Source organism: Neoarius graeffei, chromosome 19 (genome assembly GCF_027579695.1).
Source record: "Neoarius graeffei isolate fNeoGra1 chromosome 19, fNeoGra1.pri, whole genome shotgun sequence".
NCBI lineage: Eukaryota > Metazoa > Chordata > Actinopteri > Siluriformes > Ariidae > Neoarius > Neoarius graeffei.
This window is the reverse complement of record NC_083587.1, coordinates 39,319,191-39,380,138: the sequence shown is the minus strand read 5'-3', so window position 1 is coordinate 39,380,138 and position 60,948 is coordinate 39,319,191. Positions and strand designations below refer to the sequence as shown.

At 41.7% G+C, this 60,948-nt stretch overlaps 3 protein-coding genes and 1 long non-coding RNA gene across 4 annotated transcripts; 2 read left to right on the top strand and 2 right to left on the bottom strand.

Moving 5' to 3' along the window:
- Positions 1 to 1,711: 1,711 nt before the first annotated feature.
- Positions 1,712 to 5,450, bottom strand: prlh2 (prolactin releasing hormone 2). The gene is made up of 3 exons (XM_060900892.1): positions 4,761 to 5,450; positions 3,977 to 4,187; positions 1,712 to 2,318 (listed from the first exon to the last, which is right to left on the bottom strand). The coding sequence occupies exons 2-3, from the start codon at positions 4,158 to 4,160 to the stop codon at positions 2,116 to 2,118; spliced, it is 387 nt and encodes a 128-aa protein (XP_060756875.1). The 5' UTR covers positions 4,161 to 4,187; positions 4,761 to 5,450; the 3' UTR covers positions 1,712 to 2,115.
- Positions 5,451 to 13,756: 8,306 nt separating this feature from the next.
- LOC132867926 (uncharacterized) lies at positions 13,757 to 15,814 on the top strand. The gene is made up of 2 exons (XR_009650788.1): positions 13,757 to 14,371; positions 14,543 to 15,814. It is a non-coding gene; the product is annotated as an uncharacterized LOC132867926 (long non-coding RNA).
- A 761-nt stretch (positions 15,815 to 16,575) lies between these two features.
- zfand1 (zinc finger, AN1-type domain 1) lies at positions 16,576 to 35,660 on the bottom strand. The gene is made up of 8 exons (XM_060900057.1): positions 35,601 to 35,660; positions 35,427 to 35,469; positions 35,230 to 35,269; positions 28,028 to 28,155; positions 24,993 to 25,084; positions 22,683 to 22,804; positions 21,166 to 21,321; positions 16,576 to 17,040 (listed from the first exon to the last, which is right to left on the bottom strand). The coding sequence occupies exons 1-8, from the start codon at positions 35,653 to 35,655 to the stop codon at positions 16,864 to 16,866; spliced, it is 813 nt and encodes a 270-aa protein (XP_060756040.1). The 5' UTR covers positions 35,656 to 35,660; the 3' UTR covers positions 16,576 to 16,863.
- A 7,812-nt stretch (positions 35,661 to 43,472) lies between these two features.
- On the top strand, positions 43,473 to 58,999 carry chmp4c (charged multivesicular body protein 4C). The gene is made up of 5 exons (XM_060900058.1): positions 43,473 to 43,808; positions 50,566 to 50,743; positions 56,360 to 56,468; positions 58,329 to 58,455; positions 58,542 to 58,999. Exons 1-5 carry the CDS (start codon positions 43,607 to 43,609, stop codon positions 58,601 to 58,603), a joined length of 678 nt encoding a protein of 225 aa, XP_060756041.1. The 5' UTR covers positions 43,473 to 43,606; the 3' UTR covers positions 58,604 to 58,999.
- The last annotated feature ends 1,949 nt before the right edge of the window (positions 59,000 to 60,948 follow it).

The following is a 60,948-nucleotide window of genomic DNA, read 5'->3' as shown; positions in this document are numbered from 1 at the left end:
TTTCATCTGAAAAGAGGACTTTGGACCACTGAGCAACAGTCCAGTTCTTTCTCTCCTTAGCCCAGATAAGACGCTTCTGACGTTGTCTCTGGTTCAGGAGTGGCTTAATATTAGGAATGCGACAGTTGTAGCTCCTTTCCTGAAGATGTCTGTGCGTGGTGGCTCTTGATGCACTGACACAAGCCTCCATTCACTCCTTGTGAAGCTCTCCCAAGTTCTTGAATTTACTTTTCTTGACAATCCTCTCAAGGCTGCAGTCGCCCCTGTTGCTTGTGCACCTTTTCCAGCCAGCCTTTTCAGCAATGACCTTCTGTGGTTTACCTTCCTTGTCAGTGATTATCTTCTGGACAACTGTCAAGTCAGCAGTCTTCCCCATGATTGTGGTTGTGTGTACTGAACTAGACCAAGAGATACATAGTATTTATGCTGTTTTACTCAAACTTGAAATGAAATATTCTAATAATTTGAGATACTGGATGTCTGATTTTCATGAGCTATAAGCCATCATCATCAAATGTAAAAAAAAAAAAAAAAAGGCTTGAAATGTTTCATTTTACATGTAATGAATATAGAATGTATGAAAGTTTCCCTTTTTTAATTAAATTACAAAAAAAAAATTCACAACATTATAATTTTTTGAGATGCACTAGTACATATTAGGGGGAGCTTAAATAATTACATCTCTTCTGATTTTTTTTTTTTGGTTATATCTACTCTTTTAAGTATTTTATGTGTGTTTACAATAGGTGGGGTCTAACCATGATGAATGGGAGAAATTGTGCTTCTGGAAATTAAAACTAATCAATATTCAACCTCAATTTCTGTAATCCCCATGACAAATCTATTGCTGTGACAGAACTCAAAACTCAATAGTTAGCTGAAACAGGGTGCTTTAGGGCAGTGTTTGGGGAAAATAATAAAATCCATGATTTTGTTGAGAATTTAATGTTTAGTTTCTTGCTCGAAGCAATGTGTTTGCTCTATTACTACTTACAAACACTTAGGGTCCCCCCCCACACACACACCTTCTTAAATGAGCCCTCTTCATGGTTGTCTCTGATGATGTCTATGTACAAATGCATGTTTCTTGTTCAGATAGATGTACAAATTTCCCAAGAAAAAGTGCAGTTGACAAGGATAAAATATCTGGTATTTTTCTATTGTAAAAAATAAATAAGTATGGATGTGTTAGTTATATTCAGGATGTGTTAATAAGAATTATAAGAATTGTCAGTATGTGTCCTACATATTGTGTGTTGAGTTTCTGATGGCCCATCTTGTGTTTTGAAGGAGAAGAGAGACTGGAAACTACAATCCCTCAAACCATTTCATTTTGACATTTTAAGCCATTGTGTTTTTCCCCACCCCGTCGGATAAGGAAAATAATCAAAGTAATGACAATGGGCTCAAATTTCCATTTGCCAAATTTGTCCTGATTGACAAAAAGAATACCTGAATAAAGTTTGCATACCTGACATTCATACTGAATGGTACTTTGCTTTAAACAGAAATTTAAGGGGTTCATTTTCAACAACCAAATGAGAAGGTCAAGGTTGCATGTGTTTACTCAGTTAATGAGGAATCGATTACATTAATGCATATGGACATATATTTAAGCAATAACTACATTTGGAAGTGAAAACAGGAATGAAGAGATAAAATAAAAAAAAACGATGGTCTTCGATATGTAAAAAATAAAATCTGGTATTAGGAGACAAACAGAAAAATCATCAGTTATAATCAACTAAAGAGCAACATTGAGTACAGGTCTCTCACTACTGTACTTGACCTTTTGTTGTAGTACTGAAACTTTATTATTACAATTTTTTAGACCTTTAAAACAGTTATGTGTATTTAATGCACCTTTCATAAACTGTTATGTAGGTAGTTGGAGTCGTTTTGGACAGAAAACTGACTTATTCTAATTCAAAATGTCTGCCTCCTGTAAATTGGTTAATTTGACCTATACCGTCGGTTCCGTATGTCATATTTCTGTTACCTTTTGATAATAAAGTACAATTTGGTACCAGTACTTCAGTAAGCTACCTTAACTCAGATGGAATTAGTTGCTGGTCTTCCTTCTGGTAATAATAACTAACATGTTTCTCCTTCGGTTCAAGTATAGGATTTGTGCACTTCTGGGTAATAGTCCATGTTTGGGGAGGAGGCTTGGCTGCGCGTGTGCTCCGTGTTCCTGAGCGCTCTGAGCACGAGCAGGAGGAGCGCGTGCTGTAATGGTGCGTCACTCTCGCGCTTCCCGAAGCGGCCGATGGGTCTCACGCCGCGACCCACATACCAGAACGGGTCGATCTCTGGACCTGTGGTGGAGGAAAAAGAAAAGCAATATGAGTGCGCAAGGACAAAAAAAAGAGCAGGGGGGCTTGAGTGATTTTTCATTTTCTGATGTTAATAATTTACCATTTGCTGATCAGCCAGATGTCCAATTAACCTAGGGTTTGTTTTTTTGTTGTGCAAATTTTGATAATATATATTTTAACTTTAATTCATTTTTATATATTTGTGCTTTTAATGATAGATTTGGTCTAGATCTCAATCCTCACATTTTCACTCAATTATATTAACATTAAAATCCCCGGGATATCTTCATCCATGTCAGTTCAGGTCTTCATCAAATGAAACCTTGACCAGACAGGGCGGCTCCAGGAAAATGGGAAGGGGGGGCCTGGGGGCCGTCAGAGGCCCCCGGAAGCTCTGCAGTTTTTAAATGCCCGGAGACACATTTCGAGCAATCAGAGACATATAAATGAAATCTCTTAAAGAAAATTACCATATCAGAAATATGTTTTAAAAGTAGGAACTTTCAAACCCATTTTATTAGTCACTTGAAAATGATAGTCAGAGTTGCAGGTATATACGTAGAACATAATTACAACTGATATATGGTAATATTTATGAAAGTTGCATCGTCATATGACACACTACAGTGTCGTACACTGACCACAAAACACTTTATATCAATAAATTATTACTATTTTAGCAACTGCAATCTGAGCTCCTGCTCAGGACATTCAATGTACATCTAAGACAGTAAATATACCCAGGAAAACTGACGGAATGTAAATGGCCACTTAAGACAGAGCTCAATACTGAAATAACTATAAACAAAGACTGCAAGAGTTGCGTGTCTATAATATAAAGTCAGTAACTGCAGTCTGAGCTCCTGAGTCTAACAGACTGAGATAACGATACAAAGATTGTGTGAGCTGCATGTGAACAAGTCCTATAATAAGTCCCCAAAATAGTTCCCAAGACTCAGGGGATTTCAAGCAGATTTCTACAGAGCCGTTGCAAAAATTTACATCTTTCACAGACCTATCCAGCCGCTGTCATAAAAATCAAAGTGAGCCTCACCCCCAAAACGGCACGTGTACCATGTACATACACGGGGTATAGTGAGTACAGGGATACCCTATTAAAGAATACGAGCAGTAGCCGGACAGCCGACCCGTGTGTGTGTACGCAGTAAGCCTGCTGCAGCATCTTATCATTTTGGCTTGTGAACATGCGTGTTAACGATACCATAAACATAAAAGGATGGTGCACACTCTTTACATGTAGTCTACAGTGCAGTCCAGGAATACAGTATGTTATTATGTCGATGCACGATGTTCCCACGTCCTGGTAAAATCCAACAGGACTCGTCCAGCTTGCTTTTCACTGCATTCGTGTCACGAGCGAAAAAACCTAAGCTCAGACCTACTATTAAATATAAATTTATACCATAAACTCTTCAGCTCAATCCCATGTAATGATTTTTGTTTATTTTTTTAAACCTTATTAATTAAAAAAACAGCAGGTATATCTTGGTATCTGCAATACAATCAAAGTCACAATTCCAAATAGCCATGTACTAAAACTTTTTTTTAGTTTTTCGGACGGGGAGGCATGCGGTGTGTTCTTGACCCGTTTTCTAAGCCTTAAATCTATGTCTCTGACAGCACTTCGATCTACATACTTCTGTTGTCCACGTTGTGAACGATGTGCAGATCTTGCTCGACCGTGGTGCATTGCGCACAGGTGGCACTTGTGGACAGGATGAGAAGCGCTGCGATCAACATGGTGAGCCAGTGCAGACGGAAAGAGCTGAGTTTCTGCTCAGTGCACAGGGACCGAGACACAGGACCACCCAGGAACACCATACCGGAGCAGGAGGAGTGTGTGGAACTCTAAAGAAAACACTTCTGATATTTTACAGAAACAGGTCAATAATAACTTGTGCACATCACATGTATTGGGGGGGGGGGGGATGTGTAGCTGTACATTAAATATACAAACATTCCCTGAAACCTGCAAACACCTGCATCTGGCTATATAGTGAAAGATCAACTATTATCTAGCCTACTTATTTTACTTTAATAAAATAAACTGTCACAAATTGGCTTTAAACTGCAAGTTCTTTCCATCACAGTAAGGTTCAGTAAATCTATTAATAACTCGAGAACACTGTGTATAGTTTTTTTTTTTTTCCAGGGTGACTTCACAGACTAAAAGAGCAAAAATGAACCAAAGTAAACGCATACAGGCTGTTATTTATCACATGTTCTCAAACAAGTCGTTTTGTCACTAAAACATTTCTAACTTTTTTTTCCCCAACCAGGATGCCAGTCTATAGCCTGCCTATTTCCACGAAATTGCATTATACCAGATTACGGAAAATATGCCTATATATGTGTGTTAAAAACTAGTATTTACTGAATATTATTAATCACGTCCACATTTAGTTGTTGTTTGTAACTTACCTGTGTGTGAGGATGTTCGCCCTGGAGACACCGCGCTTCTGCAGCTGTCACATTTATATCTCAGCTGATCTGGATTATAATATGTTCAAGGAGGAGTCAGACACTGTGTACACACACACACACACATATATGGGTAAACTTCCCCCATCGCTTTTTTTATGGTCTGCCATCCTCCCACTCATGTTCTGTTGTCCAATAACTCTTAAGGACATGAGAAGATGGGAGAGAAAGAAGCTCCTCCTGACACGCATGATCACTCTCCATCACCGAGTCCGTGACCAGCGGCCTGACGGCTCACACAGTGTGTCACACTGCCTACACGTACATGTTCACCTGTCCTCATCCTCATTACGCTGCATATAGAGGATATAAAATAACATGATGTCTACATATTCAAATATGCTTGTGCACAGAGTGTTAGTGTAGTGGTGGCTAACGAACAGATGAATGGAATAATTAATCAGATAGTAAGAAATGTTGTGACCTTAAAGTGCCATTCCACCATTGGATGTATTCTTTGGCATAAAATACAATATATTTTGACAACATATATAAATGGTATCACTAGATAGAGAAATCTTTTAGCTTCAAAATGATATATCAAGGGCGGCACGGTGGTGTAGTGGTTAGCGCTGTCGCCTCACAGCAAGAAGGTCCTGGGTTCGAGCCCCGGGGCCGGCGAGGGCCTTTCTGTGTGGAGTTTGCATGTTCTCCCCGTGTCCGCGTGGGTTTCCTCCGGGTGCTCCGGTTTCCCCCACAGTCCAAAGACATGCAGGTTAGGTTAACTGGTGGCTCTAAATTGACCGTAGGTGTGAATGTGAGTGTGAATGGTTGTCTGTGTCTATGTGTCAGCCCTGTGATGACCTGGCGACTTGTCCAGGGTGTACCCTGCCTTTCACCCGTAGTCAGCTGGGATAGGCTCCAGCTTGCCTGCGACCCTGTAGAAGGATAAAGCGGCTAGAGATAATGAGATGAGATGATATATCAAACATGATTTTTTGACAACGACAAGTATATTAATTTTGCGACAAAGTCACCTACCCTTTTAATTTCCGCGCGTGATGTCATTGGCAGGTTCCCCTTCTTGTGTACCACGTGACGTGTGACGTGGCACATATTATCAGCAATGGCAGATAGAACGCGATAAAAATAATACCAATAAATCTAGCTCATACCAATAAATCTAGCTAACTGAAAGATTAACTCAAAATTTTTCGCAATTTTTTTGGCCCCCATATATGAGGAGAAATGACTCTCTCACTTTGGGGGTTTCCTGGTCTAAAAATAGACCGACACGTGGTACACAAGAAAGGGAACCTGCCGATGACATCACGTTTCACTACCGCGCGGAAATTAAAAGGGTAGGTGACTTTGGTCGCAAAATTAATATACTTGTCATTGTCAAAAAATTATGTTTGATATATCATTTTGAAGCTAAAAGATTTCTCTGTCTAGTCATGTTGTCATAAAATATATTGTATTTTATGCCAAAGAATACATCCAATGGTGGAATGGCACTTTAAGTAATTTAAAAAAAAACATGGCTACAACATGGACGGCACCAGAGAGGGGCTTGGGGGTGTTATAGCTACCCCTAGCCATTTCTGCAGTTTATTAATTGTTCATGTGTGAATACTATGATCTATATTCTGAAAACTAACTAAATAAATAGATTCATAAAAGAAACCATACACTACCGTTCAAAAGTTTGGGGTCACCCAGACAATTTTGTGTTTTCCATGAAAAGTCACACTTTTATTTACCACCATAAGTTGTAAAATGAATAGAAAATATAGTCAAGACATTTTTCTGGCCATTTTGAGCATTTAATCGACCCCACAAATGTGATGCTCCAGAAACTCAATCTGCTCAAAGGAAGGTCAGTTTTATAGCTTCTCTAAAGAGCTCAACTGTTTTCAGCTGTGCTAACATGATTGTACAAGGGTTTTCTAATCATCCATTAGCCTTCTGAGGCAATGAGCAAACACATTGTACCATTAGAACACTGGAGTGAGAGTTGCTGGAAATGGGCCTCTATACACCTACAGTTGTGTTCAAAATAATAGCAGTGTGTTTAAAAACGTGAGTAAAGCTCAAAATCCTTATAATAGTTTTTATTTCCATGCATTGGGAACAATATACATTATATTCTACATCAAAACATGAAGAAAAATGTATCAATATTTTAATTACTTTACAGAAAATGAAGAAAAATGAACATTGGGCTGTTCAAAAAATAGCAGTGTCTGCATTTTTCATTACAAACTCCAAATATTTACTGTATAAACTGAAAAAATCGTAAGGATTTAGTATTCCTGTGAATCACTAAACTAATATTTAGTTGTCTAACCACGGTTTCTGAGAACTTCTGGCACCTGTGAACAGGTATTCCAGCCCAGGATGATTTGACAACATTCCACAATTCCTCTGCATTTCTTGGTTTTGCCTCAGAAACAGCATTTTTGATGTCACCCCACAAGTTTTCTATCGGATTAAGGTCCGGGGATTGGGCTGGCCACTCCGTAACTTTCATTTTGTTGGTCTTGAACCCTGATGCTGCTCGCTTACTGGTGTGTTTGGGGTCGTTGTCTTGTTGAAACACCCATTTCAAGGGCATTTCCTCTTCAGCATAAGGCAACATGACCTCTTCAAGTATTTTGATATATGCAAACTGATCCATGATCCCTGGTATGCAATAAATGGGCCCAACATCATAGTAAGAGAAACAGTCCCATTTCATGATGCTTGCACCACCATGCTTCACTGTCTTCAGAGTGTACTGTGGCTTGAATTCAGTGTTTGGGGGTCGTCTGAAAAACTGTCTGCGGCTCTTGGACCCAAAAAGAACAATTTTACTTTCATCAGTCCACAAAATGTTTTTCCATTTCTCTTTAGGCCAGTCGATGTGTTCTTTGGCAAATTGTATCCTCTTCAGCACGTCTTTTTTTTAACAGTGGAACTTTGCGGGAGCTTCTTGCCGATAGATTAGCTTCACACAGGCATCTTGTAATTGTCACAGTACTCACAGGTAACTTCAGACCGTCTTTGATCACCCTGGAGCTGATCATTGGCTGAGTCTTTGCCATTCTGGCTATTCTTCGATCCATTCGAATGGTAGTCTTCTGTTTTCTTCCACGTCTCTCTGGCTTTGCTGTCCATTTTAAAGCACTGGAGATCATTTTAGCTGAGCAGCCCATCATTTTCTGCACTTCTTTACAGTATACGTTTTACCTCTCCAATCAACGTTTTAATCAAAGCACGCTGTTCTTCTGAACAATGTCTGGAACGACCCATGTTTCTCAGGTTTTCAGAGAGAAATGGATGTACAACATGTGCTGGCTTCATCCTTAAATTAGGGCCACCTGACTGACATCTGTTTTTTCACAGAATGAATGATCTCACTAATTGAACTCCACACTGCTGTTATTCTGAACACGTCCCTTTCACTTAATTATTCGATTACACAGACTCGGGAGCATGCATATCATGAATGTTGGGTCTGTTGGTTTTCTATGACTCTACTACACCTACTGGTAAATTATTTCCCATGTAGTAATATGATTTCCACCAAAAACAGTGATTGATCTGGTTAGTCGTGTTGGACTGCTATTATTTTGAACACAAGTGTATGTAGATATTGCACCAAAAACCAGACATTTGCAGCTAGAATAGTCATTTACCACATTAGCAATGTATAGAGTGGATTTCTGATTAGTTTAAAGTGATCTTCATTGAAAAGAACAGTGCTTTTCTTTCAAAAATAAGGACATTTCAAAGTGACCCCAAACTTTTGAATGGTAGTGTAAATATGCTTGTGCACAGAGTGTTAGTGTAGTGGTGGCTAACGAACAGATGAATGGAATAATTAATCAGATAGTAAGAAATTTTGTGACCTTAAGTAATTAAAAAAAAAAAACATGGCTACAACATGGACGGCACCAGAGAGGGGCTTGGGGGTGTTATAGCTACCCCTAGCCATTTCTGCAGTTTATTAATTGTTCATGTGTGAATACTATGATCTATATTCTGAAAACTAAATAAATAAATAGATTCATAAAGGAAACCATACAGTATGTTTAGAGAAGCCTTTATTAATCATAAGTCAGTGTTGTAGTCGAGTCACTAAACCTCGAGTCCGAGTCCAGTCTCAAGTCCCCAGTGTTCAAGTCCAAGTCATTAAAGAAACTTTTGAGTCGAGTCTACTGTTGACCCAAGTCAAGTCCAAGAACAAGACTCCAACCACACCATTTGATGGTGGCTGTTGCTGCCTTTATGTGAAAGCGTCTCTGCTACTGCATTGGACTAACATTACTGCTCGACTGCCCCGTTTTAGTTAATAGGCTACAGATAAAAAGCTTGTTCATCACTCAGCAAGCCCCGCCCACTATCAACAGGGCAAATAACATGAGAGAGGGTTAACACTAGCTAGTTCATCAGTCAGCAAGCAAGCCCCGCCCACTATCAACAGGGCAAATAACATGAGAGAGGGTTAACACTAGCTAGTTCATCAGTCAGCAAGCAAGCCCCGCCCACTATCAACAGGGCAAATAACATGAGAGGGTTAACACTAGCTAGTTCATCGGTAAGCAAGCAAGCCCCGCCCACTATCAACAGGGCAAATAACATGAGAGAGGGTTAACACTAGCTAGTTCATCAGTAAGCAAGCCCCGCCCACTATCAACAGGGCAAATAACATGAGAGAGGGAGAACACTAGCTAGTTCATCAGTAAGCAAGCCCCGCCCACTATCAACAGAGCAATGAACATAGCGTGTCCTTACTTCTCTGGGCGTGGTCTTACCAAATGATGATTGAAGTTCGAGGTCGTCCCCGTCGTCTCCTCAATAGTTCTTCTACATACGGAACACATAGCAGTGCATTTTTTCCCCACTGCATGAGAAGTCTGTATAAGCAAAGCGGACAATCCTAGGGCCTTCTCTCCAGGCATTTTAGCGCCATTAACGTTAGTTTGTTCCTGAACATGACGTATGAACAGGTGAATGCGCATTCTCTTGCACGAAATTAATATAAAATATAGTATAGTATAAAAATAATCTCATCTCATTATCTCTAGCCGCTTTATCCTTCTACAGGGTCACAGGCAAGCTGGAGCCTATCCCAGCTGACTACGGGCGAAAGGCGGGGTACACCCTGGACAAGTCGCCAGGTCATCACAGGGCTGACACACAGACACAGACAACCATTCACACTCACATTCACACCTACGGTCAATTTAGAGTCACCAGTTAACCTAACCTGCATGTCTTTGGACTGTGGGGGAAACCGGAGCACCCGGAGGAAAGCCACGCGGACACGGGGAGAACATGCAAACTCCACACAGAAAGGCCCTCGCCGGCCCCGGGGCTCGAACCCAGGACCTTCTTGCTGTGAGGTGACAGCGCTAACCACTACACCACCGTGCCGCCTATAAAAATAATGTAGATATTTATTATGACATGACAAAAAAAAAATCAGAGTCCTCGTCTCCAATTGAAGAGTCTGACTGCAGTTAATCAGACCCTCCAGGATGTTGCGATTTGCAAATTCAACCAATCCCCGCGAATTCAGGGCGGTGTTGCAATTATATCCAATCACCGCAACCTTCCCGCAAATTTGACCAATCGTTGGCGTCGTCTTGAGGTGACGTCGACAAACTACCTTCCGCCTTACTTCCGTGTATACGTTCAAGAGAAGCAGCATGTGCGAGTCAGTGTTTATATAGGCTTAAATTCTGTTACTGAAAGTGTGTTATGTTTACAGTGAAGGACTGTGTGCACTTTACATTATTTTTTTTACTTAATACAATAAATTAATGGATGCCAACATTTTTGCCAAAATGGTATTTTATTTTCCATTGTTTAGGCAGCTTCAGCATCATACTGTGAGATTCTGTTCAAATTGCTTTTTTCTTCTATGAAGCCTGAGCCATTTATTTTATTAGTTTATAATTATTGTTTAATTTAGTCTTCAGGAGAGACTGCCTGCACACAGTACTAGTATTAATAGTTTTTTTTCTTACATGAAAGCTGAGGCAATTATATTATATTTTAAGGTAACTTCATGTTGTGCTGTGAGGTTCTATGCACTTTAACTTTTGAACCAACAGGTGCATTTGGATAAGTAAAGCCTATTTTTCTGCATTTTTGTAGTCCTGGTAATCTTTTATATTGGTAAAGTTGTTTATAGGACCATTTCTCAGTGCCTTTGTTTTTTAATCAATAGTTTTTCAGTAATAATATTTAACATATCACTCAATTTTAATCACAAAAAGAGAAAATCGCAACAATTTCTCGCAACTTTCACTTCCTCCCGCAATGTAATCACAACAAAAACCTAAAAAACACCGCAACTTTCATCGCAATTTTTTTTGAAAAACCCCCGCAACATCAGACATTTTAGCCCGCAACAATCACAAAAAAGGCCCGCGGAATCCTGGGGGGACTGAATAATGCACGAGTCCGAGTCATCAGTACTCAAGTTAGAGTCAAGTCACAAGTCTTTAAAATTAGGGCACGAGTCAGACAAGCCTGTCATAAGTACACTCAAGCACAGACTTAAGCACAGTGAAATTCCTCCTCTGGATTTAACCCATCTGAAGCAGGGAACACATGCATGCACACACAAGTGAACAATGAGCAGCTATGCTACAGCGCCCAGGGAGCAGTTGGGGGTTAGGTGCCTTGCTCAACGGTACTTCAGCCATGATACAAAGGGAAGGAAAAGTGCTGTTCACTCACTCAGCTCCCCTTAAGTTTTTCCTGCTGGTCCCAGGAATCGAACCAGCGACCCTGTGGACCAATGGCTGCCCCATGTTTTAGGCTTAAACACACACACATAGACAGATGATCTGATTCAGCTTATGGGCACAGCATGTATTAAACATTTGACCTTACTTTCACATTCTGTTAGCCAGAGCGCTCATCTCATCTCATTATCTCTAGCCGCTTTATCCTGTTCTACAGGGTCGCAGGCAAGCTGGAGCCTATCCCAGCTGACTACGGGCAAAAGGCGGGGTACACCCTGGACAAGTCGCCAGGTCATCACAGGGCTGACACATAGACACAGACAACCATTCACACTCACATTCACACCTACGGTCAATTTAGAGTCACCAGTTAACCTAACCGCATGTCTTTGGACTGTGGGGGAAACTGGAGCACCCGGAGGAAACCCACGCGGACACGGGGAGAACATGCAAACTCCGCACAGAAAGGCCTTCGCCGGCCACGGGGCTCGAACCCGGACCTTCTTGCTGTGAGGCAACAGCGCTAACCACTACACCACCGTGCCACCCCAGCCAGAGCACTTTTTTGTTTAATTAGCATTGGCGAAGTCTGAAGGATAATTTTTTTTTTACTCTATAAACATCCACATTGTTTTGTTAAGAAGCTCATCCAATGGTAACGGCATGATTTTTTCTCCACTGTTGCCAATTATAAATTTAATGCATTTGGTAATTGAGGCTCAAATTCAGACTCATTATTATCTCAGTGTGATGCTCATTCAAATAACATTAGGTCTCTGGAGCAGAATACTGTTGCTTCGTTCGCCAAGGCGTTGGTAGCTAACTGGCAGCACGAGTTTGTGAGCTCAGATTTGCCAAACGTGTCTGGTGGTTGTTTGTGTGCAAGGCCTGGTCATGGCTGAATTGTGTGAAATTCTATATTCAGAGGTGTGTTTACATAGGCTGGCATATTCACCTTACATCTCTATTCCTGTGAGCTGAATATCTCAGCTTGTGTAACGCAGAATGGCACTGTAATTGTTGCAGAGCGGGTATTGTGTATGTGCACGTGTGTCAGAGGTGTTGCAATAGAAATGAGAAGGGCACTTGAAGAGCTCAGACCTTCACCGAGGCCAAATGTCGCAATGTTAGCGAAAGAGTAACTAAATTCATCAAGACGTGAGTCAGACCTGCTCCAAGATTGAATGGGTTCTTCCTTGGCCCATGCTACACTTTTCCAGCAAGTTTCATGAAAGTCGGGCAGGTAGTGTTTGTGTAATCCAAACCAAAAGTACAACCTCCTTGGTGGAGGTCATTAAAACATATATCTGTTTAGTCAAGCCTTTTGTTCATAGCTGTTTATTCAATAAAGAAGCAGATCTGGAGGATCCTCAGGCAGACAATGTTTTGGTAAACTGGAATGTATGGATGCTGGCCCCCACCCACATTTGTGACCATATGTTGGGAGTGGGTGGCACAGTAGTGTAATGGTTAGCACTGTTGCCTCACAGCAAGAAGGTTCTGGGTTCAAGCCCAGTGGCCGATGGAGGCCTTTCTGTGTGGAGTTTGCATGCTGTCCGTGTGGGTTTCCTCCAGGTGCTCCGGTTTCCCCCACAGTCCAAAGACATGCAGGTTAGGATAATTTGCTGAATTATACAAGCAAATTCTCAAGGAATATGTCAGGACATCTGTCCATGAACTGAAACTCAAGAGAAGGTGGGTCATGCAGCAAGACAACCCTAAGCACACAAGTCGTTCTACCAAAGAATGGTTAAAGAAGAATAAAGTTAATGTTTTGGAATGGCCAAGTCAAAGTCCTGACCTTAATCCAATCGAAATGTTGTGGAAGGACCTGCAACGAGCAGTTCATGCAGGGCTCGAAATTAACTTTTTTTCTTTGTGTCCCCCAGTGGTCCCGAATTCTGTGTTGTATTGTCCCGAATGGAAGCAATAGTGTCCCCATTTTTTTCCTCTCTGAAATAACCAGTGGTTAATATTATCATATGAAGTTACTATTATATTTGTAACTATGCGATTTTGAACCCTTTATATCATTTTTACAATAAGTCACAAGACACAAGTGACACATGTCCAATACATCATCTACTTCAAAATTACAGTTATTGCATTTTCAGTTTATTAAACTTTGGCGATCTCACTGTATGAATAGATACCCGTTTATTTAAAGGGGCCAACTAGCTCATTCAGAAAATGTTTCAACTCCCTACATCTGCAGTACACTTTAGTTGAAAATAAGACCCCTTTTATGTTCATTTCATCTACTTATACCTTGAATATCTGTTGGCACTTATAAGGCCAACTTATAATTTTCACCATTACCGTTATCCATTTTTATGAACTTTCCGTTATCCATTACCGTTATCCATTTTTATGAACTTTCCGTTATCCATTTTTATGAACTTTCCGTTATCCATTTTATGAACTTTCGCTGCCGGGTGCAAATGTTAGCAACATCAACATAGTGCAGGTCCGAGCCTAGTTGTGCTGCTGACTGACTAAACTTTGTGAACTAGAAAGACACCAAGAAAACTCACTTATTCTGTTGAACGGTATCTTCCGTCAATATCATCCACATCATTCCTGTTGTATTTTATAACGTGTCTAACAGTGTTCATTCAGTTCATTCAGTTGCTAGCGTTGCCTGCAGACCAGGCGAGGACACTTTGGATCCTGAAGGTCCCGGAGACGTTATGGCTGGGCTTTCAGTTTCTTCCCCGCGGTCGGTCCGCTTCAACCACTTCAGCATTTTTGTTCTGGCAAGAGTCGGCGCAGCGTGTGCGGTAGCGATTCCATTCCAAGTCCATATAATGCGGACACCGGCCGAAGATTCTAGAACAGAATGCGCTGCTCTGTAGCCTACGGATGCAGGTGCATCGAAAGTGTAGCTACTATGTATTCCCTGCTTGTACTCGGTGCAATATGTATACTGTTCCTACTTATTCAGGTGACATTGGGCATACCTAACCACCTGTGTTTTCTTTCTCTCCCCCCCCCACCCCCACCCCAAATCTGTCCCTCTGAGTTACATGGAGTCAACAGGAAATCTTTTGGTGGAGACGGTGGAGACCTCGACTGGCTATCGTAGCCTGCAGGGAATCGGCCGTCAGACATTCTGTCGCATGTCCCAGACCCGGTGAAATGTAACTGAATTGTCTTGGCCAGGCCTAAGGGTCCCATCTGCATCTCATCATTGCTGAGGAGTGTGCTCCCATCACCCAATCAAGCATCCAGCCAGAGCAGGTCATGATATATTTTTTACCATATTAACATGCCATTGTGTGTTATGCCTGATGTAAAGACTCTCGTCTCTGCGAGCCTACCACACAGATTTAATACTTGTCATTTTTAGGGCATACCTAACAACGTGTTTTCTTTCTCTCTCTCTCTCTCTCTTTCTCCCCCCTCCCCCCCCCCCCCCCCCATCTGTCCCTCTGAGTTACATGTTGATCCTGGGATTGAGATGCTGGCCTCTTCTGCCCCTCGGACCTGCTTGATCCATCCTGGTGCGCTGTGTCTGGTCGGAGTTTTATCGCCCCACTCCTGTGAAGGACGGCCCCATGAGGACAGTTGAGGGTTATACCTGTTAAAACTGTTAATATTATAGTCAGGCTGTCTGTTGTTGCCCAAATGAGGATGGGTTCCCTTTTGAGTCTGGTTCCTCTCGAGGTTTCTTCCTCATGTCGTCTGAGGGAGTTTTTCCTTGCCACCGTCGCCACAGGCTTGCTCATTGGGGATAGATTAGGGATAAAATTAGCTCATGTTTTAAGTCGTTCAAATTCTGTAAAGCTGCTTTGCGACAATGTTTATTGTTAAAAGCGCTGTACAAATAAACTTGATTTGATTTGATTTGATGTATTTTTCGCTGTTAACGTTTTAAAATTAAAATTGACAAATTAGGTGAATGTCTACGTATGTGTTACGGCTTTGTAAATAATATTAATGTAGAACTTTTTTTCTAGATCTATTTTTTTCCATTGTCCCGGGATTGTCCCAGATATGATAATTTTGTGTCCCGATGACATTTTTTATGGTCCCCGGGACGTCGGGACACCGTTAGTTTCGAGCGCTGAGTTCATGTGAGAAAATCCACCAGCATCCCAGAGTTGAAGCTGTTCTGTACAGAGGAATGGGCTAAAATTCCTCCAAGCCGGTGTGCAGGACTGATCAACAGTTACCGCAAATGTTTAGTTGCAGTTATTGCTGCACAAGGGGGTCACACCAGATACTGAAAGCAAAGGTTCACATACTTTTGCCACTCACATATGTAATACTGGATCATTTTCCTCAATAAATAAATGACCAAGTATAATATTTTTGCCTCCTTTGTTTAACTGGGTTCTCTTTATCTACTTTTAGGACTTGTGTGAAAATCTGTTGTTGGTTTAGGTCATATTTATGCAGAAATATAGAAAATTCTAAAGGGTTCACAAACTTTCAAGCACCACTGTATATAGTTGAAATGACAAATAAAAAAAAAAAATACAACTTCACCAGGAATCACTTATCAAAATAAAATGAAATGATGAATATTACTTCATCCTGGTTATCCAGCTCACCTGTCTCAATGGATCTGGGGATTTGGGTTTAATGTTAAACTTGGGCTTAAGTGAGGACCGTCTTCTATCAGTTTAAATTACTTCAACGAAAGGTGAGATGGGCGGCACGGTGGTGTAGTGGTTAGCGCTGTCGCCTCACAGCAAGAAGGTCCGGGTTCGAGCCCCGTGGCCGGCGAGGGCCTTTCTGTGCGGAGTTTGCATGTTCTCCCCGTGTCCGCGTGGGTTTCCTCCGGGTGCTCCGGTTTCCCCCACAGTCCAAAGACATGCAGGTTAGGTTAACTGGTGACTCTAAATTGACCGTAGGTGTGAATGTGAGTGTGAATGGTTGTCTGTGTCTATGTGTCAGCCCTGTGATGACCTGGCGACTTGTCCAGGGTGTACCCCGCCTTTCGCCCGTAGTCAGCTGGGATAGGCTCCAGCTTGCCTGCGACCCTGTAGAAGGATAAAGCGGCTAGAGATAATGAGAAAGGTGAGATAGGTGAGATAGCTCATATTTTCAGTGTGAGATTACACAAATTAACCACAGACAACTTTTATTAGACCAGCTACCAGGTTATATACAGATGTAATAAGACAAGTAGAGCAAACAGTGTTTGTGGCCAGAATTGAGCATGAACTCGAAATCATCCAATAATTGCTTACATAATCTTAAAAAAAAAAAAATCACACTAATCTCAGTTTTCTCCGACATCAGCACTGGAGTCTGGCTGCTGACCTCGAAATGTTAACATGGAGCAGAAGGAGTTCGTATCTGATCTTGAATCCAAATTCTTACAGCATTAATTCTATGTTAGCATTTTTAAATCAAGAGGAAGGAATGTAGGCTGTGACGTCTTCAACTCCAGAGCTCTCATTATCCAGATACTCCAAGATCACTTTGCCTCCATTATAGAGAGGAGAATCGGAGAGTGACAGCAGCGACTGGAGACACACATCCATTTTAAAGGCCTCCCCGGTTTCAGGATGGCACAAGCGCAGTTTCTGTAGGAACACCACATTACAGAGATGGTGAAATTACATTTTCTTTTATGACCTAAACAAATTATTTAAAATTTGTAATTCATTTTCTGTTTTTTTTAATACATATTTTTATTGTGACTGAGTGTAAAAAAAATCCAATATAAATGAAGGAGTTTTTACAGCCTGGTCCCACAGTACAGATAACTAACAAGAACTATAAATAAATGGGTCCCCTGCAGTTTGTGTGGTTGGTGATCACACCAGACCGATAACGATACCTAAAGCCCAGGTCTGGGTTTATCGGTATTGGTGTGTTTGCTTCTGGAGCAATTTTTCCAGGCCTGGACCTGATCCGATAAAACATCTGACCAATCAGGTAATTGTTCACATGTGACGTTGTCTGAGCGTGTGCCATTTTTTCTGGGCATCTTTCTACATCCTTGTTGCATCATGAAGTCACAGAATACAGATTCACGGAATATAAAAGCTATAATACAAAGCACGGATCCTTTATTCACGGATGTGTGATATTTTCTGTGACGTATCTATAGTAAATTAATAAAGTAAACATATAAATACAGGGAAGATATTTTAATTATGAACTTTGGCAGTTCAAACATTTAACTGTTTTAGACTTCTTAATTTTTTTTTATCCGTGATGCATCATCTGTATGAAATCGGTGGCCAATCTGCTGTAATATACTGAAACATCCATGACCACTCCGTAAATTATTAGCATCCATGATGCTAAAATCCGTAACCACGCTGTATTTTACATCCTTTTTTATTATATTTCCATAGTCCATGACCTATCTGTATTTTGTCAATGACTGGAGTATGTGCATGGGTTGTTTTGAAGTCCAAGCTGTCCAGTACGACCCGGAATAATGTGCTACTACTTGGAAAAAACTTCCACGACTATTTCTAAGTTGCATGCATTTATTTACCAGAGTGGCAACACAAAGCGATATTATAGTGGGGATTATACGTAGTTGTGGTGTGACTGCTCCAGACTGGAACTAAATTCAGGTAGTTCAGGTACAAATTCATTGCAATGCTACATAAGCAGTCCCCTTTTAACGCCATGACTGGCACATGACTCATTAATGGCATGACTCATTAACTGGTGAAATTTGTGATATGTGATATATAGATCTCAGAATGGACAACACACCAAACCTTGAGGTAGAAGGTCTAAAAGAGCAGAAGACCACATTGGGTCACAATCCTAGCCAAAGACAGGAATCTGAGGCAGCAGTGGGCACAGGCTCACTAAAACTGGGCAGTTAAAGATTGGAAAAACATCACCTTATTCAGTGCTTGGCTCCTGGATAACTGTACGAGTGAGTAGGTATTGAGGTATTTCACCTGACGTCACAGGGTCACGTGACGCCCCGGTGTCCACCATTTTGGACGGCAAGCTAGCTAATGTCAACATAGTAGCTAGTATGTTACTGTAGCAATATTTACGTTCAGTCATTTGGATGACTGTTAAAACCTTTCAGTCTCAAGTTTTTCCTTTACTGGATTTAATAGTTTACTGAGCTAGCGCGCGATGGCTCCCGGCCTGGCCGGAGAGCGCGCGATGGCTCCCGACTCGGCCGGAGAGCGCGCGATGGCTCGCGGCTCGGCCGGAGAGCGCGCGATGGCTCGCGGCTCGGCCGGAGAGCGCGCGATGGCTCGCGGCTCGGCCGGAGAGCGCGCGATGGCTCGCGGCTCGGCCGGAGAGCGCGCGATGGCTCGCGGCTCGGCCGGAGAGCGCGCGATGGCTCGCGGCTCGGCCGGAGAGCGCGCGATGGCTCCCGGCCTGGCCGGAGAGCGCGCTAGCTCAGTAAACTAGTAAATACAGTAAAGGAAAAACTTGAGACTGAAAGGTTTTAACAGCCATCCAAATGACTGAACGTAAACATTGCTACAGTAACATACCAGCTACTATGTTGTTGACATTAGCTAGTGCTAACAGCTAGTTGCTAGTACACTGCTACAACACAGACACCGACCCTAATAATACAGTTCTTAGTCATTGCCTGGTAACAGCAAATTTATAACGGGCCATGTCTCAACAGACTAAGAAGTTATTTCAATGACATTTAATAACATTTTGTTTATCCTGAGGACCGAAAGTAAATGAAAATGTGAACAAACCTTAGCTGTAATAAGATGGCGACCACCGGCTCCAGGGACGACCCGCTGATGTAGGCATGTTACCCAGCCTGACACAAAATATTTGTAGGCATCCAAACTCTTATACGCTTTCAGATCAATACCTGTGTATGGCGATGGGTTTTTAACGACATAGGTATACAGATCATGTGGGCCGAAGTCAGGTAAAGACGAGGGCTTCGTGTACTTCCGTACGTCAGTGAACAATCCTGGTGGAAGCAGGTAAACATCGTTCTCTAAGCCTGCTAACCTCAATTTTTGCAAATGCCTCTCTCTCTGCTCGCCCTACATCACTGGATAGTGAAGGTGTTTTCTGCATCTCGCTCCTTTTTCTTTTGTTTTTCGTTTGTCGCCTTCCTCGCATTCAAACTGATTCGAGCCGTGCCGTCCAAAATGGCAGCATCACATGACTTGGTCACGTGAGTGAAATACCTCAATACACTCAAGTGGCTGGTGAATGCATTATAAAATTTGTTTATCACACAATTAGTTATTACTAAGCATAGAACTAAATTCTAAGATCATAAAGTGTTATTGCTGTTGTCAGAGAGAATGTGAAATACCATCTGTCTTAAGCCATACACAAAAGAGCACACTTGGCCAAAAAAACATGCATATGATACAAGATGTCTTGACAAACATTAAGCCCAGAGGTAGACAAAGTACCCAACTTAAGTAATGAAGTCAAAGTACAGATCCCACTGGTCAAATGTTACTCCGATACAAGTGAAAGTTGTCCAGTCAAATTTTTACTTAAGTTAAAGTACTTGCTTTTAAAAATACTTAAGTATTAAAAGTACATTTTCTGTCAATGCGTCGTTGTATTATTGCCACAACACTTACAATACCGAATGCCTCTGAAGCAACCGACTGGATTTACAAAATGAACGCATGCTGTGCCATCATGATGGTTTAACGTTAAGCTAGCTAGTCAGTGAAACTCCACCTGACATGCTAGCAAACTCTTTTCAAACTCAAAATCATATTGGGTAGCTAACGCTATTAGAAAAGAAAGATTTCTACATTCTGTTTATTTGGCAAGATTATGCTAAAACATTTCTGAAAGGACTTCAGATAAGTTAACGTTATTCATGTTAGCATAACTCTGTTTTTACATGCTAACTAACAGTTAGCAAGTTAACTAGCTATGTGTTAACGTTCGCCGTGGACAAGGTGATGGCAACTTGGGGGGCAAATCCATAGAAAGTCGTTTGACTAACCAGATTGCATAGCTATTGCAACGTTATTGCTAGCTTTAAAAGCACAACTTCGTTGCAAGCTTTCTCTTGGAATAAAACGTTTACATACCTCAATATGCTTCCGCAGGTTGGACGTCGAGTTTTTGTAAGCTGTGATGTGGTTCGTTTTAGGCAAACAAAGCAAACATTTAAAACGAAATGAATCTTTAATCCGTACAGAAAACTGAAACATGGGCGCGTGCATTCCCCAGAAGTACCGCCTCCTTCCATTCTGCCATCAATTGATCGTGTTTAAATAATGCTGCAGAGAAATCATTGATTTTATACAGTCTGTGAATGCAACGTGACCCTAGTGATTACTGATCGGCTGTCTCTGTCACCTGCGAAAAACAATCACAAGAAAGGAAAAGAAAAAAAAAAAAAACATCCACTTTCTAAGCTGCTTCACAGTAACGGGTAACGAGGACCTTGATAGAAATGTAGGAGTGAAAAGTACGATATTTACCTTTCAAATGTAGTGAAGTTCGTCATAAGTTTCCAAAAAAAAAAAAAAACTCAAGTAAAGTACAGATACTCAAGTAAATGTACTTTGTTACTGTCCACCTCTGATTAAGACACCTATCATGAAAATCGTGAATAATGGTAACAACTCATATTGCCAAATATTAACTGTTATTAAAGCTTAAGACAAGGATACGTCTGTGTCATAACGCAGGGTTGAAGTGAAGCGTTTCCAAAAGCTGATGAAGTAAAACTTTTGCAATTTGAAGCAATGTTGGTTTACCTTGGCTGTGAGCACGTTGTTGTTGTTCTTTAGGCTGGCCTGAGCTGCTGCAAAATCGACCACTTTACCCACACTCCACTTGGAGCTAAAGAACATGGGCAGGCTGGATGCGTTCCGATCTTTTGGTAGAAACACCTGGAAATGCGTCCGCTCTGTCTGGAGAGATATATATATATATATATATACACAGTGTCTTGCAAAAGTATTCATCCCCCTTGGTGTTTGTCCTGTTTTGTCGCATTACAAGCTGAAATTAAAATGGATTGTTAGGGGGTTCGCACCATTTGATTTACACAACATGCCTACCGCTTTAAAGGGATGTTTATCATCTGCAGGGACAGGAAAGCTGGTCAGGACTGAAGGAAAGATGGATGGCACTAAATACAGGGCAATTCTGGAGGAAAACCTGTTTGAGTCGGCCAGAGGTTTGAGACTGGGATGAAAGTTCACGGTCTAGCAGGACAATGACCCTAAACAGACTGCTAAAGCTACACTGGAGTGGTTTAAAGGAAACATTTAAATATCTTGGAATGGCCTAGTCAAAGCCCAGACCTCAATCCAATTGAGAATCTGTGGCATAACTTGAAGATTGCTGTACACCAACACAACCCATCTAACTTGAAGGAGTTGGAGCAGTTTTGCCTTGAGGAATGGGCAAAAATCCCAGTGGCTAGATGTGCTAAGCTACGGTAATAGAGACATAACCCAAGAGACTTGCAGCTGTAATTGCAGCAAAAGGTGGCTCTACGAAGTATTGACTTTTTTGGGGGGGGTTTGAATACCTATGCACACTCCATATTTCTGTTTTTCCATCTTAAATTATTGTTTGTGTCACAATAAAACAACAATTTTCACTTTTAAAGTGGTAGGCATGTTATGTAAATCAAACGGTGCTAACCCTCCAAAAATCCATTTTAATTCCAGCTTGTAATGCGACAAAACACCAAGGGGGATGAATACTTTTGCAAGACACTGTAGCTCTTAGGACCGTTACCTTGTCCATAGTAATGGTCAAAAATACAAGGTGAATTTCTAGGGAACAACTTAATTACAAGTGTTTTGACCATTTCGAAATCTAAATTAAGTTCTTTAAAGGAATATTTTTATAACCAATGCCAATGGTGTGAATTTGTTTGATAGTTAAGTGATGTCAAGATTACAAATAATTTGTATCGGATTCCGATTCTGTAATTAAGGACTCAAACTGCCCTTGATGTTCAAATTCATTTAACTGGACTGGACTACAGCTAAAATAACAGCTGGCAAAATAATATGTAAGAACTAAAGCATGCTGTTCTTGGAAAATAATCAGTGATGGGGTGATGTGAAAAACGTACAACTTCAACTCTGTTACAAAGTGTGTGAGATAAAAGACAATATCTTGAAGAATGTTTTGTAGAAGTCTACAGATGATCATTTATATGATGCCTGGAGACTTAAAACCAAATATAAGCATAAGAACTCTTTTTTTTTTTTTTTTTTAAATAAGTTAATCTTTAACATCCTGGTGTAAATACCTGTGGCAGTCCTTTATCTCCAGTAGCATGTAGCTTTAGCTTCATAAGGGCAACTTTCGCAGCTGTAGCACTATTCTTCGCTCCTTTTCTGCTTTTACTGCTTGGTGCATTCTTCTTTGATTCTGAGAAATGAATTGGAAATTATTCAAATTGGTTCAACATTTCTTGAGGTGTAAGAAGAAAATGCTATACTGCCCCTCTGTGGATGTAAGAAATAAATACATGAACAGTTTTTTCAGTTAATTTTGATTCAGTTTCAACGCTGACAGCCAAAAAAGGATTTAAATTCGAAGAAAGTAATATCCTTTGGCTGTATTATTATTATTATTATTATTGCTTTAAAACATTTTTTTTTTTTTTGTACATGTACATGTTCCACTTTTGCCCCTTTTCCACCAAAGCAGTTCCAGGGCTGGTTCGGGGCCAGTGCTTAGTTTGGAACCGGGTTTTCTGTTTCCACTGACAAAGAACTGGCTCTGGGGCCAGAAAAACCAGTTCCAGGCTAGCACCAACTCTCTGCTGGGCCAGAGGAAAGAACCACTTACGTCAGCGTTGGGGCGGAGTTGTTAAGACTAACAACAATAGCAAGACTGCCAAAGCTGACATAACACCGGCTAACGTTAGCTCATAACAAAGGCTAACATAACCATCTCACATTCAGTGTAAGTAAGAGTCAAAACATTATTAGGTTATTACCTGTCTCCTAGAACGTAATCGCCGTCCACTCAAAACCTGTCGATCAACACACATATCGGATCTGCCGTTTTCTGATCCCAATGAAGCACCGTAAAGCCAGAAGCAGCAGCTGTACAAACACGAAGTCATCCATTATTATTGTTGTTGCTGCTTCTTCTTCTCCGTGTTGTTATTGCTTCGATGTTTGCGCCAAGGTTTATGCAAATGCAGTGACGTAACTGACGTATACAGTGATGTAATGACGTGGCTCCCCTTAGCACCCCGAACTATGGAAAAGCAAACTGGTTCTCAGCTGGCTCACAAGTTGAATGAGTTGTGAACCAGCACCGGCCCCGAACCAGCCCTGGAACTGATTTGGTGGAAAAGGGGTATTTGTGAGATTATACACAAAATTACATTTATCCGCTGCACAAACAAGAACGATCCCAAACAGAACTCATTTGTACACTGTACCTTGGAAAACCCATTTCCAGTTTTCCAAGTGAGAGTAACTGGAATGGTCATAATGACAAGAGTAAAAGAGAATTTACTGACAAAATAATTAGCAATTTTCAACGTCAATGATAAAAATGAAAAATCTGGACAGTATTAAAACTAGACAGCCTTTCGATTTCATAAAATCCGTGAAGTTTAGTTCCCTCTGAAATTTGGCCATTGTGATCTATGTTTATTTAAAGAGGAAGTTATTTGATTTGAGGGGATTCCCTCGCAAATAATGTGCATGAAATTGTTCGATTCGCGCAGTCAAGCAGACAGAAGAAGTCCGTGTGCGCATGTGCAGGTTTACCACCTTCTTCTTCGTCTTCTTTTTCTTCATCTTTTGGGTTTTACGGCAGCTGGCATGCACAGTGTTGCATTACTGCCATCTACAGGTTTACCTTAACCGTGCACCGACAGTTACAATCAGTCTGTTGCTAAACGAACAGCTGATCACACCGAGGTGCTCGCTGACCGCCGATATTTATTAGTTTGGTCCTGCGTTTCCTTTCCTTCGCAACATATCTTTTCTTCTCGCTTTCCATGACTGTAGTCGGTCTTTCACGTTTAATTCGCACACTCGCGTCCTCCATTTTCCTCTCCTGTTTAAAATTTGCATCCCACAATGCCTTGCGCGGACGGGGAAAGCCCACCACGTGATGCATGACGTAGTATCTTGAATTGGGTCATGGTGAAGCAGGAAAAAAATAGCAGAGAATTTAGGGCCACATGGCCCTAAATTCATTAATTGTTCTATTTAAAAAAAAAATAAAAAGATAATAAAATTGGAAGTCTGTGATTCGAATTCAGTAGCTTTCGGTCCACAAAACAAAAATAATTGGGTGTCGGGGAAAATTATTTTTATGACCTACACTTGAAAAATTTGAAAGGCAGTCTAGCTTTAAATCAAACAACGTCATTCAATTTACTTTTACTAAAAGTGGGAAAGTAAAATCCTATTATAAAACACACATTTTATATACGTGTGTGTATACATACACACACACACGTGTCTTTGGCATATATCTCACACACACCCAAACCAAAGACATGGGAGATTTTTTTTTTTTAATAATTAGCTTTGGTTAACTGGGTGACTCCCTGATTAATATGAATATAAATTAACTTATGACTAACCTATTATTTTTTGCACAAGTTCCTGTGTTGCCACCATTCGAGGTGTGGGCGTCTCCAACTTCTCACACTTATGGTCTTCCTGATGTCGATGACTAAGGAGAAAATTAAATATCAGTGTAAATCCCTTTTTTTCTTCTTTTTTTTTTAAAAATCTGTCTTCTTGTAATCCTCTTAGACTGGCGACTCGTTTCGTCCAGCCCCGATCTACCCTCCACCTATGCTATAGAAGGTGCTAGCGAACCCTGACGATGATACTGATACCCAGTACCTAAATATCATGACTGCAGCCGAAGAGGTTGCACTTCAGACCCTTCCAAGGACAAGGAAGAAGAAAACCAAAGCCAACCATCTTAGCGCTCATCCACAAGTCATCAAGGCACGGGAAACTGTCCTTCAAAGATCCAAGGCACTCCAGGGAAATCCGACACAAGCCGCCGGAACGGCCGTAGCAGATGCCCAAAGAGAACTTGATGATGCATATATCCAAGCTGAGACCGAGCTTATCCAGGGTAAAATCTCCCAGCTGGAAAAAGAAAATGCATCGAACCTACATGCCGCCGCCTGGAAAACCATCAATGACATTACAGGCCGAAAACGCAGACCCTCTATCACCATTAAGGGCGGATCTCCAGAGAAAATAAAGGACAACTGGCTAACCCACTTCCGTAATCTTCTAGGGCGTCCTGTAAACACTCCTGACACTCAAAATCTCCCACGAATACAAGTTGCTGATAACTTGGACATCTCAATTGAGCCTTTCACGATGGCTGAGCTGCTTGCCGTGGTTGAGACGACTAAAATTAATAAGTCCCCTGGCCTTGATAATATCCCAGCAGTATTATGGAAGGACCCAGTATTCCATAGCTTACTCCTGGATATCTGTAATAACATCTTCACAGATCTGACGCCACCCTCGAAATGGTTAGAATCCGGCATTATTCCTGTTCCAAAGAAGGGAGATCTCACAAACCTGTTCTTCTATAGAGGCATCTCGCTAATACCAATAGCAGCAAAAATGTACAACAAACTCATTCTGAACCGACTTATACCACCGGTGGACCCGCTCCTTCGCATGAATCAGAATGGCTTCAGAAGAGGAAGATCTACCATCACCCAGATTCTGACACTCAGAAGAATAATTGAGGAGATGAACAGGTACAACATGGATGTCGTTTTCTGTTTTGTAGATTTCAAGAAAGCTTTCGACTCCATCTGCAGAGAGACCATGTTTGAAATACTTCCCCTCTATGGAATACCTGACCACATCGTGAAGGCGATCCGGGCACTCTACACCAAAGTCGCTGTTATTACACCTGATGGAGTGACTGAATTCTTTGATATCCATGCTGGAGTGCTACAAGGTGATACACTGGCTCCGTTCCTCTTCATTATTGTGCTTGATGATAGCCCTCCGGATATCCTTAGACATGCACCCTGAGAAAGGCCTTCAGCTACAAACAAGAAAAAGCCGCAGACACCCTGCCGAATACCTTACTGATCTCGACTATGCAGATGACCTAGCCATTATTTCGGAACGTTAGAGATGCGGAGTCCCTTCTCCAAGCCCTCGAGACTTCAGCCTCCCTAGTAGGTCTCTATTGTAACAAAGCCAAGACGGAATCCATCTCTACTACCACAGGTACCACAAGCATTTCCTGTCTCTCTGGTAAAGAACTAAAGCACGTGGATGATTTTAAGTACCTTGGCTCCCACATAATGGACTCATATAAGGATTTCAAGACCTGGAAGGCGTGCAACTCCCTTGGCAAGATTTGGCGCTCGAAACTGGATAACAACCTGAAACTACGCCTCTTTAAATCTGTTGTGGAGCCCACTCTAATCTACGGAGCTGAGACCTGGACCCTAACAGTGCAACAACAGCAGCATCTGGATGGCAATTATACCAACCTACTATGCCGTATCCAGAATATACACTGGTCGTCGCATTCCACGCTACAGGAGATCTACAAGGGCCTGCCTCAAATCTCTACTCAGGTTAGGAAAAGGAGACTCTAGTTTGCTGGGCACTGTTTCCATGCCAAGGAAGACGCGATCTCCCGCCTGCTGCTATGGAGCCCAAGTCGGCTTCCTGTGAGGTCACGCAAGCTGACCTACCCTGCAACCATCTCTAGGGACACTGGAATCCCACTCCAGGATCTTCCATCGGCAATGGGCGACCGGGAAGTGTGGCGGACTGTCGTACAAGGCGTCTCGGCCAAGGCCGCAGGATGATGATGAATCCTCTTAGACAACCACAGTTAGAGGAGGGCTGTACATGACAGGACATATCTCAGCCCACCACATTTTACAATGGGGGAATGACTGCTTGGAGGGAAAATTACATTTAAAAAAAAATTCATGGTAATAATAAACATGCAATATCAATACAAGTCTTCCATCCATAGTCCCCTGCGATAGTATTGGAATGGCAAGGCTAATTTTGCTTTTGCTGTACACTAAAAACATTTAGGTTTGAGATCAAAGGATGACCTGAGACGAAAGAAAAGAATATCAGGTTTTCTTACCTGATATTTATATCTAGATGTGTTGAACAACATGGCAACTTACAACTTCTGTTTGAACCCACCCAGTTTTCCAAGTAATCAAAAATACTGGAGCATGTAACAGACAAGTGTGTGTTGTTGCCCAGGTGTCCCCAATTGTTTAAACAGTTAACAGCTCTGAAGGTCTACTCTCGGTTTAAGCCCTGGCTTTCACCTATCAAGTCTGCATTTGTTGTTAAAAAGGATAAACAAAAACATGAAGACCAGAGAGCTGCCTATGGGAGGAAAATCAACTTTATCTTTAATCATATCCCTTTCCTGATGATGTCTCTGATGGAGCGTGTGCATACGGAAAGTCAGAAAATTTGGGGCGAATATTCTGAGCACATAAAAATGCTGTTTGACTCTTGCTTGCTTCTTCTAGACTAGCAATTTGTCTACCCCGATAGCATCACAAGTCAAAGAAAGAAAGACAGAAAACACTACGATATCGATCAAGAATTCAAAAAGGAGCTCGAAAAATGTACGTACCCAAGACAGAAATGTTTTTGACAATGTTGACAGATTACAGGTAGAAGCTCCCTGCCTTTACAGTCCTGAAATGCGCATGGATATGATGTACTAACCCCTGGCTCCAAGACATCCCTCTTCAGTGGGACCTCAGAAAAAAGAGAAATTTAAGAAATAATGAACATGTTAAGTTGGAAAATATTGTTGCTCTTTTTCCAGTAAAAAATAAAAAAAATTTAATCCATCCATCATCTGTAGCCGCTTATCCGGTGCAGGGGCGTGTGCAAGCTGGAGCCTATCCCAGCCGACTATGGGCGAGAGGCGGGGTACACCCTGGACAAGTCGCCAGATCATCGCAAGGCTGACACACAGAGACACACAACCATTCACACTCACATTTGCACCTACGGTCAATTTAGAGCCACCAATTAGCCTAACCTGCATGTCTTTGGACTGTTGGGGAAACCGGAGCACCCGGAGGAAACCCACGCGGACACGGGGAAAACATGCAAACTCCACACAGAAAAACCCCTGTCGAACCCAGAACCTTCTTGCTGTGAGGCAATAGTGCTAACCACTACACCACCGTGCCACCAAAGAATTTAACCAGAAACGGAACAGGAAATTTGGAGTCACAGATATCACAGTGTTATACTGTGCAATTTCGGTGGACTTTTAAGATTATTATTTATTCCACTGTATGAGGTTATCCCAAAATAAACACTGCTTTATAACAGACTGTGTGATGTATTTTCCATGTCAGACAATCAAATGAAGTTCCTCTAATGTCAGACCTGCTATTAAATAAAATTACTACTTCTGCTTATGTCATCAATCAGTGTGATCTGGGCTGGTGCAGAAAATGGGGTCATGTAAACAGATCCATTATTTGAAGGGAACTTAAAGTAATAAGGATTTTTTTTAATGTCCATTAGCATTAGTTTTGCTTATGTTTCGCCACTGTGAGTACCAGACTTGTAACTGTTCTGCGAGTTTCCTCATATTGGTGACTTTTAGATAAGAGTCATACTTTGTGAGTTTAAATCGAAAAGTTTCTGATGCTGCCAAAACTTTGTCATAGACTGTCTGTGGTTGCAATGGTACTAATTTAGTCAGTCATCGATCACATCACATTACTGTGTTCTAAAACTGCTGATCTCAGTTTCTTCTTCAACATGATGTTTGTTCGTTTTTGCAACAGCAAGCTCGGGCTGAAAACTCATACAGTCCATAAACACCTTAAGACCATTAACACTTAATATACTGTGAGATCGTCAAATGGCTAACCGTGCAAAGCTGCCCTATAAATCACTTTAAGTAGTGATGTACCCCTGGAATAAAATGTTCAGACGCAAGAGAAAGTAACGAGACAGCAATTGAACTAACGAATTCTCATCTGACGCTTCTGAAAAATATAGAGGAAACAAAAACCTATCATGGGATAACATGTTGTCCAAAACGCTCATGTCTCAGCAAACTAAACTTCAAATATGAATCGTAGATGGGAGGTATATCGGAGGTATATCAAAAATCAGCACTGAAAGATAGCTAATCTCTGAAAGAGAATTGAAAAAAAAAAGACTGCTGAAAGAGCAAAATAATCAGACTGACACGGGAATAGGGTTTCAGGGTCAGGAAAGTCACCTCACCATGGATACCATGCATTCCCATCGAAAAATATATTTCTAAATTGATATTGGATCTAATATGGCTGTACTTAACCATTAACAGACATTTATCTGTAACTCTTATTGGAGAGAAAGAAAAACAGTTGGAGGATTTGAGCTTTTCGTTTCCTTTAATTTATACTGTATATACAGTGGTGCCTGAAGGCAGTGGAGGCTGGTAGTCTTCCAAACAGGGTAGGCTGGTCGGTTACGATATTTCCAGATTTTAAAAGAAAAAACACAAATTTTGCCCATACTCTTGCCTCTGATCTGGCTGATTGTTGGCAGGGTCACAAACTGTGAAATAACAGGTTCTTTTGGCCCATTAGCCTACTGTCCAATATACATGATGGTGGTGTTGGGGGGGTATATTTTAACATTTTATATTTTAAAATTGTGGCATGTTGTTTAAAAATTGATCATTATTGAAAGCAGCTCTTTGTCAGGAACCTCAGCAGTAACAGCAGAGTGTTCTGGAATAGGCACAAGCACTGACCTTGGGGAGCCAAACATAGAGCTGGGTGCCACACATTTCATTCAATGACACTTTCCCTATATTTTACTTATTTTGACTGAGAAATGTTTTATTGACAATTTTGATAACCTTCACTTTTAATCCAGGTCTGTAGTGTGAAATGTTCTCGGCTGTGTTTTGTTTAAAAATGTTTTCCAAATTGTAGCTGTGTTTAATTCATATCCAGAAAAATACATATTCCAATATAATATATGCAGCATAAACATTTTAAAGAGAGTCTATATTTTTGGTCCATCCATGACATATTACTAAAGTAGCCTATTTACTGTTGTTGATGTGGGTCACGTATTATTCCCTACCTTTTTCACCAAGTCAATTTGAGGCATTGGTCTACCCTGCTCTTTAATTTTAATTTTTTTCCTCGAAAGGAAGACTGGCAAATGGCTTTGCCAAAATTAAATCAGCAATGCTCGGCATCCGTGCGCAGCTTTCTTGCTAGCTGACTAGCCCCCTCAAGTTCAAGTTCAGTCACTCAAACGAAATTTCTGGAACTAAGATAGCAAACTTGACAACACTATATTTACACTTTATTTACAATGAAAATATATACAAACTAAAAAAGCTGGTAGAAACCGTATGTAATGAATGAAATCGAAATGTAAGCTGATCTCTTACAATACACCACAGCACTTGCGAATCTGCATGGGACTGAACTGAGAGTCACCGCTGCCTGTCTATAGTTGAAACGAGCTGTCAATCAAAGAAAATATCCGGCCGCTTTCACCAATCACCAGTCTCATCGCGGAAAGCTTTGCCATGTCCCTCCCACTGTGAGGCTGGGAGTCCGTGGGCGGGTGTTTTCGCAGTATTTGTCCAATAATCGTCTTGCATTTTGATAATGAAAGCGCATAGCTCCCAAATGCCATTGAAGTCCACTGAGTCTGGGCTGCATCGCGTTGTCACGAGGGGGGAAAAACTCACGCACACATTAGACGAACTGGGGAAAGTTATAACGGAATGGTTTCGCACTGTAGTTGGGTTGAGCACATATATTTCTATGATTCTGGATCTGAAATAGCAATGTTATAAGGTCGGCTATAACAAACCTAGCGCAATTCATCCTACACGATGTTCGTCATTTTTAGAGGAGGCTGAGCCTCCCTCGTTGTCTTAGAGCAATCGCCCGGGCTTGAAGGTTTGTGAACCCTTTAGAACGTTCAATATTTCTGCATAAATATGACCTAAAACATCATCAGATTTCCACACAAGTCCTAAAAATAAAGAGAACCCAGTTAAACAAATTAGACAAAAAATATTATACTTGGTCATTTATTTATTGAGGAAAATGATCCAATATTACATATCTGTGAGTGGCAAAAGTATGTGAACCTCTAGGATTAGCAGTTAATTTGAAGGTGAAATTGGAGTCAGGTGTTTTCAATCAATGGGATGACAATCAGGTGTGAGTGGGCACCCTGTTTTATTTAAAGAACAGGGATCTTGGGGGCGTCGTGGCTCAGGTGGTTAAGGCGCCATACCATGAATGCGGGCGACCTGGGTTCGATTCCGGCCCGAGGTCATTTCCCGATCCCTTCCCGTCTCTCTCTCTCTCCCACTCATTTCCTGTCTCTACACTGTCCTATCCAATAAAGGTGCAAAAAGCCCAAAAAAAAATCTTTAAAAAAAAAAAAAGAACAGGGATCTATCAAAGTCTCATCTTCACAACACATTAGTGGAAGTGTATCATGGCACGAACAAAGGAGGATTTCTGAGGACCTCAGGAAAAGCGTTGTTGATGCTCATCAGGCTGGAAAAGGTTACAAAACCATCTCTAAAGAGTTTGGACTCCACCAATCCACAGTCAGACAGATTGTGTACAAATGGAGGAAATTCAAGACCATTGTTACCAAGTGGTTGACAACAAAGATCACTCCAAGAGCAAGGCATGTAATAGTCGGCGAGGTCACAAAGGACCCCAGGGTAACTTCTAAGCAACTGAAGGCCTCTCTCACATTGGCTAATGTTAATATTCATGAGTCCACCATCAGGAGAACACTGAACAACAATGGTGTGCATGCCAGGGTTGCAAGGAGAAAGCCACTGCTCTCCAAAAAGAACATTGCTGCTCATCTGCAGTTTGCTAAAGATCACATGGACAAGCCATAAGGCTATTGGAAAAATGTTTTGTGGATGGATGAGACCAAGGGGATACACCACACCTGGCAGTTCCCATGATGGCCAAAAAGTTAAATTTTTGTCTCATTTGACCAGAGAATTATCTTCCATGTGTTTGGGGAGTCTGCCACATGCTGTTAGGCACACTCCAAACGTGATTTTTTTTTAAGCAATGGCTTTTTCTGGCCACTCTTCCATAAAGCCCCACTCTGCAGAGTGTATGGCTTAAAGTGGTCCTATGGACAGATACTCTCTTCTCCACTGTGGATCTTTGCAGCTCCTTCAGCGTTATCTTTGTTGCATCTCTGATTAATGCCCTCCTTGCCCGGTCTGTGAGTTTTGGTGGGCGGCCTTCTCTTGTCAGGTTTGTAGTGGTGCCATATTCTTTCCATTTTGCTATAATGGATTTAATGGTGCTTCCTGTGATATTCAAAGTTTGGGATATTTTTTATAACCCAACCCTGATCCATACTTCTCCACAACTTTGTCCCTGACCTGTTTGGAGTGCTGCTTGGTTTTCATGTTGCTTGCTTAGTAGTGTAGCAGAGTCAGGGTCCTTCCAGAACAGGTTGATTTATACAGACATCATGTGACAGATCATGTGACACTTTGATTGCACACAGGTGGATCTTAATCAACTAATTATGTGATTTATGAAGTGAATTGGTTGGACCAGCGCTTATTTAGGGGTTTCATACGAAAGGGGGTGAATACTTATGCACACCCCAGATTTCTGTTTTTTCATCTTAATTACTGTTTGTGTCACAATAAAACAATTTGCACCTTTAAAGTGGGAGGCATGTTGTGTAAATCAAATGGTGCTAACCCTCCAAAAATCCATTTTAATTCCAGCTTGTAATGCTGGAAAACAGGACAAACACCAAGGGGGATGAATACTTTTGCAAGGCACTGTATAAAGGGCAAATTCTTGTTAGTGATCATGATTGACTAGAGCTGGTAGCTTCTGCGTACCAACATAAAAAGGGTTCATTTGCCAGAACTCACTGGATTGACCAACACACACAATGGGAAAGTTCAAGGAGGTCAGAGATCATCGATTTACACTCAGGAATGTCTCTTGGAACCAAAAGCAAAAGACTGGTGGAGAGCGTGCTGAGACGCATGAACGCTGTGATTAAATGTCAGGATTATTCCACCATGTGTGTGCTCACTGCTTCAGATGGGTTAAATGCAGAGAGGAATTTCACAAGCGTCCATGTGATAAAGTTGTTCTTCAAATATTAATTTCTGAACTCATCCTAAGTTCAAACATTATCGTGTTTAAAACTGAATATGATCTTGATTTCTATACATTATTTCTCTGCAAGGTCTGAAAACACCATCTTTTTTCTTATTTTGACCAGATGTCATTTTCTGCAATTAAATACTCTTGAGTGACAATATTTTTATGTGGAATTTGGGGGGAAACGTTGTCAGTAGTTTATGGAATAAAATAAAAACATGTATGTTCCTCAAACACATACCTATAAATAGTAAAACCAGAGAAACATAATTCTACAGTGGTCTCTTTTTTTGTGCAAAAGTCTTCAGCACCCTATTTTTTTCCTACAAACTTTGTTATTGATTTCTATTTTATGATTTCTACATTATCGAGTCGGTACAAAAAACATTTTAGAGTCCAAACGTTGTAGTAAAACCTACAGCTCATTTCCTTATAAAACTAAAAACTCACTGTACCTGAGACAACTATTTTTTTTTTTAAAGCAAAGGGTTGTCTCACACCAAATACTGACTTTCTTTCATTTATTGGGGCTTATTGCTGTTTATAGGGTTTTTTTTAATGTTGAAACATTTCATTATTTTTAAGCCATTTTTGGTAACATATACCTATAAATGGTAAAACCAGAGAAACTGATAATTTTGCAGTGGACCCTTAGTTTTTTTCCCCCAGATCTCTGTGTGTGTGTGTGTATATATATATATATATATATATATATATATATATAGTGGCAGCAGGGGCGTGGTCAAGCATCGGTCTGTGACCGGAGGGCGGAGTCAGGGAAGGTAAGTGGCAGAATCACTGCACCTGATGTCAGTTAACCTGTGTTTGTGTGTCTTCCCCAGTGACCGCGCCCTATATAAGGAGAGAGACAGCAGAGGAAGGGAGCTCTCTCCCCAGCCAGACGACTGATGTATGTGCGTGTGTCTGTGTGGCTGGGAGATTGTGAGAACACTGAAAAGTGTAAAAATAAAGAGTTTTGGAAACTCAGTTCTGGTGTGCCGTACTTCTGTGCTCCACCCACCCGCTCAAAGCGTTCTCTCTGTATATATACACATAATAAATAAATAAATAAATAAATAAATAAATAAGCACGATGGTGTAGTGGTTAGCGCTGTCGCCTCACAGCAAGAAGGTCCGGGTTCGAGCCCCGTGGCCGGCGAGGGCCTTTCTGTGTGGAGTTTGCATGTTCTCCCCGTGTCCGCGTGGGTTTCCTCCGGGTGCTCCGGTTTCCCCCACAGTCCAAAGACATGCAGGTTAGGTTAACTGGTGACTCTAAATTGACCGTAGGTGTGAATGTGAGTGTGAATGGTTGTCTGTGTCTATGTGTCAGCCCTGTGATGACCTGGCGACTTGTCCAGGGTGTACCCCGCCTTTCACCCGTAGTCAGCTGGGATAGGCTCCAGCTTGCCTGCGACCCTGTAGAACAGGATAAAGCGGCTAGAGATGATGAGATGAGATATATATAAATAATGTGTGTGCGCACACGTGTCTCTACACACACACACACACAGGTGTGCAAGAGACTTTTGCACAAAGGCACAACAATAATGTAATATTTTATGTTAGCTATATTTTCAGACTGGTTATCAAAATTTCAAAATATTACATTCCTGAACAGAAGATTAAAAAATAAAAAGCTAATGAGAGACATTCAGATTCTTACCTCTGGACAGGAGTGTGAAGCTCTGCTTCTGTGTTCAAGACTAGCAAGTGATAAACAAACAGTAGACCCATAATTTTATATTTTTAATAGCTGAGATCAGAAAGTTGCTCATTTATACTGATTCATACTGTTGGCATGATAATAACTGCAAACTAAAAAATATTAATAAAAGTCATAAGTTGTACTGAATGTCTCACCAAAACACTCCAGAGCAGCTCTCACATACAAACGGCAGGAAGTCTGCAGTGAAAGAAGTTCAGGTTATTTAAGTTTCACATTTGTTATCATGTTATTTTATCAAAAGGAAACTAAAGTTAGCTATTAACTGATACTGAATCATTCACAACAGAATCGTTTATATCAGTTCCAACCTTTTTGCTTACAACACTCAATCTGACAGTGCTTTCCAATATCCAATTCAGCCATTTTGCAGCGCCTCAGCAACGATTTTCAAAATAAAAGCCCTAAAACTTCCATCCATTATAATATCTGTACCTGCCTATCCTGTTCTACAGGGTCGCAGCCCTAAAACTTTAGATTTAGAAAAGTTCATGAACCCAAAGCGAGCTCTAGTCGAGTAAGATGAGATGGGGGAAATGAAAGAATTTAATAAATCAAGGTGGGATCATTTTAATCCTTGTGCAAATTTTACACTTTACCATACCGCGTATTCAGAAATGTGTCATGCGGTATAACCCTAACCCCTAACTCCCAGGCTTGTAGTACTTGAGTCCAAGACTTGTACTCGAGTCGGACTCAAGTACGACTTATTATGGCATCTCATCTCATTATCTCTAGCCACTTTATCCTGCTCTGCAGGGTCGCAGGCAAGCTGGAGCCTATCCCAGCTGACTACGGGCGAAAGGCGGGGTACACCCTGGACAAATTGCCAGGTCATCACAGGGCTGATACATAGACACAGACAACCATTCACACTTACAGTCAATTTAGAGCCACCAGTTAACCTAACCTGCACATCTTTGGACTGTGGGGGAAACTGGAGCACCCGGAGGAAACCCACGCGGACGGGGGGAGAACATGCAAACTCCACACAGAAAGGCCCTCACCGGCCACGGGGCTCGAACCCAGACCTTCTTGCTGTGAGACGACAGCGCTAACCACTACACCACCGTGCCGCTTATCATGGCATGTTAGAATTTTTTTTTTTTTAAATCAAGTCCAAGTCTTAGTCATCAGTGCTCAAGTCCAAGTCGAGTCACGAGTCGTGACTCAACTTGGACATAAGCACTGATGACTAAGACTTGGACTCGGACTTGGATTTTTTCTTTATTTTTTTCTAACATTCCATAATAATTTGGCATAAGATATTTATATCTACATTAATTTTTATACTAATTTCTAGCAAGAGAATGCACATTCACCTGGTCGTACATCATGTTCAGGAACAAACTAACATTAACAGCGCTAAAATGCCTGGAGAGAAGCGCCTGGGATTGTCCACTTTGCTTATCCAGACTTCTCATGCAGTGGGGGGAAAAATGCCCTGCTATATGTTCTGTATGTAGAAGAACTATCAAAGAGACAACAGGGACAACCTCGAAGTTCAATCATCATTTGGCAAGACCACACCCAGAGAAGTAAGAACACACTATGTTCATTGCTCTGTTGATAGTGGGCGGGGCTTGCTTGCTGACTGATGAACTAGCTAGTGTTAACCCTCTCTCATGCTATTTGCCCTGTTGATAGTGGGCGGGGCTTGCTGAGCGATGAACTAGCTTTTTATCTGTAGCCTATTAACTAAAATGGAGCAGCCAAGCAGTAACGTTAGTCCAGTGCAGTACCAGAGACGGTTTCACATAAAGGCAGCAACAGCCACCTTCAAATGGTGTGGTTGGAGTCGTTCTTGGACTCAACTCGGGTTAATAGTGGACTCGACTCAAAATTTTCTTTAATGACTTGGACTTGACTCAGACTTGAACACTGGGGACTTGAGACTGGACTCAGACTCGAGGTTTTAATGATTCAACTACAACACTGCTAACTCCTAACCTGGGCTGGTTCAAAAGGTCTCAGGGAGAGGGATGTGCCTGTAAAGTTTGGCAGGGCTAGGGCCATCGGTGGCCGAGTTATGAATTTTTAAATGTTGGCTTGAGCCAGGGCTCATATTAAAGATTTCGGCGAGTAGAGCTCACACGGGGGTTTCGAGGGTGAATAACAGGCTGAGACGGGGTTGTAGTGTGCCATGCCTCTGCTGGTTTGAATGAGCTTGGGGAGAGGGAGGTGTCTGTAAATTTTGGCAGGGCTAGGACCATCGGTGGCTGAGTTATGAATATTTAAAGTCGCACCTATGGGGGCCCCCATTTCATAGGCTGTGTTACGATATGATGTATTCGCTCAGTGTGACATTTTGAAAAAAAATTGGCAGTAGATTAGACTCATATCTTTATAATTTTTTTCATGGGCCATCCAGGCCAATGCTTTTGAAATACGGACAGACAAATGTGAAAATTATGGGTCAATGGGGTGGCACGGTGGTGTAGTGGTTAGCACGGTCGCCTCCCAGTGAGAAGGTTCTGGGTTCAAACCCAGCAGCTGGCGAGGACCTTTCTGTGTGGAGTTTGCATGTTCTCCCTGTGTCTGTGTGGGTTTGCTCCAGTTTCCCCCAAAGACATGCAGTTAGGTTAATGTGGGGTGGCCTTGGGCTGAGGTGCCCTTGAGCAAGGTACCTAACCCCTGGGTGCTCTAGTGTGGCTGCCCACTGCTCTGTGTGTGTGTTCACTGCTTCAGATGGGTTAAATGCAGAGGATGAATTTCACTGTGCTTGAAGTGTGCATGTGATAAATAGAGGTTTCTTCTTCTTCACTGTCCGCCAGTCCAGCCTTATTTCCCACACTGTACACCCATGGACTGATTTTAACCTCCTTTCAGCTTCAGTACTTTGCTTGTACTTAATGAAGGACTTTAGTGCATTGTGTAGGGTGAATTCAAACACATTGGAACAGTTTTTGAATTTACATGATACATTTCGAAAATCCTCAAAGTGTTCCCTATCTACATACAGTATGCAGAAAAATGTGTTATATTCTGTCCAAGCATGGCTCACCCTTTAGTCATAGGATAGCTGTCATAGGACTCAGACTGTAAAAACTAGTCTTATAACAAACTTCAGCGAAAGAATCATGACTTCTCCTTTGTGTCAAAGCTAATGGAGAACATTTGCTGAGTTCATATTAAGATGTTTACCTGAGTAACATTCAAAACAATAACTACAGAAACAGGGTTGAGAAAATCTTCAGTATTTCCCAAACTCATAACCACTCGTTTTAAAAATTCAATATAAAGATTAAGTTTAAAATAAAATTTACATTAAGAAACAAGTGTTGCCAGGCAAAACAAACCTCGCCCGGCAGCACTTATTTTCTACCTATATGTTGATAATGGTAATATTTCTCAATTATCAGCTGTCAGGTCCTACGAAAATCCATGACCTTGAGTTTGACATTTCAAAGTCATTCAAGTCATGGTGCCAAATGAAAGCCCATATGGCACTTCCTATAAGTTGATAATGGAAAATATCTGTCTACCATTAACCGTTTTCAAGTTATAGCCCTCTGAAAATCCGTGACCTTGAGTTTGACCTTTCAAGGTCACTCAAGGTCAAAGCTCATGGTGCCCAATGAAAGGCCATATGGGAGTTCCTATATGCTCATAATAGTAAACATTTGTCTATCAGCAACCATTTTTGAGTTATAATGGAAAATATGTTATTTTGACTGAAAGGTTGATCTTTCCAGTGACCTTGACCTTCACCTTGATCTGATTACCCCCAAAATTTAATCAGGTAATCTAAGGACCATTGCCCACCTACCCTGAAAATTTGAAGTCAATCAGTGCAACCGTCTAGACGCTAGATTGTTAACAGACAGACAAACAAACAAACAAGGTCAAAGGTCATGGTGTCAAATGAAAGCCCATATATGACTTCCTATATGTAGATAATGATAAACATCTCTCTATCTCTAACCGTTTTCCAGTTATAATGGAAAATGTGCAAATTTTATCATTGACCTTGACCCCCTCCGACATTTGACCCCCAACCGCTAAGAAAAGTATGTAAGATGGCATATCATGTAGCATATCAATGGAAGCAGAATTGAAAGATGAACATTTTGGAATTGGTTTGAAGTAAATATGATGAATATGAAGGAAGATATTGCGAATAAAATGATTTTGACCTTTTTGGTGACCTTAACCAGATGACCCTCAAAATGTTGGAGGTTTTTTTTTTTCAGACCAATGCACATCTATCCTGAAAGTTTCATTAAGATTGGTCCAGCGGTTTTCCCATAATCTTACTAACAAACAAACAAAGAAACCCCACCAAAAACAATATCTTGGCCCCTGGTGGACTCCGTCCAGGGTGAGGTAACAAACAAACCCCACTGAAAACAATACCTCACCCCCTGGTGGACTCCATCCCGGGCGATGTAACAAACAAACAAACAAACCCCACTGAAAGCAATAACTCGCCCCCTGGTGGACTCCATCCTGGGTGACATAACAAACAAACAAACAAAGAAATCCCACGGAAAACAATACCTCACCCCCTGGTGGACTCTGTTCCAGACGAGGTCACAAACAAACAAAGAAGCCCCACGGAAAACAATACCTTGCCCCCGGTCGACTCCATCCTGGGCAAGTTAACAAACAAACAAACAAACAAACAAACAAACAAATCCCACAGAAAACAATACCTTGCCCCCTGGTGGACTCCATCTTGGGCAAGGTAACAAACAAACAAACAAACAAACAAACCCCACTGAAAACAATAGCTCGCCCCCTGGTGGACTCCGTCCCAGGCGACGTAACAAACAAACAAAGAAATCCCACGGAAAACAATACCTCGCCCCCTGGTGGACTCCGTCCTGGGCAAGGTAACAAACAAATCAACAAACAAACAAACAAACAAACAAACCCCACGGAAAACAATACCTTGCCCCCGGTGGACTCCGTTCCAGATGAGGTAACAAACAAACAAGCAAACCCCACGGAAAACAATACCTCGCCCCCGGTGGACTCCGTTCCGGACGAGGTAACAAACAAACAAGAAAACCCCATGGAAAACAATACCTCGCCCCCTGGTGGACTCCGTTCTGGATGAGGTAACAAACAAACAAACAATCAAACAAACCCCAAGGAAAACAATACCTCGCCCCCTGGTGGACTCCGTTCCGGACGAGGTAACAAACAAACAAACAATCAAACAATCCCCACGGAAAACAATACCTCGCCCCCTGGTGGACTCCGTTCCGGACGAGGTAACAAACAAACAAACAATCAAACAAACCCCACGGAAAACAATACCTCGCCCCCTGGTGGACTCCGTCTTGGGCAAGGTAACAAACAAACAAACAATTAAACAAACCCCACGGAAAACAATACCTCGCCCCCGGTAGACTCCGTCCTGGGCAAGGTAACAAACAAACAAACAATTAAACAAACCCCACGGAAAACAATACCTCGCCCCCGGTAGACTCTGTCCTGGGCAAGGTAACAAACAAACAAACAATTAAACAAACCCCACGGAAAACAATACCTCGCCCCCTGGTGGACTCCGTTCTGGATGAGGTAACAAACAAACAAACAATCAAACAAACCCCAAGGAAAACAATACCTCGCCCCCTGGTGGACTCCGTTCCGGACGAGGTAACAAACAAACAAACAATCAAACAAACCCCACAGAAAACAATACCTCGCCCCCTGTGGACTCCGTTCTGGACGAGGTAACAAACAAACAAACAATCAAACAAACCCCACGGAAAACAATACCTCGCCCCCTGTGGACTCCGTTCTGGACGAGGTAACAAACAAACAAACAAACAAACAAACCCCACGGAAAACAATACCTTGCCCCCGGTGGACTCCGTTCCAGATGAGGTAACAAACAAACAAGCAAACCCCACGGAAAACAATACCTCGCCCCCGGTGGACTCCGTTCCGGACGAGGTAACAAACAAACAAGAAAACCCCATGGAAAACAATACCTCGCCCCCTGGTGGACTCCGTTCTGGATGAGGTAACAAACAAACAAACAATCAAACAAACCCCAAGGAAAACAATACCTCGCCCCCTGGTGGACTCCGTTCCGGACGAGGTAACAAACAAACAAACAATCAAACAATCCCCACGGAAAACAATACCTCGCCCCCTGGTGGACTCCGTTCCGGACGAGGTAACAAACAAACAAACAATCAAACAAACCCCACGGAAAACAATACCTCGCCCCCTGGTGGACTCCGTCTTGGGCAAGGTAACAAACAAACAAACAATTAAACAAACCCCACGGAAAACAATACCTCGCCCCCGGTAGACTCCGTCCTGGGCAAGGTAACAAACAAACAAACAATTAAACAAACCCCACGGAAAACAATACCTCGCCCCCGGTAGACTCTGTCCTGGGCAAGGTAACAAACAAACAAACAATTAAACAAACCCCACGGAAAACAATACCTCGCCCCCTGGTGGACTCCGTTCTGGATGAGGTAACAAACAAACAAACAATCAAACAAACCCCAAGGAAAACAATACCTCGCCCCCTGGTGGACTCCGTTCCGGACGAGGTAACAAACAAACAAACAATCAAACAAACCCCACAGAAAACAATACCTCGCCCCCTGTGGACTCCGTTCTGGACGAGGTAACAAACAAACAAACAATCAAACAAACCCCACGGAAAACAATACCTCGCCCCCTGTGGACTCCGTTCTGGACGAGGTAACAAACAAACAAACAAACAATCAAACAAACCCCACGGAAAACAATACCTCGCCCCCTGGTGGACTCCGTTCCAGATGAGGTAACAAACAAACAAACAATCAAACAAACCCCACGGAAAACAATACCTCGCCCCCTGGTAGACTCCGTCCTGGGCAAGGTAACAAACAAACAAACAATTAAACAAACCCCACGGAAAACAATACCTCGCCCCCTGGTAGACTCCATCCTGGGCAAGGTAACAAACAAACAAACAATTAAACAAACCCCACGGAAAACAATACCTCGCCCCCGGTAGACTCCATCCTGGGCAAGGTAACAAACAAACAAACAATTAAACAAACCCCACGGAAAACAATACCTCGCCCCCGGTAGACTCCGTCCTGGGCAAGGTAACAAACAAACAAACAATTAAACAAACCCCACGGAAAACAATACCTCGCCCCCTGGTGGACTCCGTTCTGGATGAGGTAACAAACAAACAAACAATCAAACAAACCCCAAGGAAAACAATACCTCGCCCCCTGGTGGACTCCGTTCCGGACGAGGTAACAAACAAACAAACAATCAAACAAACCCCACAGAAAACAATACCTCGCCCCCTGTGGACTCCGTTCTGGACGAGGTAACAAACAAACAAACAAACAATCAAACAAACCCCACGGAAAACAATACCTCGCCCCCTGTGGACTCCGTTCTGGACGAGGTAACAAACAAACAAACAATCAAACAAACCCCACGGAAAACAATACCTCGCCCCCTGGTGGACTCCGTTCCGGATGAGGTAACAAACAAACAATCAAACAAACCCCACGGAAAACAATACCTCGCCCCCTGGTAGACTCCGTCCTGGGCAAGGTAACAAACAAACAAACAATTAAACAAACCCCACGGAAAACAATACCTCGCCCCCTGGTAGACTCCGTCCTGGGCAAGGTAACAAACAAACAAACAATTAAACAAACCCCACGGAAAACAATACCTCGCCCCCGGTAGACTCCGTCCTGGGCAAGGTAACAAACAAACAAACAATTAAACAAACCCCACGGAAAACAATACCTCGCCCCCGGTAGACTCCGTCCTGGGCAAGGTAACAAACAAACAAACAATTAAACAAACCCCACGGAAAACAATACCTCGCCCCCGGTAGACTCCGTCCTGGGCAAGGTAACAAACAAACAAACAATTAAACAAACCCCACGGAAAACAATACCTCGCCCCCTGGTGGACTCCGTCCTGGGCAAGGTAACAAACAAACAAACAAACAAACAATTAAACAAACCCCACGGAAAACAATACCTCGCCCTGGTGGACTCCGTCCTTGGCGAGGCAATAATTTGACAATCTGAGGTCACTAAAAGGCTATAAATGGAGTCCATGGTACAGGATAGTAACTAATTATAACTAGTAATAGTTACTGCTCTGTTGTGATTGAAAACAAAGCAGCTCTAAGGAAACGGCTTACTCTCACCCGGACCCGCCCCTTTTTGAAATATCTACGTCACTCAGGTGTGCCGCTGTTTGAAGTTGGACTTGGAAAGTGAACGGTCTGGAATGTCAACTCTTCACCGCGGCCATTAGGATCTTATCTTGTGGCTCGAGCAGACAGAGGGCAGAAGGCGCAGACCTGATTAGAGCCGCGATGAGTAAAGTCGCCAAGCTGTTTAAGGGAACTTCAGGTTCCAAAGGGAAGCAGCGCTCGCGCGCAGGCCCGTCTCCGCAGGAGGCCATTCACAAGCTGCGCGAGACCGAGGAAATGCTCACCAAGAAGCAGGAGTACCTGGAGAAGAAGATCGAGCAGGAGATCATGATCGCGAAGAAGAACGGCACAAAAAACAAAAGAGGTCAGTTTTAAATTGCTGGTTTAATAGTGTGGACTTCACCAGAGTGCTGAGAGGTCTGAGCTACAGCCCACCTGCCCTGGGAAACCTGCTACACCTGTTTACCACACCTCTCTAAACATTTTTATCATAAAAAAGCCTGAAAAATAAATTAAAAATAATTTTAACATGCCAACTAAAGCTTGAGTTAAGTTTGCTCAAATATAGCTCCAATTAACAGCTCCTCCTAATAAGGACACATTAATAATGACACATTAATAATACATTAATAATAACACATTAATAATGACATGTTTAAAGACTCACATGTTGAAGCTTAGGGCGGCACGGTGGTGTAGTGGTTAGCACTGTCGCCTCACAGCAAGAAGGTCCGGGTTCGAGCCCCGTAGCCGGCGAGGGCCTTTCTGTGCTGAGTTTGCATGTTCTCCCCGTGTCCGCGTGGGTTTCCTCCGGGTGCTCCGGTTTCCCCCACAGTCCAAAGACATGCAGGTTAGGTTAACTGGTGACTCTAAATTGACCGTAGGTGTGAATTTGAGTGTGAATGGTTGTCTGTGTCTATGTGTCAGCCCTGTGATGACCTGGCGACTTGTCCAGGGTGGTATAGGCTCCAGCTTGCCTGCAACCATGCACTGTAAAACAAATTAGTCAAGCCAACTTAAAAATGTAACGCAACCTGCTGCCAAAGGATTTTGAGTAAACTCAACTCCAGGCCAAATAGTTGTGCTGACTTGCTCTTTTAAGTCGACACAGATGAGTATTTTATGTTGACCTTACTTTATTTAGCAAGTTCAGTGCATTCAAATTGTGATTTTGAAATAAATTAAAATAATCATTCCAATTAACTTGGAAAAGCAAGTTGGCACAAAAAAACATTAAGTTATCCTAAACTATTCTTTTTGGGCTTTTTCCACCTTTATTGGATAGGACAGTGTAGAGACAGGAAATGAGCAGGAGAGAGACAGGGAGGGCTCGGGAAACGACCTCAGGTCGGAATCGAACGCAGGTCCCCAGATTTATGGTATGGCGCCTTATCCACCTGAGCCATGATGCCCCAAAATGTTCGTTTAAGTTCACATAGAAGAGTATTGTATGTTGAGTTGATTTGACTTGCCTTTAGAAGTTCAGTCCAACAAATTGTTTAGTTGAAATAAATTGAAATAATAATGCCAATTAACTTAGAAGAGCAAGTTGGCACATCATGGTTCTAAGTTGAGTTTACTCAAAATCCTTTGGCAGCAGGTTGCATTACATTTTTAAGTTGGCTTGACTATTTTTATTTTTTTTTTACAATGATTTAGTGTGCATTACATTTTTTAGTTAACACAAACCTCTCAACACTTAAGTTCGACTTCACTTTGCCTATTATTACACAAACAAATACCGACACACAAGGAGGGAATTCCCTGGCCTCTCTTGAGGAAAGCTTAATCTATACTCTAGGGTGCATCAGTTGCCCCCTAAAAATGAAAAGTTCCTCCGATCATGATGCATTTTTGTTTTTATGTTCCTTTTGGTAAGAAAACACACTGGGTGAAATATTTTGACAAAATTCAAAAGTTTAATGGTGGCACCAGGAGCTTAAAGTTATGGAAAAAGCTGCTATTTTATGACTTTTATGACAAAATTTCAATCACTTTTCATGAAACATTATGGCACCTTATAGAGTATACCAAATGTCTTAGATACACATTTTTAGTACATATTCTAAATATATTATCAAGCACAGTTTGAGTTTTAGCTGTTCATTGAATCATTGTTCAACTACTTTTAAACTATACAAATGTATTATGAATCATATGCTTCTCAATCCCTTGCAAAAGTTCTTAACATGATCTCTGGGTCCCAAGGAATCAATAAATGGAGTCCAACATTGTGATTCAAACCTTACGCAAAAACATAAAATAAGCGTTTTTTGGCAAAAAATGAACCTCATGGTGCCACCATTAGACTTTTGAATTATGGTCAAAAAATTTTACAGGATGTCTTTATTGGTGAAAAGTAACACCCAAACAAAAATGCATCAGATTTTATGAAAGTGAGGGCAACTGATGCACCCTACTATACTCCTATACAACGTCTCGTGTCAGTTTCCACGGACTTCTCACTCCACCCGACCGTTGAAACTTTCGAACTTGTGAAGTGCGCATGCGCAGTGGCATCGGTTAAGGGGCGTCAATCAGCACTTGAATATATAAGTTCACTTAACTTAATTTTCCAATTCCTATGAACTTGTGGCGAAGGAAAGGCGTCTCAACTATTTTTTTTAGTTACTTGAACAATTAGAAGGGAAATTTGTTCATTCAACTTAGAATCCTTTTTTCACTCAACAATTTTGCAAGTTACATTTTTACAGTGTGTAGAACAGGATAAAGTGGCAAGAGATAATGAGATGGGATGAGATGTTGAAGCTTAAAGAGGAAAACTAAACTCAAAGTAGCATTGCTTGCAAATGTCCTATAAGGCTTCACATTAGCTTTAAAAACTTTATTTACCAAAAAAAAAGTTAGCTAGAATATTATAACGTACACTTTCAGTTTGAAAAAAAAAAAAAGTACTATAAAATGCTCCTGTACTCACTGGGATGGTTCCCTCAACTATCCACCTTTTTGTATCATTAGTGTGAAATATATTAATTAGAAAGAATCCAAAGTAAAAAAAAAAAAAGAAATCATTTGAGATGTAAATATCCCAGAAACTACATAGTCGAGGCAAATGAAACTGAACAGGCTTAATGTTGAGCGATATAAGATTTATTCCTCAAAATTTGAATGAGAAATTCAAAGGTATGTGGATTCCATGAACGATTTCACAAATTTTCAATATGTACGCTGCCTCAGACACGGACACACAACGCCTTTTCTTTTCCAGTGAATGGCATTTCCATACCTAAAAAGATAAAACATAAAATTTTGACCTGTTTCCACACATGCTGTTAAAATTTGAGGTCAATTGAACGAGAATTGGCAAAGTTATTAGATTGCGAAGTGAGATCAATTTTTTTTGAAATACCCCATAGATAAACATGTATCTGCAACAATAGGAACTGAGGACAGTTATGACAGACTGTACATTTCAGAACAGAGTTCAGTTTTTACAGCTGAGGCCTGCGATTTGCTGTTAGCACTGAAATATATAGACAATATCAAATAACAGAACTCTTTCATTTTTACACACTGAAGATCGTGCCTTCAGGCACTCATTTTTTTTTGTTTGTTTGTTTTTTTCTTATTATCCTATGATTCGTTAAACTCGAACTTTTACAAAGACAGAAACTGAGCGTTATTTTTTGTTCGGATTCCAGCCCATCTTCTCCTCACTGGTAAAATGCAGCCAAAACAGCCGTCACTAAAGAGGTCACTGAATGTAAAATCCCAGCCTTAGACCTCAGACCTGCGCTGGCATCTTATATTATAAAGAAGTGCGGATTAAGGGATGAATGTCTTGAAAACAAATTGTATGAAATCAACCCTGCCATTAATAAGGCACTTTTATCCTCATTTTGAACCGGACGTGACCAAATGGCGTGTACCAGGCGTTGTATTGGTCATTCAAGACTCACCTATGGTTTTTAATTTTATTAAAAGGTTAAAGTTCATATCACAGCTAAATTCAGGAGCAAGATCAATGTAATTCTCCTATTTTATATTAAACTTTGGTCAAATATCTGTCACATTTTGCATTTTGTGCAATTTTTTTACCTTGCGCAATACCAGAAAAATTCAGTTGAAATCAAGCCATTTGAGAAGAATTGGTCCGCCTCTGAAAAAACTTGCCATTTGGATTTCCTGGGAAACATTGATTTTCATGACATCGCGTGCGGGACGCCTCCGTCTGAATCCTACGTCAGCGCTGGTTTGTTTATGAGAAAACGACCTGGTGGTTTTCTGCAAATTTCTTCAACGTTATCGCGTAATTATTAAAATGGTTAACAGATGTATCGTAGGAGGGTGTAGCAACACCAATCATGATGGGATTAGTACTCATCGTTTCCCACATTGCGCTCAGGTGACAATTCCATATTTCAATGCAAAATCGCTAGCTGCTAAACTTGGTCTACACAGGCTGTGCACTGAAACCGTGCAAGCTCTCGCAGCCTGCTGGCGCTTCCGCAGGTGACGTCACGAATCTGGCTCCAGACTCCCTTGGGATTTTTCCAGACGCGTTTTGTTATTTTATTTTTTTCTGTTGTAGACAGATGGCCTTGTGCAAAATTACCCTTCTGGATGAGTGTGTAAAGGGACATTCTTTCATATTAAAAAAAATAAAATTGGTCCAGGATATGCACTTTAAGAACCACCATCATGCCATTTCTGTCAGATATCTCTGACAGTAGAGCATATTTACTTTGATGTCCTGGTGCCACAAGGGAATGATTATATTCTTAAACTACTTTGGATGATGTTTTGAACAAGCTGCCACGACAAAAAAGTTTAAGAATTTTTACCACGTGCATATCTGAAGCATCTCATCTCATTATCTCTAGCTGCTTTATCCTGTTCTACAGGGTCGCAAGCAAGCTGGAGCCTATCCCAGCTGACTACGGGTGAAAGGTAGGGTACACGCTGGACAAGTCGCCAGGTCATCACAGGGCTGACACATAGACAACCATTCACACCTACGGTCAATTTAGAGTCACCAGTTAACCTAACCTGCATGTCTTTGGACTGTGGGGGGAAACCGGAGCACCCGGAGGAAACCCACGCGGACACGGGGAGAACATGCAAACTCCACACAGAAAGGCCCTCGCCGGCCACGGGGTTCAAGCCCAGACCTTCTTGCTGTGAGGCGACAGTGCTAACCACTACACCACCATGCTGCCCTTTATTCAACTTTATTTGTTTTAATTATTTATTTATGAATAAATTATAATACAATTTTAGGAATGCTCTTGCCATGAAATAGCCTGAGGTGCTGACATGGCATTAAAAAAAAATTAAAAATTTTAAAAAATCAATCAATCACTCACTCATGGGCGGCACGGTGGTGTAGTGGTTAGCGCTGTCGCCTCACAGCAAGAAGGTCCTGGGTTCGAGCCCTGGGGCTGGCGAGGGCCTTTCTGTGCGGAGTTTGCATGTTCTCCCCGTGTCCGCGTGGGTTTCCTCCGGGTGCTCCGGTTTCCCCCACAGTCCAAAGACATGCAGGTTAGGTTAACTGGTGACTCTAAATTGACCGTAGGTGTGAATGTGAGTGTGAATGGTTGTCTGTGTCTATGTGTCAGCCCTGTGATGACCTGGCGACTTGTCCAGGGTGTACCCCGCCTTTCGCCCGTAGTCAGCTGGGATAGGCTCCAGCTCGCCTGCGACCCTGTAGAACAGGATAAAGCGGCTAGAGATAATGAGATGAGATGAATCACTCACTCATCCCCTTTAATTAGAAAGATGCCACATTTCCTGGTAAAAGGTGTATATTAAAGGTATAAAAGATGTACCCTTGATGGTATCATGCCAATGTCAAGAAAAAGTACAGTTTATTCAAAATAAAACCGATTTTTTTTTATTTACTAAAATGTCATAAAATATTCTTTCATTTAAATATGAAAATGAAATGTTTTTCTGTTTAAAACGTTGGCTGTATCTAAACATTCTGTTTAAGTTAATTGAGCCCATTCGCTCTGTAATTTGAATCTTTGTTTTGAGTAGCAGTGAGACAGAGGTGTGAGTGTAACACCCTGCCATGACACAATTCTCTTCTGTGCCTCACGAGATACACACCTTCAGTTGCACCCAAAACATCTTGCTGGTCCAGAGTCTTTTCATTTTCCAACCTTTGTCACACCTTACTTTGTTTCTCTCTCATGGTGTAGTTTCAGCATTTGTTTAGCACATGTGGATTTAATGCTGAGAAAGTATCTTTTGTTTTGTGGGTGGTAAAAGAGACATATCTTTAGTTTTATACCATCTATCGTTTTGGAAATGTGGAAGAGTAAGTGCCTTTATTTGTCTTAAAATATGAAATACATACCTCGATTTTCAAGCAGCCTAGCCTTCGAAAGATGTCTCCTTGTTCGTGTTAAAATCTGTTGAAAATGCATCTTCAGAAATGTAGATTCTTGAACGGGGGTATTTTATTGTTGGTGTACCAAGATGTTCTCGTCTATAGTTGCTACCAAACACCAAAATGTGAAGCGTTCTGCAACTGAAAATTGAGTAGTGGACTAGGACCTCTTTGAGAGTTGTGACCTACTGAGTTCTGATTGTAATCTGAGACTCTTTACATTCAGCAAAATCCTGAAAAGTTTTTTTTTCTTTTTTTTAAGCTGTTCCTATTGAATTCCCAGTTTACAAGATAGGTGCTTACCTGCTTCCTATAGAACTGCAACATGACGATTGAAATGTTTGGAGGAGGAAACCTGCCCACTTCTGTAGCTTATTAAAACAATATAAATTTTCTATTTTCATCTCTTTGTTCGTTATAAAGTAAGGTAACCAATTTTTTTTAATTTTGCATGTTTCTAGTGGTGTGCCTATTTTTGTTTTGTGACATCATCACTAATGCTAGTTTAATGCCACAGTTATTTCCTTTTCATAGTGTACCATCACACCAGTATGTCATCCCTCCTTTAGTTGGAGCGATGCTATTTAGTCACGTGAAATGGCCAGAGGGATGGGCTTTGATAAATTTACTTTTATATTCACTGTGTTTTCTGACTTCAAAGCTTTCCAGAGTAAAATTTATCATTTTTGCAGTGATTGATTGATATATATACATTTTTCTATTTAGCTTTTTTAAAATTATTATTGTCGTTGTTGCTGCTGCCAAGCTGCACTTCAGGCTCTGAAGAGGAAGAAGCGTCTGGAGCAGCAGCTGACTCAGATTGATGGGACGTTATCCACCATCGAGTTTCAGCGGGAGGCGCTAGAGAATGCCAACACAAATACGGAGGTCCTGAAAAACATGAGCATGGCTGCCAAAGCTATCAAAGGAGTCCATGAGAAGATGTAAGAAACTTTCAAACATAGTGACAGAACATAAACATTGTGTGTGTGTGTATATATATATATATATATATATATATATATATATATATTACACACACACAGGGGGCTGCAAAAGTAGGTATACAGTTATGAAAAATGAAACATTCGCACAAAACGTTATTTTATTGATTGTACAAACATATCAAAAATAACATATCAATAATAAACATATTAATCCCTCAAATGTTCAGACTGTTTGCCCCCGGCGTTCACACACTTCACTAGTCGAGTGTGGACACCCATGCACACTCTGGCACAAAGGTCTTTATCAGCATTGATTTCCTGGCAAGCCTCCCATATGAACTGAATCATGGCATCAACAGAACGTGGCTTGTGTGCGAAAACCCTGTCTTTTACACATCCCCAGAAAAAGAAGTCCATAGGGGTGAGATCCGGCAAACATGGTGGCCAGTCAACGGCTCCCCGACATCCAATCCACCTGTTGGGAAATTCTTTGTCAAGTAGCGCACAAACATTGAGTGCGAAGTACAGTAGTGCCCCATCCTGCTGAAAGTAGAAGTCATCCTGCTGCTATTGTTCGTGTATAAGCTTTACTGTATACCTATTTTTGCAGCCCCCTGTGTATGTATGTATGTATGTATGTACGTATGTGTGTGTGTAAATCTGAAGTAAACTGCTAAACCTTATTATTACTTTTTTACCTAGTGCTTTTAATGCATAATCTATTGATTGCAAAATGCATGCAAGTTGCAAGAAGCTATATGTGTTTATTCGTATACAAGTCTATTTTTCTACTAGAGATGGGTGAGAAATTAAAGGAAAAAAAAACAATATAAACTGTCTTCATAAGGTGTTGGACCATCACAGCTGCCAGATCAGCTTCAGTGTATCTTACAAGTCCCAGGATCTGTCCTAGGAGATGAACACCTTTTTTTTTTCCAAAAGCTATTCTCTCAGTTGGTGTTTTGCTCATGATCGTAGAGAGAGCTGTCTAACACTCCAAAATCATCCATGGATGTTGAAGTGTGGAGGCTATAGCACATGATTTATCATTTTCATCCTCAAGCCATTCAATGAACCCGTGTACGTTGTGGAAGAGGGCGGAGTCACCCTGACAGAGGCCACTCCCATCAGGAGTGAGAGAAATGTTTCATTGTTGGATAAAGGAGGGCCTTTCTGTGTGGAGTTTGCATGTTCTCCCCGTGTCCGCGTGGGTTTCCTCCGGGTGCTCCGGTTTCCCCTACAGTCCAAAGACATGCAGGTTAGGTTAATTGGTGACTCTAAATTGACCGTAGGTGTGAATGTGAGTGTGAATGGTTGTCTGTGTCTATGTGTCAGCCCTGTGATGACCTGGCGACTTGTCCAGGGTGCACCCCGCCTTTCGCCCATAGTCAGCTGGGATAGGCTCCATCTTGCCTGCGACCCTGTAGAACAGGATAAAGCGGCTAGAGATAATGAGATGAGATGAGATTGTATTCCTGGGTGTTGTGAGCATTGGATGTGGGGGAACACCATTTCGCCACTTCTTCAAGCATGACTAAAACTGCATTATTTCCAATGGTAGCAAGAAGTGCACACATCAAGCAAACCTCTCCGGTAATATCTTCTTTGTCATAAAAAGGCGAATTTCCTCCAAAAAAAAGATGTTACAGGATCATTATCAAGCTATGACACTCTCCGAATCCACATATGCATTAAAAAAAAATACAAATATCCGAAAACTAACAACAATGGGCTCATTCTCACTCCTCATTAATCTGAAAGTGTGGCGAAAATGGCAAGTCACCAGAAAAAAAAATGTTATTTACCAGCTGCGAGGTCCGTATGGTGAAATACCGTGACCGAGGTCTTGAAAGTACTGACCAAGGCCCTCTGGGCCGAGGTCAGTATTCAAGGCCGAGGTCATGGTATTTCACCATATGGACCGGCCTTAAGCTGGTAAATAATATATTTATTTTTTTTCTTTACCAAATTCTAACAGAAAACGAGAGCGCCCGAAAGGGAAAACCGAGCCGAGCCGCCATTTTGAATCCTCATTCACGGCCGTCATGCAAATTGCTTCCTCCTCGGTATACAAGTGCACTTCCATGGCAGGAAAAAAACTACATTTTGCCGCCTGTGTAGTCCCCTACTTATACAAAATTGAGTCATTCAGGATTCAGCCAGGTTTTTGCTCGGTGTTAGCAACAGTTACAGGTTTTTAGCTTTCTCCTGAAATGTTTTATTTTATTTCTTCTTCCTCAGGGTAGTAAAACTCGCTTTCGCTGTGAAGACTGTCGTTATCGCTATCCATGCTGTAAAATTAATGCTATTCTCCTGAGAAATGCGAAAATAAATGTTGACAAAAATTGCTACTATGTTTGTTGTTGTTGTTGTGAATGAGCGAGTCGCCAGAGGTCCGTATCTGGGGTTCGTAACTGGGATCCGTATCGTAGGATACGGACCCGCTCGCCAGCCAATCAGAGCGCAGGATTTGATGGAAACCAGACCGTGAAAAAAATAAAGTTTTTTTATTTTTGTAAAGATAACCAGAATCAAGTTTATTGCCAAGTACGTTCTCACATACTATAAACATAGAGAAGAATCTGAAATATACAAATTTGAAAAGTGGACATATTTAAGGGGTATGTGCATGAGCTGTTGAAGTCCAAGCTGTACGGTATGTCCAGAATAGGTCACATGATGATAATGAAGATGGAGAAGAGACATAAGAGTACGTGAAAGGAAGCTGAGTATTGATGAGGCCAGCTGCAGTGGGGAAAAAGCTGGCCTTATGGTGTGAGGTTTTGGTTCTAATGGACCACAACCTCCTACCAGAGGGGAGTGGTTTGAAAAGTTTGCGTCTAGGGTGAGAGGGTTCGGCCACAATCCTTTCTGCTCTCCTCAGGGTCCTGGACTTGTACAGGTCCTGAAGAGACAGAAGGTTGCAGCCAATCGTCTTCGAATGATGCACTGCAGTCTGCCGTTGTCCCTGACAGTGGCAGCAGCATACCAGACGGTGATGGACGAGGTGAGGATGGACTCCATGATAGTGATGTAAAAGTGCACCATCATTGTCTTTGGCAGATTGAACTTCTTCAACTGCCGCAGCAAGTACAACCTCTGCTGTGCTTTCTTGGTGAGAGAGCAGATATTCGTCTCCCACTTAAGGTCCTCAGTGATTGTAGTGCCCAGGAAGCGGAAATACTCCACAGAGGTTACTGAGGAATCAAACAGGGTGATGGGGAAGGGTGTGGCAGAGCTCCTCCTAACGTCTACAGTCATCTCCACTGTCTTTAGAGCATTGAACTCTAAGTTGCTCTGCCTGCACCAGGACACCAGATGGTTAATCTCCCACCTGTAGGCAGACTCAGCCTCATCAGAGATGAGCCCAATGGGGGTGTCGTGGCTCAGGTGGATAAGGCGCCATACCATAAATCCGGGGACCCGGGTTCGATTCCGACCCGAGGTCATTTCCCGATCCCTCCCTGTCCCTCTCTCTCTCTCCCACTCATTTCCTGTCTCTACACTGTCCTATCCAATAAAGGTGAAAAAGCCCCAAAAAAATCTTTAAAAAAAGAAGAGATGAGTCTAATGACGGTGGTGTCGTCTGCGAACTTTAGGAGCTTGACAGACTGATGATTAGAGGTGCAGTTGTTGGTATACAGGGAGAAATGTAGAGGAGAAAGGATGCAGTCTTGATGGGGATCCGGTGCTGATGGTTCAGGAGTCAGAAACGTGTTTCAATGACGACAAAGCCGAAAAAGAAAAACAGCATCGGTTCTTCAGCTTTCTGAGCAAACAGCTAGCACCAGTGTTCCCCCTACCTCCTCTGCTAAGATTGCTAACTCTAACAAAGGTATGGTGGGATGCTCAGCTACTGTGGCAATTCCATCCATCCATCCATTATCTGTAGCCGCTTATCCTGTTCTACAGGGTCGCAGGGAAGCTGGAGCCTATCCCAGCTGACTATGGGCGAGAGGCAGGGTAACTGTTGCAATTCCTCTGACTATATTTTTGAGCAGGAAGTCCTGCAGTCAAAATTAAAAGTGAGTAACACTGGTGATTGTTATCAAGGCAGCACCACTTGCTGTGCTTGGTATGTTTTAGGGATTATGATCTAAACTTCAAACCTTGCAATATATGTAATCAAAATGACCGGTAGTGGTTATGTTTTTTTTTTTCCTGTGCTGTCATCAGTCAGAATCCCTGGAATTCTGCAAAACAAGCCAACAATTCCAACTTTTCTGGGAACACCCTGAACTGCGAGAGGAAATCCTAATCACGGCTAGCAGAGCCAGCATGGAGGCCACAAATCACGGAGATAGCCCCATACCTACTGATCGCATTACAGTGACCTAATATAAGTGATATTAAATAATAAGCAATGGCAATGATATGACGCCCCCCTGCAACTTGGCTACTTGACTGTCGGCCTGTGCGTTTGGTATGAATTAGTTCACACATTCTGTGTATCTGCTATGACTTGGCATGGTGTGTGTGCTTGAGTGCCGCACACATTATCAACACAATGTTGTTGATAATGTTTGTTTTTGTAATGCATTAGCTAAAGTAAGCAGAAGTAGTTTCTGTATCTGCCCATTATTTTAAGTCTACTTTTGCTTATGCTGTTACGGTTTGGTTCAAAACCATGTAAAAAACACAAGACGCAGGGATATGTCGTCTTGGGGAAATAGCAAATTTATTTTAACCAACAAATACACGTTAATCACGGAAAAGGACAAAATAACGCTTTGGAGTGTGAAAGTGGGCGGCACGGTGGTGTAGTGGTTAGCGCTGTCGCCTCACAGCAAGAAGGTCCTGGGTTCGAGCCCCGGGGCCGGCGAGGGCCTTTCTGTGTGGAGTTTGCATGTTCTCCCCGTGTCCGCGTGGGTTTCCTCCGGGTGCTCCGGTTTCCCCCACAGTCCAAAGACATGCAGGTTAGGTTAACTGGTGACTCTAAATTGAGCGTAGGTGTGAGTGTGAATGGTTGTCTGTGTCTATGTGTCAGCCCTGTGATGACCTGGCGACTTGTCCAGGGTGTACCCCGCCTTTCGCCCGTAGTCAGCTGGGATAGGCTCCAGCTTGCCTGCGACCCTGTAGAAGGATAAAGCGGCTAGAGATAATGAGATGAGATGAGTGTGAAAGTCAATATAGAGAAATGCCTGCATGGATGAATGGACTGTGTAGTGTTGCATGTCGCATGAGACGAAACAATAAAATGCTCTGCCAGAGAGATGAGCTCCCCAGACCGAGGAAGGGCGGGATTTTATCACGAGGAAACACCGGCCCAGGTGTCTCCAATCATGCTGACAGTTTGCAGCACCGCCCACTGAAACACAAAACAAACAAACCACAGGAGCAGGCGGGGCCAGCGGGCCATCACAGCAAAGTTCGTGGCATTATTTGTGACGACGTCATTAAAACAGCTTTCCCCGACTTAAAAAACAAAACAAAAACAACCCTACACCACTAATTGCCATGCATAGCACTGTAAGTACAATCGGATTTTTTGGGTTCATATTGTGCAGTCCTACATGTAAATGCGTTTACCACTGTGAACTATGAAAATGTTGCTATAAGGAAATTGTCCCAGAGTCAGGTCATTCACTTCGAGCCTTTTTCTGTGTTTTTCAGAGATATGGATAATATCGACTCTCTCATGGAGGACATCACAGAGCAGCAGCAGATCGCTCAGGAAATCAGCGATGCTATTTCCCAGCCTTTCGGTGATCAGTTTGATGAGGTACCACCATGAATGAAACAGTCATGAAATGTGTTGCTCCTAATCTCAGTGGCTTACTGATGTAATGGTTTATTGATGTATGATATTCAAGTCAATTTTTCTTCGCATCCCGCTCTATTCCTGCATAGAGGAACAGAATATAGGTACCATGGTGCGATGTAGAACAGAATACAAGACAAAGGCATAATGGTGTCAAAATTATAGTATTGCAGTGTGCAAAAAACCAACAGGACAAGACTTAAAATACATTTAGGAATCCACATAACATTTGCTGTTAACAAGCAAAGTGTCTGAATGTGGTTTATTTCTGAATTTTGTGGGAACGAGCACAACAGCCCGATCAGTGATTAGAAGAAAAATATAGATGTAAAATACAGTCATGAGTATAGACTAGGTGGATTATGTCGTTCTTTTTCCTCAAAATGCCTTTGGAGGAGAAGCTAAAAGTAGATAACCATATTATCTCATCAAATTACACAAAAGGATAGGCTACGAGCTGGAGGTTTAGCTTTTTTTGTTTGGTTTGTCTGTTTGCTTGTTTGTCGGCGCTTGAATGAAATCGTTACCACTTTTCTGTTTACCATTTATGACATTCGGGGCATGAATCCAACAGAGCAGTAGAGATTTTAAACACCTAAAAAATGCCTGTTCATTATTTCTTGTCATATAATGCATTGCTCAACCCTCATAATTTTATTGTTGAGGTATCGATATATTTTAGCTGTCTTATCGAATATCATAACCTGCCATTACGGGTACAGTCTGTTACTGCAGGGGGCAAGGAATATTATTTCATAGAAATACAGAGGGGGCGGCACGGTGGTGTAGTGGTTAGCGCTGTCGCCTCACAGCAAGAAGGTCCTGGGTTCGAGCCCTGGGGCCGGCGAGGGCCTTTCTGTGTGGAGTTTGCATGTTCTCCCCGTGTCCGCGTGGGTTTCCTCCGGGTGTTCCGGTTTCCCCCACAGTCCAAAGACATGCAGGTTAGGTTAACTGGTGACTCTAAATTGACCGTAGGTGTGAATGTGAGTGTGAATGGTTGTCTGTGTCTATGTGTCAGCCCTGTGATGACCTGGCGACTTGTCCAGGGTGTACCCCGCCTTTCGCCCATAGTCAGCTGGGATAGGCTCCAGCTTGCCTGCGACCCTGTAGAAGGATAAAGCGGCTAGAGATAATGAGATGAGATGAGATGAGAAATACAGAGGTGATTTATAGGAAATCGCGTGCGCTGATTGGTCAAGAAATGCGGACAATTTCTCGATAATCACCTCAAGCGGCTCGGCAAAATGGCGGGCAGTCGCTTTGGCACCGTAAGTGAGGAAGAATTACAAATGATGAAAGAAAATGCTGTTCCTGAAAACACTAAGGATGTCATGAAGTTTGGTCGAAAACTATTCAAAGAGAAGGTGGAATTGTGATTTTTTTTTTTTATCGATTTCAAAACAAAGTATTTTATGTGAGTCGGTATAAATAAGTGACACAAGAATGCGCTGCGTCGTGAATACGTGTGCACGCCGCTTCTGAAGGTTGAAATAAATGATTTTTTAATACGATTTTTTAAAATAATCACCTGTGTATTTATACTAAAACAATTATTATCTGCCTCAGACTCAGTGAATATCGGTGAATAATAACCTCGACTTTGTCTTGGTTATTATTCAGCAATATTCACTTTGCCTTCGGCAAATAATTGTTAAATGTTTTAAATGTCAGAGTGTAGCTTTATTTTACTTCAGAAGAAAAAATATACAGTTATACATAAGAAAGAGATGAAATTGTGAGTTTATTTCTTCAAGTTTGTGGATTGGTTTGAATAATTTTTGCTTTTTCATTTCGCCTGTCTGTCTGTCTGTCTGTCTTTAGGATGACTTGTTGGCCGAGCTGGCAGAGCTGGAGCAGGAAGACCTAGAGGAAAGTATGAAAAATATGGGCGGGCTACCCAGTGTACCAACATCCAAACTGCCCAGCACAAGACCTAGTCATCGTACAAGTATGCACCTCTGTTCTTTACTTGATCATGGTGAACGCATTGCTGAGAGCATTACCAATGGAATTTTTTTTTTTTTAATTCAACAGCAACAAAGAAAAGAGTGGAGGATGAAGATGACATGAAGATGTTGGCAGCCTGGGCTTCTTAGTTATCACAAAACATACACATATACCACAGACACCAGGTTTTATGAAAAGGCAAATAGCTTAAGGTTAAAGGATATAACCATATTCTAGCATTTTAGACAACACAAATTGTCTATTGTAAAATTGAAGTATCAGCTGAATGAAGGATTGTAGAGAGTAGCTTCTAAATAGCATATGAATGAAGGAATGATGGGCAGAGGTACCATAAAGAGGGGTCCAATGCACCTCTGAAGTGATCGGGAGTGAAAAATCCTTACTGGCACATCTGGTGATGGGCTATAAATCATAGACATGTAAATATAATGAGACACTAAAATCGGTGTGAAAATCATTTTTTATTATTTTATTTTGATCAGATTATTATCTTGATTATTTTAATAAAGCCCAGTTAAAACTCATTTCAAATAGTGTCTCTTCTTTGCCTGTCAGTTACTGAGCAGGAGTACCATATGAGCACCATATATGGACATTTAAAGGGCTGATGACACGAACATGACTCTAAGCAATTTCTTAAATAAACTATACTATGGCAAACATGTTAGATTTCCGTTATAATTACGTGAAAAGAAGCTGTTGTTACGCAAATATCCAACTTTTAATTGCACAGCGCAAGAAAACTGGGTCCGTGGCTCGCGGCCATGTTGTGACGTCAGCGGAAGAACATGCTGCGGTTCACTGGCTGTTCTACCCTGGTTCTACTCAATGGAAATGGCGCATGAAAACGCCGGTGAACTCTCTAGTGCTAGCTCTTCCTCTTCTGGGAGTCTAGAATTGTGTTGATCTCTTCCAAATAGAATCTATGATAGCCTACCCTCTTTACCCTTTGCCTCTCGTTGCTAGGCGGCAGTTACATGAAAGCCGCAAGCTTTCACAAGCAAATACATGACTAATATCACGCCGACTTTATGATTACATTTATGATTATCATGTAGAATCTATAGCTCTACGTACCTTTATCTTATGTCGTTTCACAACACATGTTCTGACAGGAGGACTGTCTTTGGATCCGGCATAGCTACTAGTAGACCCCCTCCGGAATACTGGCAGTGTTGCCAGATTGGGAGGAATCCCGCCCATTTGGGCGGTTTCAAGTGCATTTTGGTGGGTTTTGAACATATTTTGGGCTGGAAAACTTCAGCAGTATCTGGCAACAGATACTGCTGACGTTTTCCAGCCCAAAATATGTTTAAAACCCACCAAAATGCACTTGAAACCGCTCAACTGGGCGGGAAACCTCCCAATCTGGCAACACTGTGTAGGCACTGCTGATGGCAGCACTGCTGATGGCAGTAATACACGTTTGTGCTGAACTGAACACCCAAGAGATTCTTTTAAGCTGGGAAGGGTGTCAAAACAATCCAAATCGAAGTGTTCAGAGCACAGGACGGATGTTGGTGAGGGCTCCCACTTGTCACGAGTGCGCCTGACTTGCTTCACCCACTTCGCATGCAGCTCGGGATCTCTGGGAAACTTGAATAAACTTACCCCATCCTTGTAGGTTTTGGAGCAAAAGCCGGCAACACAACGCGAAGGCATAATAACTATATATTATATATATATATATATATATATATATATATATATATATATATATATATATATATACATACAACCCCGATTCCAAAAAAGTTGGGACAAAGTACAAATTGTGAATAAAAACAGAATGCAATAATTTACAAATCTCAAAAACTGATATTGTATTCACAATAGAACATAGACAACATATCAAATGTAGAAAGTGAGACATTTTGAAATTTCATGCCAAATATTGGCTCATTTGAAATTTCATGACAGCAACACATCTCAAAAAAGTTGGGACAGGGGCAATAAGAGGCTGGAAAAGTTAAAGGTACAAAAAAGGAACAGCTGGAGGACCAAATTGCAACTCATTAGGTCAATTGGCAATAGATCATTAACATGACTGGGTATAAAAAGAGCATCTTGGAGTGGCAGCGGCTCTCAGAAGTAAAGATGGGAAGAGGATCACCAATCCCCCTAATTCTGCGCCGACAAATAGTGGAGCAATATCAGAAAGGAGTTCGACAGTGTAAAATTGCAAAGAGTTTGAACATATCATCATCTACAGTGCATAATATCATCAAAAGATTCAGAGAATCTGGAAGAATCTCTGTGCGTAAGGGTCAAGGCCGGAAAACCATACTGGGTGCCCGTGATCTTCGGGCCCTTAGACGGCACTGCATCACATACAGGCATGCTTCTGTATTGGAAATCACAAAATGGGCTCAGGAATATTTCCAGAGAACATTATCTGTGAACACAATTCACCGTGCCATCCGCCGTTGCCAGCTAAAACTCTATAGTTCAAAGAAGAAGCCATATCTACACA

Bases quoted from the DNA above. Each gene is read 5' to 3' on its own strand.
- chmp4c (XM_060900058.1), top strand. From the start codon at position 43,607: ATGAGTAAAGTCGCCAAGCTGTTTAAGGGAACTTCAGGTTCCAAAGGG. The intron at 50,744-56,359 runs GTAAGAAACTTT...TGTGTTTTTCAG, and splicing joins AAAGGAGTCCATGAGAAGAT to AGATATGGATAATATCGACT. The intron at 58,456-58,541 runs GTATGCACCTCT...TTAATTCAACAG, and splicing joins AAGACCTAGTCATCGTACAA to CAACAAAGAAAAGAGTGGAG.
- zfand1 (XM_060900057.1), bottom strand. From the start codon at position 35,655: ATGGCTGAATTGGATATTGGAAAGCACTGTCAGATTGAGTGTTGTAAG. The intron at 35,470-35,600 runs GTTGGAACTGAT...CTTTCACTGCAG, and splicing joins TGAGTGTTGTAAGCAAAAAG to ACTTCCTGCCGTTTGTATGT. The intron at 22,805-24,992 runs GTTAGTCATAAG...TTCATTTCTCAG, and splicing joins ACTTGTGCAAAAAATAATAG to AATCAAAGAAGAATGCACCA.
- prlh2 (XM_060900892.1), bottom strand. From the start codon at position 4,160: ATGGTGTTCCTGGGTGGTCCTGTGTCTCGGTCCCTGTGCACTGAGCAG. The intron at 2,319-3,976 runs GTATGTAGATCG...CCTCCACCACAG, and splicing joins TCACAACGTGGACAACAGAA to GTCCAGAGATCGACCCGTTC.